We start from the raw sequence: 72,089 nt of genomic DNA, 5'->3' as shown, positions 1-72,089 counted from the left end.
GGTATGCTTTCAAATTTGTATTCAGCCTTTATCGTAGTTATCCATGCTCTATTGAAATTTTCATTTTGTTGTTGTAATTCAAACGAGAAAGACAATGTTCCTCATTCATTGTATGTTCACATTCATAAGTACTTACTATATTGCTGTGGGAGATGACCGATTTCTTCATGCCTTATAGAGTTGTGATTTATACCAACAATTGTTTGACCCCTGTGAACAAATAAATGAACCAAGAATGTAGTTGTTGTGATTTATACCACTTTGATGCAGCCAAGATTCCAGGGAGGAATGGACTATACATTCACTCTTGATTAACTAAATATTGATTCTTTTACTTTCTATACTCTGTGAAGGAAAACATATATTTTATGTGTCCATGACAATGAGGTGTTGGAAGCTCTAAATTTGCGTGCACCACCATTGAGTTTCTCCTGGTTTTCTTTGTGTAGTATTTGGCAGGGAGTACATGCGGAACATGCCCCCTGTATATGTTTTATCTATAAAATGTGAAACAGTCCCTTTCTTTACCTCATGTAGGCAGATGCAATAATATTATTGTCAAGATGCTCCAAAAAAATTACTATTAGTTGTTGTAGCATGTTCTGCTATTTTCCCTATCGTGTATAATCGGTTTTCCCATTTTTCTTAAGTGTATCATATCATCCTGTTGATTTGTTTTCCAAATCTAAGTTTTCTAAATCCAATAAAGTGTATTTTCATTTACCCGTAGATTGGTACGAGCTTCACGGGATCGTGCGCCAAGGCGCACATCTAAATCTAGCTATCATGATGCAGGTGGTGCGGTTCGGCCCTGTGAACCGTCGAACCGGACCTGAATTTTGTTACCAATTGGACCAGGGGCCGACCCGCTAGAAATTAGGTCCATATCGAACCTCACCCGTCTGAACCTAGGGTAGTACCGCACCTCCACATCTCTTCTCCAGTCGCGAGTCGCGACACAGGGACGACGCCGCCTCCCCTGCCCACTCCTCCGCTCCTTTCCCTCATCTCTCCAAGTTGTCCCCGCCGCCGGAGCAGAGCAACCTGCCGGCCGCCGGAAAGCCGCGACGCTGCGTGAGGCGCTCGCAACCGGGAGCTTCAGATCTCGCGGAGCATCCTCGTCGTCGAAATCCAGGTACATTCTTGGTCGTATGCTGGGATTTGCCTTGCGGATTGGGGATTTCTGTTCCGTCCTAGCCGTGTATTGCTCGTGTAGCAGCCGGTTTCCCTTCGGTGGATCAAGGTAAGGCCTCAGTTTTTGCACGTCCTCAGTAATGCAGGTCTGAGTCTGCTTCTGAGTCTGCTTTTAGCATGGGAGGAAAAATTGTCACCGACTTCCGTAGCAGGTTGGGCGTTGAGAGTGTTGAGGCTCTTGTTTGTTCGAAAGATTGGTATCGAGGTCAAGGACCTTCCGGTAAACTAGCCCACTCACCTTCATTGTTTGATGTAATTTCGTTTTATTTAAACTAATATGCTATGATTTTTGTATTTCAGCTTCTCATCGACGAATGGGCGCAATCACCGATGTAGTTGACCTCAATGATGCTGAAACCGAATCACCCTTGGCATAGGTAATCTAGCTGAATATAATCACTTGCTTCACACTTTCTTCATGTGAAAAGGCAGGGTTTGGCATGTAAAATGACTTGATGGATATAATCCATAGAGCTTTGTCTCGCCTTCTCTCTACTTCTACGTTTTTATCATTTGGTGGTAGCTGTCTATCAAGCCTTAAGTTCTGCATATTCTGTGTAAATATTACTTGTGTTGTGTAACATGGGAGTATTTTCCATCCTGTGCAGCCAAGCTCATGCCAGTTGGATATGGCATCAAGAAGCTTCAGATCATGATGACCATCATTGATGATCTTGTCTCACACACTCATTGAGGACCATCTGTGTGTTGAACCAGCGAACGAGTACATCCAGAGCTGCGACATTGTTGCGTTCAACAAAATTTGTGAGGTTCTTCAGCTCCTTTAATTTCGTATCCTAGCTTTAATGCACTGGTTATACCTGGCTGGTCTAGATGTTGACATGATGAATGCCCCTCTTTCCTTTACATATGTTTGGAAGTCATACTACACTATTGTGTGTCTACTTCTTATCTCCACTTCATCTTCAGTGTCCCTGTTTTTATAGTTGTGCAAGAAACTGATCTGAGCACATCAATTTTGATCAGAAAAATTATCCCTGTGCTTCTTTAGACATGTTTGTACAAACTCTAATAATCCTATTTTGTTGCAGAAATCTTCCGAGGCAGACAATGGTGGTCGGTGGACAATGCAGCAGCACTATATATCTACAGTTTTTCGTTGCTATGATTGTCTTGGTGTTTTTCGTTGCTATGATTGTCTTGGTGTTTTTCGTTGCTATGATTGTCTTGGTGTTCGAGAAACAATTCCTGTAAGGTTTTTGGACTATAGTTGAGTGGAGTCGTAGTATTACTACCGAGTGTGAATCTCTCCTTTGCTATAAGACTGGGTGGTTCGTATCTGTTTATTTCTTCTCTTCTTTACAGAGTAAACATCCAATTAGTATGGAAGGCACTTACCAAGTTGGACATGATCATTTTACACCTTTAATTGTTTATTGAGTCATGTATGTTAAGTAGTATTCTGTAGTTACCAAGTAGTATCTCTGTTGAAGAAAAGATTGCATTGTCTGCTGTTATGTGCAAATGATGTGGAAATTTAAGCAGATGGCTTTCAGAGTTTTCTTTTTCAAGTGAAATCTTTGTCGCCGAAGAATTGGTCTGAAGGCATAGTTTGCTTCTTGAGAGTACTTCTAAAACTAGATTGGAGATTTTATAGGAAATCTGATATTAATGGAGCCAGTTCTCTGTTCATTATAGCTGTTGTACTGTTGTGCAGCTAGAAATTTGTACGTACAAGTGTTTCTGCGTCCGACAGCACGGCAACTACACCAACGACACACTGTAATTCTGGCTTATGCATGAATGGTTGCATGTATGGATTATATTTAATACAGAGCGATCAAAACATCAGCAGTACCCGTTCCCTTAATAAAGTAGGTGCAGGTCGAACCTCTACCCTTAGAATTGGCTTCAGGGGCAGCGGTCCAATACTAGGACCGGACCTACCCGGACCACCTGCATCATGAGGCAATTACCAGTGAGGGTGGCATGACTGCAGATTTGGGTTGAATGGCCAGCTTCTTTAGGAGGCTCTAAAGGGAAGGCATTAGACCTTTATGATATTATAAATTTTATCATTAAGCAGCAAGACTATCCTTTTCATGTCAAGTATGTTACAACAGAACTTGAGATTATACATTCTCAACTCTGCTACATGTTATGCGCGCTTGGCCAGATTTGAGAATATTGGAATATATCATTAATACCTCCGTGGAGCTTTTGATATATGGGCATACATGATCGACACTCATGTTTTATTCCTGGTTGTACTTTACAATTGTGAGAGACTTCATATGTACTTGATATCTATTGTTTTGTCTCATCTTTTCCATGCAGGTGACACCTCGTGTGGGTGGAAGCCCAATTTGTATAACATTCATGAAGCCAGATAGTATATTTTTTGGTGGTGTTTTGAACTTCTGATGGATATGGTGGGTTACTGCAGCATTGAGTCAGATGTGGAAGGAGGGGAGAGAAGGGGCCCGTGCTCTTTATAGTTGGGAGGAGATGATGCGGGAGCAGGAGAGAAATGGTGGGAGCGGCCTTCCCGACCCAGAGCGACGCCGGCGGCCAGCACCCCGAGTCAGGTACATAATTGCGTCTTCTCTCTTTTCCTTGTCCCTAGCCCTCCCTCTAATTTATTTTTTATTTTGCAGCTAGGGGCCATCTCGCTTTGTTGCCAGAGGCAGCAACTTCCAGTCCTCTCCATGGGATTTTCCCCGGCGGCGAGCATGGATAGTCGACGACGGCGGCCTGCATGCCGATGTGGGATTTTTGTAGTTGGTTGTGCTGGCTTTGAGCTCTCTCGCAGGTCAAGGTCTTTGCCGTCATGCTCGGATCTAGGGCGGCAACTTCAGCTAGGAGTCTCGAGGCTGATGGCAGGCACGTCGACGGAGCTCAACTTACGGGTAACCAGCCAATTGCATCTCCTTTTCCCCTTTTCTCTCTCTCCCCCATTCCTTTCCCCCTCTCCCCATAAAGAACCAATTCTTTTGAAGCCTGCAGTGCAGGTTTGACCACAATGGACGAGGTCAAGCAGCTATCGCAGTCGATGCGGAGCAAAACCATGAAGGATATGGGGCTATTCGGGTCTGGAGTGATTTGATTTCCTGTGTTGGGGAAAGAGAGTGCTATGCACATAGGTAAGCAACATGAACTCACAGCGAAATAGCAGAGTTAGACAGGAGCTCTCGCTAGCGTGGCATTACAATGCACAGTTCATAGCTAAATGCTGCTGAGTTATAGATTCTGATGTCTTTTAGCTCCGTCCAAAAAAAAAAAACGAAACTGGTTTTTCTCTTCATTCTTGCAGCCCTTCTGCTGGTTTTGGTTCCTAGATGTGTGATCAAATTTATAAGCCTTGTTAAATAAGTAAATCACAGTATCAGGATTTTGTTTGCTTCCTGTAAGAACGACTTTTTGATCTCTTGGTGCTTAAAGAAATTTATGAGTTCATCTTGGTTTATGTTCATGTTCTCGATCCCCTCATGAACAAAACAAGTGAAACAAATTTTCTAGCTTTTGTATGCATTTACTTTTACTGTAATGTTTAAGAATAAGAAAGCACTTAAGTCTTGCACATTTCCAATACTCCAATTTAACTGATGGTTTAGTTTCTTCATACAAGCCTGAGCATGCTCAGGGTTGCGACGACTTGATGCACGTAAGGAAACCGATTCGAATTGCATTAAAATAGTGTGATGCCTTCACAATCTAAGAATGATGTTTGTTCGTAGCTAACAAGGAAACACAACAGATGAGAGAATGAGGTAGCTTAGTTTTGTTCCTGGCTTCCTGTAGCTTACAATCATACTGGCTATATAGCTCACAGAAAATGTTCGTGAGCCTACTTAGGTCAAGTTTCCTATCCTACGGAATTAACATTTCCTTTTCTCCCTTTTTTCTTGTATCTGGTTAATTTTTGATAAACTCAAAAGATGCAGGGTATGAGAGAAGAGACCAGTCTTCCAGCGGTTGGAGAGTGAATAAATTATTCATGACAGTGAATCGAGCTGCCTATCTGCAGCAGGCTGCCTAAGAGGTAAAAAGGCAGCAAAAAAAAGAGAAAAACGTTATAGTAGCTTCAGTAGCAGTTCCTCTTCTCACTTCCACAAGGTCGCCTTTACCTTGGGACAGGCTGCGAATATGGATCAAAAGGAGCTCCTTGACATAGAATGGGGCGCCACTCGTGCCTAGAATGAGTGATATATTTATGTATGTGACTAAGGTGCCAGCTTTTGATTCTATCTATGATGAATATTGCTACTGTTGACTTCCTGATCACCTATTTCACTTACTGATTATCCTCTGCTATATATGAGTTATTTTTCTATAGGTGCCTTTGCGTTTTATTTTTTGCTGATTATCAACATGTATTCACTTACTGATTATTACCATGATTTTCTATAAGCTCATCGTATGTGAATATTTTGTTGCTTTGGATCTCATGATGAACTTTGGTTTTGTTCATTTGTAGCAGATGGCTTCAGTTCTGCCCTGGGTCCGACCTTTTCTGAACATGTCAAAGTTTCTGAATATTTGTATGTAGATGCAGTGTCATAGTATTGAGCGTATAAGGCTTTTCCCCAATTGCGTGTGTACAAGGCTCTGCAATGACTGTCACCATATAGATGTCTTATTTTGAACGTCTCCACATTAGATGTTGTAGCCAGTAGACAGTATGCAAGTATGATCCAGACCACTTTGTCTGGCCTGCGCGCATTTGTTCTTTACTTCTTATTAAGGATCTGGTGTATTCTTACCGAAAGAAATGATGCTACTTTAATTGTACTTACCTGTATGTGTTGATGGCACCCAAAAAGTAACATGATATTTATACACATTTATTTCTCTTTGCTATGAACAAATGATGCTCCTGGTATGTACATGTGGTATCCGTAGACAGCTTGTTTGGAAGTTTTTATTTTCTTTTAAAAGAATTGCTTATACAAGCTCAAGGGCTCTCAAAAACATACTCGAATTGTTGGAAAACTAAACAGAATTGAAACTTATGTTTTTATTTTCTTTAGAAAAGATTGCCTATATAGGCTTAAGGACTCTCAAAGACCTATTGAATTATTGGACAACTAAACAAAAATGAATAGCATAAAACATATGGTTACAGTAGTGTCTTGCATTTGCCTATGCGCCGGGGCGCACCGGGTCATCTAGTTTATTTTAATGCTGTTACAATCGCTGCCTTCCCCGCGTTTTGACGGTGCTTACATGCGCGGTGGGCCAGCGCAGGTGTAGGTGGCGACTTGCCAGACTTGGCCAGTTTAGGATAGTCAGCGTGTGGTGGGCTAGTGTTGGGCCCTTGGCCTCATGGTCGGCGCCTAAGTGCTTTCTGCGGGGAGTGCTGTACACCGACCTGGTCGGTGTGTACGGGCCACCGCACACCCCACCGACCAGGCCGGTTGGTTGGGCCGCGGCCCATTAGTAGTAGGTACGTTTTTTTTTTCTTTTTTTGCTGTTTCTTTTTTGTTAATATTTACTTTTTTTTAATATCTAACTTTAAAAAAAAATATTTCGGAGAACAAATTTTCAAAATCTGTTCATATTCGAAATTTTGGATTTTTTAAAATGTTCAGATTTTATTTAATTTTTTTCGAAATTTGAACATTTTTCGAATTTGAACATTTTTTCAAATTTGAACGCTTTATATATTTGAACGGATTTCAAATTTGAACTCTTTTATAATTTGAACATTTTTGTATTTGAACATTTTTAAAATTTGAACGGATTTCAAATTTGAACAATTTTTTGTATTTGAACATTTTTCAAATTTGAACGGATTTCAGATTTGAACATTTTTTGTATTTAAACGGTTTTAAAATTTAAACATTTTTAAAATTTTGAACAGTTTTCAATTTTGAAATTTTTCTAAATTTGAAATATTTTCAAATTTGAACAAAAATAAATATAAACAAAAAAGAAACAAAACAAAAAAAACAAGAAGGAACAGAAAATAAAAAAGGAAAAGGAAAAGAAAAAGAAAAAGAAAAAGAAAAAGAGAAACAGAAAACAGGAAAAAGAGGCGAACTGGGCCGACCAGGCCGGCCCATACCGCGCGCGGGGGGTGTGCGGCGCGCGGTAGGGACCGACCTGGTCGGTGTATAGGATTTGCCATTTCTGCGGGGGGTTTGACCGATCTCGACTTTCCACTAGATTTTTTTCGATCTGTAAGTTCTGCCGATTTTAGAGTCGTCTCTGAGAAAGGAGGGAGAGATGCGAAATCGCGCAGGCTCCACCGCCCCTCCTGCTGGGCAGAGGACTCAGGTCTGGAGGTCATACTCGAGCGGCGGCGACCATCGCTGCCGGGCGATCCGCGAGGTGAGTGATGAGGAGGAGGACGAGACCTTCCTCCGCACCCTCAAGTTCAAGGTTGTCCCTGCCCCGAAGATTCTGGCGGCGCCACCAGGGGGAGAGGATGGGCGGTCGCCCCGGCTCCCTTGTGGCGGAGCAGGCGTCCCCTAATTAGAATTCCGATGGAGGCGCTCCATTACCGACCATAGAATATCTCCATCACTCCATTAAACAGGTATTGCTCTGACCTGAGACGGATGGGCAGTACTTGGCCAGATTTTTTTGGGACGAGCACATTTGAACATGCACGCATGGACGGCGCCCAGACCTTATGTTGTTTGATTCACATGCTTTGGTCGTTCGGCCCCTCACAGTACCCACCTCTCCTTCACTGGCGGTTACCAAATAATTGCTCCTTGTGAGAAATTGAGAATGAAGTAGGTATCTGAGTTTTCAGAAAAAGATACAGAATCCATGGAGGCACTTGGGAACACTTGTCTCATATAAGCGCGCGCACACACTTAATTGTGTAGAACTCCTAAGGGATTGAAACTTGAAACTTGGAAACACTTGTCTAATATAAGCACACACACACTTAATGTCCTCTTGCTGCATAGACTTTCTCTCATTGAGAGCATTTACATATTGCTATTTAGTTTCTGCATTTTATTTTATTGCAAACTATACGTCCAAAATACCAAAACTGCTGCAATTTTATTATTGTTTACTTGTCAAATCTGCTAACCAATAAATACCTCCAGCTCTTCGTGGTTTTGACAACATGTCTTATTGAAAAATACTACAATTGATCTCCTGCACTTGAGAGCCAACATATTCCTTGCAACAACATATGTATATTTATTCAACTGCACGGCAAACAAAAATAAAATTGAGAAATTATTTTTTACTTATGTTTCATGTCTTAAACTAAATCAATGTTCTTATCATGATTCTCATGGTATATCTTCAACTCAATTTCTAAATTTATGACAAGGAGATCAACACTAGTCTTACACTTAATCTATTCTTCTCTATTCCCATCCATCTACATCAAACCCTAGAGATGGGAGAAGTCTATACATATCAGAGAAATAAGATCAACTCTTGAGTTAAAACCCTAGGATAAGATCCATCTCACTTTGGAGTGGTGAAATAATCCAGTATTAAATGGAATAAAACCATATCCATGAATATCCATGAATTGATGAAGTAAAGAAGTAAACATTTGAAGCTAAGCTAATTAAGTGGAGCCTAAGACAATCTACTAAAGTAACCTTGTGAGTATGTTGCAAACCCTAACCATAGCCTTGTGTATCAAAGAGAGAACAATATAAGTGATATCCTCTAATTATGGGAAGCAACACTTGATCTTGGAGGTGAGAACCATATTTCACTAGTGATACCTTAGGAGGCAAATACCATGATCATCACAATTGGTCGCCCCTTCTACAAATTTGTCGCCTGCATCTCCTTCATTGTTGGCGCCGGCGCCGCTGCTAGCAGAGCCGTCGAGATTCGCGGCCGACAGAGCACGGGAGTGGACAAGGGAGTGAAGTGGTCGCAAGGGGCCCTAACGAGCTAGGTTACAACAGCCCTGCTCTCGACCTAACAGCCGTTAATGCCCGCATGTCGCCACGTCACACCTACATGTGGGCCCGAGCGTAAAAAACACGGTAGGATAGCTAACCGAGCCAATCGATGCTATTTGTGCCGCGCTTCCCAAAGACTGGTGGCGATTTGTCAAAAACATGAATAGTGTCGGTCTTTTGTAGTAGTTGCTCCAAACATGGTCATTTTTTGCAATTATCTCCCTTGTGCAACTGTTGATGCACGAGGCACGAGCGAACTTGTACTATGACTGGTAAAAAAAAAGAAATTGTTATGACTTTCACGTCCACGGAGGATGCAGCGTAGTATGAAATGTAATAGTGATTTCGACATCAAGTTGTATAAAAGGCCAGTGTATTATGAATTTTTAAAAACAATTAAAATTGCAACTTGTTAAAAAAATGCTTGGGCACTAAAGTTCACGGAGCTATATGGAATCTTGTACCTATACATCTACTGTCACGGAAGGATCCTTCGGTTGTTTTGAGTAATTTGGGAATTATACGCAGTACTCCCTAGGACCAGTATCCTCATCAAACGAGGCAGTGGTGCCACTTCCACTCCCACCCCCTCCTCCGATCTTCCTCCTCCCTACCACCGCCGGCGTGCGCTTGCGGGCAAAGCCCGTGGTGCTCTTGGCGACGGCATGCCCTCCTCTTGTGTCGCGCACGGAGGACACGCTGGATCGGCGGCGGTGACAACCAGCCGGTGGCGGGGCTGGTCGGTGGTCGGCATGGTGGGATCCAGAGTAGGATCCAGGGCGGCGGCCTCGGGCGGTGGTTTTACGGCGCGTCGCACCTAGCTGCCTTGGCAAGGGTTGCGGCGGCTGGGCGATGGCTTGGTGATGCGGCTGGCGGCGGGGGTGACCCCGATGGCTGCGGACCCGGCTTCTTAGAGGGTGTGGTCGTGTCTGGTGGTGGCCGGTGCGTCCTTTGCGCCTCTTCCTCTCGGCGGCTCACGTTGGTGGCCTACTTCGTGTGTGTTGGGGGTGGTGGCGGATCGATGACTCGTCGACGGGTCGGTTTCGGCCTCTTCTTCCGCCGATGAGGTCGACCGGCGGGCGGCGGCGTGGGGGCCTGCTGATCTGCCTAATAAAGGCGGTTGTTCTAGGGTTCCTCTTGTGCGAGGATGGAGACCTTTCTGAGGCCGGTTCTTCTTCATCTGGCCAGAGTGATGGGTTCTGGAAGGCTTCGCCAGCGAATGTAACAGCGCACTTATGCCAGCGAATGCTTTTATTCCGACCGTTTGGTTCTGGAGAAAGCGGGCGAAGCTCTATTCTTTGTTGCCATCAAGTGGCATTTTGGTCCATGGTGAAGACAAATAAGCGGAGAATGTCATGAATGCCGGATTGGAGGACTAGCAATGGAGGTTCGAGTCTTTGCGTTATTGAGGGCTTGCTTAGTGTTCTGAGTTTCGCAACAGTAGTATGCAAGTGGGGGCTGCGACACATGTGAAGTTCATATGTTTTACCTTTCAGGGTGAAAACCCAAGGTCTGGCTTTAATTGGTTGTGTCTGGCAGTGACCTTGTTGACGGCATTGTTTTGAGAGCGGGAACTATCTTCAGGGTGAAAACCTAAGATCTTTGATCGGGCGACGACGGTGCTTGTGCATTGTTTTCTTCTTGAAGGCGTCGCTTTTGAAGAGCCTGGAGTTCAGGTGATGTCATGGTGGTGGATGTATTGTTGCTGTTAGGACCGGATTACAATAGAAGGACTTGTTTTCTTAGAGTTTTTTTTTGCTATGCGCATCTGTACTGCTGTTAGGGTATTTCGTTGTTGCAGAGATTGGATGTAATTGATATCTTTCGATATTAATATACTCCGTATATTCTTTTTATCGAAAAAAATATGGAGTACTCCCTTTTTTTTGGTATACATCTCGCCGGCAGTACTGAATCCGTAGCAAAATCGGCCTGCGGGCTGCGGGTGACGGACGCGGGGTACGAAGGCAACCGTGTACTGCCGGCCTGCCGTGCCGCGCGCCATACGTCTAGCCCATAGGAGATGCTGTGAGAAGTATGCATGCTAGCTTGAGCGAGTGAGCGACGTGCCGATGCAGAGGGTAAACACAAGTGGCGCGTGCTTACGTTATTCATCGGGTAACTGTTCGTCAGTGCTATACATAGCTTGTCCAGAATCGTCTGCATTCCAAATGAATACAAGTGATCATAAGCTTGTAGCGCCAGCTCGATCTGCCAGAAACAGTTGGACACCACGTTTATACTTATGTATCTACGTAGTACTAGCTAGCCTCATATATATCAGGGAAAGTCAAGAAGAATTGTTTGCGATGGACAGAGAAGTAGAGAACACATTCATAGATTGCAAATTTGTTGCCAGAATCAGCATACGTTTATCAACAAAGAGGTCGAACACCTCGAGAGTCGAGACAGGCCAAAAACAGCTTGCCTCGGTAGGCTCATACACTATATATATCATCTCAGCCAACAACTCCTAGAATTCCTCCTCGTGCCGTGCTTTGCACTCATCGAGGAACGCGCAATCAAACGGGGAGTACACGTCGTCGTCCTCTTCGTCCGTCAGTTCGTCGGCCACCACCATCGCACCGACGCCTTGATCCAGATATTGCGCATCAGCTTTGCACTCTGCGCGTAGAACGCGTTTGATGTGAAGTCGTCGTGGTCCTCCTCGTTATCCCCCTCCTCCTCCTCCTTCTCTTCTCCCTCCATCATCTTGCCGTCGACATGGTCGACCTGATCAAATGGGCATTTGGCGTCGTCGTCGTTCTTCTCTTCTTCGTCCGTCATTTGATCGGCGACGACCGTCGCATCGCCGCCCTAATCCAGGAACTCGGACATTCCCGCCTTCTTGGCTGCCTCGGCCTGGTCGTCCTTTATGGAGAAGCCGTCCTCCGCTATCCTTTCTGTTGCGCACGCCTCGACACTGTCCGTCAGCGCATCCCTCTTCAGTGCACCCTCCTCGTTGGTGGACGCCTCCTCCGGCTGCAGCATCCGTAGGGCTGATTCGCTGGCCATGGTGCAAGGGTTCAGAGAAAACTCGTCGAGTTTCCACGATTTCGAAGCGCGCTCATCTAACATCTATATAAAGGCGGTGCCGCGGTGGCGAACACTAGCTAGCTCCGTTCTGACTTGTGACTTCCGAGTTGGTATAGAGTCTTGTCTTTGAATTCCTTTCGGCACCAGATTCACAATTCACTTGCCTGACAAGATAAACAGGAAGATTGCGTTGCTAATTGCTATGGTAAAGTTTCACACAACACTTAAAATCTACCGTAATTGCCAAGGGCTCGTATCGTTTTGGCATAGCCTGGACGGCGTGGTAGAGTTATTGGCTTTTTCCATCCATGGTCGTACGTGTAACGTGTTTAGGTATTTTCATGCATTTATATCCATTTTCTAGCGCATTACGTTTTATGCAATGTGTGTTCTTGGTGTGCACACTATGCAACATAAGGTTGCAGTTTAATGAACTTGATAGTGTGTCATTCCTCGTACATGGATGGACATACAACATTGATGTCTAAAAAGTTCAATCAAATACTCACTTGGGAGACGCTAGGTGGAACCGGCTTAGTTACACGGAACCGTCTCACTAGAGGAGAAATGATATACTTCTCCTAGGGAGGTAAAGTGCCAAACATAACTATTGTGATTGTCAACATTGTTGATGACTGAGAAAAGCAATGAAGGCGAGGAAGGTGAGCAAAACAAGGAAGAACTCTGTGAATTTATCGTTGTCTCTCAAAGATGCAACCTTACGTAGGGTGAGGAAGAACACCTCTCACAAATCAAACCATTCTGCTAATACCTTCATTGAGGTAACTTTTGTGACACGCTTGACCAGTACGAATGTTGTCAATCACACTGATGTTTGTAAGGTTACAGATCACGTGTAGCTAGAGTTTTCAAAAGTAAGAGTATCAAATTCACGACATAGCTGATTTGTAATAGTTTCATTGCCTCTTATTACCTTCACTTAAAGGTACTTACAAGTTTTCTTTAAATCCAAAGCAAGTTTTAAGAAAATTAATTGGTGTTGAGAAGTTGTGAACAAACTAATAAATAAACTAAAGTAAATGAGACAGTGTGATCAATCAAAAAGTAACAGAAACTCAATAGAGGTAAAGCATTCTTGGGGAGTTGTGGATCAACCACTAGCCTAGGTATGATGATTAGGACTATCGAATTTGTCTTTTATATATGTGTATGTGTGGCAAGCCGCCGTAAATGCTCCAAGAAGAACTGTTTCACATCCCTCATAAACACTACCTTTTCCTATCGCATGCCCCGCAGGTTCAGTAAATAAGGGTCTCCCCATGGTTATGATCATATGCATTGGCCCTTGTAATTATCCTATATACATGATTGACAAGGACGGCTGATTACAATCACTTGTACGCTCATATAAAGCTAACCATATACAACGATGCTGCGTGTTGTCGACCGCACAATATTTACCTAAAGAATCCTTTGCCCAGATCAAGCTAAAGGAGCGCCAGGATAGGCGGCCTACCGATGAATGTTCTCCATTGGATCCTTCATTGTTGCTACTTTTGCCTAATCATGTGATGTCCACCTCTCCTTGCCCCAGAGTCTCTCGTCCTGGGAAGGATATGTCACTGCTTGTGTATCCTACATGCGGTCTTGATGTGTCCCTAGCATCCTTGGTGGATCTCTTTCCGGACGGCTTCTTGGGTCCTAGGGCAGTGTGGCCCATGCGAGAGGGATCCCAGGCTCTCTGGCTTCGCGGATACGACACCTGTCAAATTTATGTCGTCCTAAATCCTAGACACATCACCTGTAACAAGATACTGGTTGCGTACGTCTTTTTGGCACACCACCGGTATTTTAGCCGAAGACCTTTGCCGTGGAACTTTTGTGGTGGGCACCAGTATTTTTTTACCTATAAGCTATTTTCTACTAGTGTTCATTGTTCTTATTTATTTGTTTTGATGTGGTGAATAAAGTTAGCAATGCAGTGATTTGGCGGATCTATTAATTTTAGGTTGTTAACAATGTCGAACATATCATGTTTTAGAGGTTGTTAATAATATATAGTCGGCATCATTAACATTGCCAAATATGCCAGGTTTTGCGTTCTTAATACTGAATATTGGCTGAGATTTTCCATAATTATTTTTGGGTGTCAAATACTGGCGGCGTGGGCATATATGTTGTGTTGCGCCACCAGTATTTTAGTTACTAGTGGTGTGGCGGCACCCACCGGTAACGTTTACCAGCAACAAAATAGCGGTGGCGTGCCGAATACACGTCACTAAGTATGTTTTAGCCACATCACCGATAGGATACGTCCAACTAGTGATAGGTAAAACTTTGCAAGTTTGAGTTGGACTTAAGATAGAATATATGGTGATAAGAAACATAGATGGAGTATTTGCTTAAGAAAATGGAGCACTTGACAAATGTAAAGTTACGTCCTCTCATTTTTATGTAGTTCTTTTCAAGGCAAGATATCACAGGGCCTCATATTTGCTTAAGAAATTGGAGTTCAACAAAACATTAGCAGAACAACGCGGTTTCCAAGCATGGTTGGGCACAAACCACCCTGTTATTGCTGAATAAAAATACTAACACACTCAACCTGAAAAAGAATGAGAGACAAATCAATAACTACTAGGTTTCAGTATACCCAGTATACTATATAGAAACAAAATGCTTTCTCTTACACATGTCTCGACTAAGACAGACAAAGGTAGATGGCTCAGGGCATCTATAATGCGCTTAGGGTCGGCGCTAGGGTACTAATCTTGGCCATTTTGGCCAATTCCCTCACAATCGGGAATAGATCTTGCCTTATCCATGGTCAGTCACTCCGCCCAATTTTCTCCCATGGTAGGTCTTGTCCACGCGCTGAAGACAATGTATTAGCGCTTCAATTAGCGCCGCAGGCTGTAGTCGGGACTCTTACCCACATGCTTTACAATAATTATTGGTTTTTGGTTGCACAAGCGCCCATATAAGTCTAGCATTGTGCATGCCCTCACGACACAAAGGAAATGGTCACAACCAAAAGGTCACAACCAAAAATACCCATAGAAGTTGTAACTTTTTTCATGCCTGGAGAAATACATGTCACAAATATTACATACATTTATCAATGCAACAATTTTTAAATCCAAATATGACCAACCTGATAATAAAAAAAAAAGGTTAGGATACAGAATAGTACCAAATGTACATACGTAATGGACATTTTTGTTGGATTTATTCTTCCATGCTTCTTCACTGGTACTCCGAATTTGGATATTTTTAATGATATGGACAGGTTGATGGTCGCCATGGCAGTGAGCGCTAGCGGCAGGTCAAGTTGACCATACTGGATGGTGGCCCATCGTTCCCACTGAATTCATCTAAAAGTTGTTATTAGTTTGGTCCACTTGGGGCAAATGTAAACTAAGTGATGATTCAGCCTATTTTAAGTTGTCTATCCTGAAGTGGTCCATGCTTATTATTGTTGCACGATCCCCAACGCAACTGACAACGAGGATAGGTTTTTTCGCCGCCATGGCACTGGAAACAAACAATTTTGCTGCCCGTAAGGAGGATGGTGTGTGTGTGGGGGGGGGGGGGGCAGATCCTGCTTGGCACCCATGGTGCTTACATTATGAGGGAGATCAAGCGCAGACATTAGAAAAGAAGATTTTCTTTTGGTGTCATTTATGGTACTAAAAACACCCATTTTCACACGCACGACGAGAGGATGCCACTTTCTGTTGGCATCCTTGCCCTTTGGTTTATGAAGGTGGGCACCATCCTTGATGCCCTGATGGACGTCGGTTTTTTGCATCCAACCTAAGCAAATTGTGGTGTATGTATGTGCAATGATATTGTTTTTGAAAAGATTCATTCTTAGTTGTTTCATTCAAGCCATCACGCACCAGTATACGAAAGCTCAAAGTCGCCATCTCGACCGTGAGGATATTTTTAAAACCTGCGATGCATAAATCCAATATATGAACGCACCTTCAACCTAGAGACTTGATCTATTGGTTGTCTTTGGCTTTACAAAAATATTCTCATACTTTATTACAATCAGATTTCACTATTTTTGTGAAGTACTACTGTACTAGTACGCACATAATGTATTAGTATTTCATTCAAACGATGGTGTCAAATAGCTCAGTGATGCCGTTTCTCGTCCGCTGGTCAACTGGCCTGCAATTATGTCTTCCAGAAGAGAATCACCAGCTAGAGACGAGTGCATAACTCTACCATTTGTACATTTACAGTATAGTATGGGAAGAATAATTCTACACAGATTTTGAGCAAATGCACATGCGCAATTAAGGACCCTCAGCCCTAGTATGCGTTGAGATTTGAACTTCTTCACTTCCAGAAACCATCTGCTCATCATTTCAGATTGTTTACTAAGCTATGGTACCAGTTCGTCCCTAATCGTGATTCCAGTCCACAGATCCCCACGCATACAAGTTTCAAATAGTAACAGAGAAGGAAGTGCAATGCACCACTCGACTGCCCCTCTCCCGTTGAAGTTTGTCAGATCTCAGATGATCAACGGCTAAAATGAACAGAGACAAGATCGTCTTGGGATTTGAACTTCAACGTTGTGCCTGAAGAGAACAGTGTCTCCTCGACTTGTTGGTGGCAGTGGCCGGTGCCTGACCCCAAGAATCGCCGTCTAGTCGCACACACTTCGATTACCCACGTCTTGCTGGTTAAGTTACAAATTTTAAAACTTAGTACATACGTATATTTTTTTACGAAAAATTAATTTGGCTCTCGAATGCATATGCTTCTTCTACAAAAAAACATATTTTGAATTATCTAAAGTTTATGACCAAAAATTATACATGTTCATCTTCATAATATATGCGCGTTCACCAAGTTTCGAGAAAAAACGATATTTTTTCTGACCTATGTAAAAAAGAGAAAATTTTGTCTTGTGAAAAACCATATTTTTAGCACTGATTTTTGTCTTTTTGCACAGGCCGCATGACATGTCAATTTTTCATCAAACAACTTTGTAAGCTTGTAGCACATGGAGATGTATGTGCAGATTTTTTGTTTTAATTTTTTTAACATTTCAAAATATCTCTAGCATGCATTATAAAATAAAGGAAGCATATGCTCCCATGAGCTAAAACACCACTCCCTTTTTTACAGCTATACAAACAATAAATGTACATATTTAGGATTTAGACTTCACATGTAAATACCATTTGGTGCTCAGTCGAGTTCAGCCATGCCCCCGCCCAGAGAAAGAGTGGTACTAGAGATCAATTATGTGGTCGGTCGATGAACGATGGGTCGATGACATGAAGATCTTCGATGACATGTAGTTGGTCATCTTAGTGAGAGCCGGTCTCCACCAGGGAGGGTGAAGCTGAAGTGGTGTAGGTCGTCACGGGTTAGGGTGGAGCTGAACCTGGTGCCCGTCTCCTCCTCGATGTTGAGATTTGCAGTGGAACAAACAAGAAAAGTTGACAAAATAAACACGAGATATAAAGTAAGGCTCTGTTATATGTCGGATTATATGGGTTGCAACCTAGGTATGCACCCCATATAGCATACAAATCATGAAATCTCAAGACCTATCTATTATGGAAGCTTTGAGGGTGTGGGGAGACAAAGTTCGGTCTCAAATTGCTAATTGGGGGAGAGTTGGAGCAGCTCATAAGGGTTGATGTTCCAGCTCCACTAAGTAAGTGAGAAGAGAAGGAGTTCACATGCACTCCTCCCCCTCCTCTGCCGCTTGCCTCACCATGCATCGCACATGCGCCGCGTTTTGTGAATCGATTTCGAGTTAGAAACCGGTTTTGTGTTGAGTGAAATTTTGATTGGTGCACCATCTGACATAGGCATCCCCAATGGACTTGCCAAAGATGGTACCCGGGGTTTACTGAAGGCCCATGAGTCGACAACTATGAAGCTCGGAATCCCAATTAGCTAATAATATGGAAAGATAGAATTGTATTAGGAATAAAGAGATTTGTAACTTTATGGGTCGAACTCCTCCCAGAATCTGTAACCTTGTGTAATACGAAACCCTCGGCTCCGCCTCCTATATAAGGGGGAGTCGAGGGACGAAGAGAGCATCGATTTCATTGTCAACATAACCCTAGTTTCCTAGCAGTCGAGTACTTTTCCGGCTGAACACTCGAGATCTACTCGCCCTCTACTTCCTACGAAAACCCTAGTCTACAATCTGTAGGCATTGACAAGTCGATACCTTGTCAATTGGCGCCGTCTGTGGGAATTAGAGGCGACTAGGAGCTGATCTCGATGGCACGTTCAACATCGTCGACATCTTCGGTGGCAAGCAACGTGATGGGCGGAGGTAAACAGATCAAAACTGGTCCCGTTGATTTTGTTCCTCACCCTCCCGCCCGTTTGGATGCATATGCCTACTTGGAAGAGCCAATGGAGATGAAGTTCGGAAGCTTCTACTTTTGCGTCGGGAAAGAAGGATCACATCGTATGGCGGCACCGATCCGTTCGGGACCGCTAGCGTGTGGTTCTGATTCCTCGAGATCATCCTCGTCAACTGAGTCGAGCGACAGCGAAACTTCATCGACATGCAGCATCAAGCTCGCCGCCGGCGGAGATCTCGTCAATCTGTTTGGTGGGATGTCGTTCAGATCGTTCACGAATTCCGATCTGAGAAGTGATTCGGAAAGCGTCGACAGCATGAACTTCATCGACAAATCCATCCTTATTCGGGAGGTCTTCGCCGATCGTTACGACGGTGTCACCAACCTAGAGGACGATCACTCAAGGCCAACATACCATCAAGTCTACGTGATTGGTGAGTCAAGTAATCCAGAGGGCGAAGCATCAGAGGCTTTCGATGAGTTGGGAAATCCATACATCGATCCCGATAATCTCGCACGAGGCCTAGCCAATAAATATCTCGGGACTACACCACGCCAGAAGTTGCAACTCCCGCAAACAGCTTGGGACAGAGCGGCAACAGCCATGAATGGTACAAATCCACTAACCGCCACCGCTACGGTGGAGGAGATGCAAGCATTCCAATACAGGCTCGCACGTGCTCGCTGAGAAATAGAAAAAGAAAGGGAAGTACTTGAGAGGAGAAAGGCGGCAGCCTCCGAGTCAAGCAGGCGAAGAGCTGAGCTGAGTCGACAATCAGGCACTTCGGGAGGAGATAGTCACAGAGCAGCTCGTAATAGGGCAAGATCTCGGTTGCAGCATATACCTGAAGCCGAGAGGGAGCATTTAGTCCAGAACCTCAACATGTCCTTTATGTCGATATACACGAGGGGAAATATTATTCCCAAAACACCAGAAGCAGGTATATGGCGACCCAAACTTTCATACTGGCATACAGGCCACCTCCCGGAGATCCAAGAGAAGCATTATACAATATGGCTATGGCAGGAGTTGGAGCCATGGGAACAGCGTTCGCAAGTACAAGTACACCTCCCGAAGGTGCTCCAAGGCAAAATAGTCCACGACCCACAGTGGTAGTACAAGATCCTCCAAGAACGAGTGGTGCGAGAGATACAGCAACACATGCGCGGGTCGATAGAGCGTGGCAAGAAAGGAGAGAACATCGCCATTCACCAGAGGTCGATGAGGAGGATATGTGCAGACTCCGACGAATTCGTAAAACTCGGGTCTCATCCGGGTTTAAGTTGCCCGACAACTACAAGAAGTTCGACGGCCTGCAACATCCTGAGGATTGGTTAGTTGACTACCTGGAGACGGTGAAGTTGATAGGTGGAACTAAAGCAACGGCTATGCAAAGCATCCAGGTGCACTTGAGCGAAGCAGCAAGATCATGGATAAAAAAAGCTGCCGCCTGGATCCATCGACAGTTGGGAAACTTTCGAGGAGATATTTGTGAAGAATTTCCTATCCACATGCAAGAAACCCGCGTCATTGGAGCAACTAAGGGCTTGCAGACAGAAGTATGATGAATCTATAATGACATATATCCAGAGGTGGAACATCATCAAAAACTCAGCAGAAAACATATCTGACGAGAGAGCAATAGATGCGTTTGTTGCTGGAATCCGAAGAAGGGACTTAGTCGAGGATTTGGGAAGGACTAATCCAAAGACAATAGCAACACTTATGGAAATAGCGAATCGCTGGGCGGATGGAGAAGATGCTGTTCATAACAAGCGGCATAGGTCGCCTGAGAACGACCGCAACCGAAATAATCAAAATAGACGATGTTTCTCTTGACAGTTTTCTGACTATGACGGTCCTGGCCAAATATCGGCTAGCTTCCGAACAACTAGTGGAAATAACTTAGAGATGATTACCAGAGAAGTAACGAGCAACGAAGCGATCAGCGGGATGGTCCCCGTCCAAATAGACAAAATAATGGGCCTAGGTTCCAGAGGCCATATGTATCACCCGAGGACCTCCTAAACGGACCATGCGAAATGCACTTCTTCCTTGATAATAACGAGAAGAGGCAGTCAGGGCATCTGCAGAAGGACTGTCGAACTTTCCTAGCACTGCATAGATATGTAGGGCACACCAACACGCATGCAGTAAACATGAACCCCCAGGGGCCAAGGAGTGAGATTCACCTTCCACCTCCACCCGCAATTACGGACGAAAATCGACATCAGTGCAATTGGCGGCACCTCCAAGAAACGGTCCTTATATCGACACCAATGGTGCGGTCTCGATGATTCAGAAGGGCAGACCCTCCAATAGAGCTCAGAAAGTGATTTCGTGACAAGTCTTTATGACAGAGAAGATGCCTCCACAAACAATCGAGTACTTGAATTGGTCAGGGCAAGATATCGGCTTCACCATAGCATACCACCCGCAGCGAGTTCCACGACCAGGGCAATCTGCCTTGATCCTACCAGCGCTAATCGCAGGATTCAACGTCTCGCGAGTGTTCATAGATGGAGGCAGCAAGTTAAACCTCATGTATGCAGATACATTGAGGAAGATGAACATATCGTTGGCAAACCTAATGCCAACTGACACGCGTTTCCATGGTATCACACCAGACAATCCAAGTTATCCATTGGGGAAGATCAATCTCGACGTTCAGTTTGGAACCCAAGAAAATTATAGAAGAGAGAAGCTGGAGTTTGAGGTCGTGGATTTCCCGTCACAGTATCATGCTTTGTTAGGGCGACCCGCTTACGCCAGGTTCATGGCAGTACCACACTACACATATCTGTTGTGGAGACTACCTGGACCCAAGGGCCCAATCAAGTAAAAGGCAGTTTTGCGCTAGCCGATAAGTGCAACAAGGACTTTCATCGGCTGTCAGAAACCTTCGGGATGCAAGCAGAATATATGGCGTCAAGGCTAACAACTGACTATGATGTGTTGCCTGATGACGGGAGGCCACTGAAGGAGCCAACCTTTGATACTACCAAAAACTCAAAGGAAGTACAGATCCACCAGACAGATCCCAAAAAGATGGCATCCATTGCAACAAACATGGATCTCGCATAGGAAAGTGCGCTCGTCAAGTTCCTCCGTGAGCGCTGGGAAATCTTTGCATGGTGTCCAGCTAACATGCCAGGAGTACCCAGGGAACTTGCCGAGCACCATCTTAACTTGGATCCAATGGCTAGACCAACCAAACAACCTTTGCGGCATTTTTCGGAGCCAAACCGCAAAGCTATGCTGTCGGAAATTAATCGACTCAGAGAAGCAGGATTTATCAGAGAGTTGCACACAGAAGCCACATGGGTAGCGAACCCAGTGCTGGTCCCGAAGAAAAACACAGAGGTCCTTCGCATGTGCGTCGACTTCACGTGTCTCAATAAACATTGTCCAAAGGATCACTTCCCCCTCCCGAGGATCGATCAAATTATCGATTCCACGACAGGCTGTGAACGTCTTTCCTTCCTGGACGCATACTCTGGTTACAACCAGATCCGACTAAAAGAAGAGGATGAGGTCAAAACAGCTTTCATAACACCATATGGCGTGTTCTGCTATAGAACGATGCCTTTCGGGTTGAAAAATGCGGGAGCAACATATCAGCGGATGATGCAGAAGTGTCTTGCCACACAGATTGGCAAGAACGTCCAAGTGTACATCGATGATGTCGTCATAACAACAAAGCAGGGATCAACCTTGGTCGAGGATCGGAAGGAAACTTTCGACAACCTCGACAAATTCTGCCTCAAGCTGAACCCGGTGAAGTGCTCTTTCGGCGTCCCTGCAGGAGAACTTCTCGGGTTTCTGGTGTCAGCAAGGGGAATCGAGGCTAACCAGAGAAAATCCAAGCCATCGTAACAATGCGGAAGCCGACCAAGCTAAAGGAAATACAACAGTTAACTGGGTGAGTCACGGCTTTAAGAAGATTCGTCGCCAGGCTGGGAGAAAAGGCGTTGCCATTTTACGCCTTGATCAAGCAAGGGGAAAAGTTCGAGTGGAACGAAGAAGCAGACGGAGCTTTTGAGGACCTCAAGCGTACAATCTCGTCACCACCAATACTGGTGGCACCCAAGGAAAAAGAACCTCTCATGTTATATATCGCAACCACGCCTTAGGTGGTTAGCACAGTACTTGTGGTCAAAAGAGAAGAAGAAGGAAAACTTCATGGAGTCCAGCGGCCGGTATACTTCATCATCGAAGTTTTATCGCCTTCGAAACAGCGGTACCCGCAGTATTAGAAGTTAGCATATGGAGTGCTTACGACCGCAAGAAATTGCGACACCACTTTTCGGCGCATCCGATAATAGTAGTCAACGAGGCGCCTTTGTCCAATATATTAAACAACCCAGAGGCTACGGGTCGTGTCTCCCTTTAGGGAATAGAACTTTCCCCTCGGGACATCACGTATGAGAAAAGAAAAGCAATAAAATTGCAGATCTTACCAGACTTTGTCGCAGAGTGGATGAAGCTGCAAAATACGAGACCCCCAGATTTGTCGAGAACTTTTACCATGAACTTCGATGGATCCAAGAGGTTAGAAGGAGCTGGAGCTGGCGTGATATTAGTGTCACCTCAAGGAGACAAGCTGAAGTATGTGTTGTGAATGACGTTCCCCAATGCATCCAATAATGAGGCGGAGTATGAAGCACTTATACATGGGATGAAGATGGCAAAGGCATGTGGAGCAACCAGATTAAAAATCTTCGGTGATTCCCAACTGGTGGCTCAACAAGTGATGAACCGGTGCGACGCAGTTAATGACAGTATGATAGCATACAAAGGGGTATACAATGAATTCGAGAAACTCTTTGATGAGTGTCAAGTAAATCATATTAGCAGACTCAGCAATGACGAAGCTGATGTTCTGGCAAACATCAGGTCGAAATGTTTAGCAATACCACCCGGCGTATTTTGGGAAGAAATAACTGAAAGGTCAACCAAGGCAAAGAAGCATCAAAAGATGACGGAGAAGGCTGAGAAATACTCTGGGGCTCCAGTAGGATCAGAAGCAAACACATCGGGAGATGAGGAGGAATCGCATAAGGTAATGATGGTGGTGCAAATTCCTTGGATGCAGGTGTACGTAGCATACATCCTAAGGAAGGAACTACCTGAAGAGCCGGTAGAATCCAGGCGAGTTATTCGACGGTCCAAAGCTTTTACTGTGATAAAAAGAGAGTTGTATAAGCGAAGTATATCGATAGTATTGCAAAGATGTGTTACACCTGAAGAAGGAAGAGTTATTCTGAAGGATGTACACGAGGGAGTATGCGGGCACCACGCAAGCAGTCGAGCAATAGCTGCCAAGGTTTTCAGGGCAGGATTTTACTGGCTAACAACAATAGAAGATGCAAAGGACATAGTGCGTACGTGCGATGCGTGTCAAAGATTTGTAGCAAAGCCTCATTCTCCGGCAGCATAGTTGATGCCAATACCCTTGTCATGGCCTTTCGCTCAATGGGGCCTCGATATGGTGGGAAAATTACATAAGGCGTGGCCAGGAGGATACGAGTATATGCTCGTGGCTGTCGACAAGTTTACCAAGTGGGTTGAGGCAAAACCAATAAACTCGCCAGACGCAGCATCGATGGTAAGCTTCGTCAAAGGTATCGTTTTCCGATTTGGCGTCCCTCATAGCATTGTCACGGACAACAGCAGCAATTTCACTTCCAAGGAATTCAAAACATATTGCGTAGAGGTAAGCATCAAACTACACTTTGCGTCAGTTGCGCATCCGCAAACCAATGGTCAAGTCGAGAAAGCAAACGGTATCATTTGCAATGGCATCAAGAAAAGGTTGATAACACCTCTGGAGAAAGCTCGACACACTTGGCCAGAAGAGTTGCCTAGCGTCCTATGGAGTATACAAACAACACCCAATACAGCAACACAGGAAACCCCGTTTTTCTTGGTTCATGGAGCTGAGGCAGTGCTGCCGATAGAAATAGAACACAATTCTCCGAGAGTGGCGGAGTATGATGAAGAAACTTCGCGAAAAGCACTAGAAGATGATGTCGATGCACTTGATGAGGCTAGAGACGAGGTGCTGTCAAGGGTCACTAAGTACCAGCAAGACTTGAAAAAATTTCATAGTCGACGATTGCGTCCAAGATCTTTTCAAGTGGGCAACCTAGTTCTTCGGCTTACCCAAGATAGTCATGAAAATTTCTAGTCGCCATGGGTAGGACCTTACATCATCACATAGGTGATCGCGGGGGGAGCATACAGGATAGAGGACAATAATACAGGGGTCGCAAAGAAAAACCCGTGGAACGTGGCGCAACTTCGGCGTTTTTACGCGTAGAAGTCAAAATAGAAATATGCATGTAAACATACATTGTACTGAAAAATCTCGCGAGTTTTCAGACGCACTCTTTTCCTTTCAGGGCACCTAGTGGGGCTGAAAGGTTTTTAATGAGACGAGCTCGTGATGCTACAATATAGTAAAGATATTGGTGATAATCTTTTTCTTTGATGGGCTCAGAGGTTTACAAACCCGACAAAATAAACTCGATCTTTACAATATATAGAACACAAATTATTTGTCTTGGTTACAACACCTTGCAAGTAATAAACATACATACTCCTATTAAAAATACTCGGGCGCTAGAGAAGGAAGAAAAAATAAATATACATGGTTCTCGGAATATACATACTTCTCGCAATATAAAAGACGTTTCTTGGAAAAGAAAAATTCGGAAGAAGGGAAAAGTTCATTCATTCCCTATAAGGTCATCTATGTGTATCCTTTCGTTTTCCGTGGGAGCACCCATGGAATCAGCGTAATGGTTGTCGGTGAAATACTCAACATCCATCCGAAGAAGATCTGCAATCATCTTTTCGGCTACAGGCGTTACTTCGTTGTTGATCATGTAGACGTTTCTCCTTCGTCTCTTTAAGTTGGCATGACACCGCTCAGGAGTGTCGGACATATCCAGTTTCGGGTGGCAGATTTGTAACATGATCATAGCAAATCTAGCACCAGCAAGTAATTGAGCCTTCACAAAACCATGGATTTGATCCAAACTTTTGAACTTGTTCATCAACTTCGGAAGGGTTTTTGGCTAAGGATTTTGAGAAAACATGGCGTTGTAAACCATGGCCAGAGTTCTGGTGCAGAATTCAAGGTACTCCCGTACCTGACCAGCTCGATCTTGGAAACACACAATCTGTCGGGTCTGTTCTTCGGAAGCCCAGAAGCTGGAGTTGTTCTGTTGAGCAAGGAGAAGAAGAACTTCAGATTTTGCATCAACGCGTTGATCTTCGGCAGTGGCATCCAAGAAAGGGCCTACCCATGTCACAAACTATAATGAGGACTGAAAAACTCGTACACGGACAGAGGAGAGGAGAACACAAAGGGAAGAACTTACCCGTCATATCCAGGCTCGCGTCGTTCAGCAGCTCAAGCATATACTTTTCTCGGGATGTAGCTTGTAAAGCTTCAGCTATTGCAGAATCTTTTGAGACTAAGGCTTCCTGAGCCTGCTGAAGAGCTACTTTTTCTCGTTCGGAAGATTTGCAGGATTGATCCATGACAATAAGGGACCGTTTCTTCATGGCTTGGAGTTGCTGCCAAAGTTCAGATAATTCCAGGAGTCCAGAGCTTACGCACAAGGAATCGTCCAATAAAACGTTGTCAGCTATTCGTTTGGAGCAAGACGTAGCAGGGGACGCAGGTGATGGCCCAGTATTCTTAGAATAATTATCAAACACCAACTGTAAGAAGAAAAAGAGTCGACATCAATTACCACAATGGCTCATTCCTTTTCATTGATAAGTCGAGATATTTACAAAAGTAGGGATCCATTACAAAAGGTCAACTCCTAGTGAGTCGACATAAATAGTCGTATATCATAAGGATATTGACATCTACCAAAAGAAAGAGAAAAAACAAGGGAGAAAGTTGGTCTACTTGACCTTCGGCTTGGCGGTACTGGAGGAAGCAGCTGGTTTGTATCCGAGGAAGGAGAGAATCTTCTTCGAATGCGGCTTGGCAGCCTTAATCAGGGATTCCCACTTCTCCTTGTTTATCCCCTTCGTTTCACCAGCTTTCACCCAGTCGACGTTCTGCTGGCTTTCGGCAACCAGGGCTATGGTACCTTCAACTCCAATCTTCAAGTTTTCCTGCCGAAAAGTCATCCCAAGATCCTCTTCAGGAATGAAGTGTTTGGCAAGATCAGAGAAGGTATCCGGTTGTTTTTTATTCGGGAAGAAGTAGGGGAAGAGGCGCGTAAATGCGGTCCGCGCATCAACAATACTGCGGCGCGCCAGATCCCTATGAATTTCAAGGAGGGGAAGGGCATCAAGAAGACGATCCCCTTCAGGCTCCTGAAGTTCAAAATCTTGACCCATTTTTCCTGCTGAAACAAAGTTCGGGTTATCAACAAGTATGAGGAGAGTTAATCTTAGACGAGACTCGAGCAAAGTGATCGACAAACTTACTGACAAAACGCCGATTTTGCGATTCTAGGCGAACCAATGATATCCTCCTCACGTGCAATCTGTTGAGTTGTCTTCTCGCTTAAAGCAGTTTCAGCTTGATGGAGTCTCTTTCGAAGATCTCCAATAGAGGCAACGTCCTGCTCAGCTTTCTTGCGAGCTTTTTCGCTTTGCTCAAGATTGACGGTGAGATAATTGGCGCGATTGTTGGCTTTGGCGAGATCCTCTAATAAGGAAACAAGGCAGACGCGTCAAGTCAAAAAATGCAATATAGTATACTCGATGACAAGTAAAAACATCACATATGTATAAAGATTTACTTTTCAAACCTTCGACGATATTACGGTACCCAATAAATTGAGTACCGAGATTGATGAAGTGCTTCATCAGAGGCTGTAGCAAGAGAGGTGATAGAAAGGTTAAGAGGGGAAAATCGACAAATGACGCAAAATAGTTGTAAGGATCCTTACATCATCCAAGGAAGGAGTCGCTGAACTCCCGGCCAAGAAGCCTAGTTCCTCGCCAAGTTCAATCCTCGCTCTTTTCGGTGAGGAGTCTCGATGGCTGACGATAGGAGTCGACATTTCCAAGTCTTGGTGATGAGGAGGCGAGTTTTCTTCCAGTGCACGGCAAGCTTCCGAAAGAACTCAAGTTTGCGATGTGCTTGTTGGAGCAGTCACATTGGCAGGGGTTCTTCTTCTTCGCCACTATCCACAAAAGATAATATGAGAATATGCACAATCAATATATAAAAAGAAAACAAAGGCATGATAGCTTACGAGCTAATGATGGCATCATCATAAGGACAGAAGGCACCCTCTTCCTCAGGAGAAGCATCTTCGGCAGGTGACCCGCTGGGTTTGGAGGTGCCGGAATCTTCAACTTCATCCCTTTTCCTTTTTCTCTTTGGAGAGGCAGCGGAAGGAGGAGAGTGTGCAGATTCGGTAGCCTCCGATTCTGTTTCTTTATCAGAGGAAGCCGCGGATTTGTGAGAACCCGCGACTTCACTTTCAGGGCGAGAAGCGCCCTGATAATCATCGGTAACGATGATCCGTTCGTCGACCTCCCCACCTTCAGGTACGGGAGGAAGATAGGATAAAACTTGGTGGTTCTGCAGAAGAACAAATCAACAACAAGGGATAGTTAAGAAAGACAGAGGTCAAAATTTGAATCAAAGTCGAGAAAGCAAGTTAATCAAGATAGTAGTTGGAAAAATATAAACTCGAGAGACAAGTTACTCACTTTGGGGAGGGCGTTGGTGCCGCTGTATGGCTCCACGCGACAGGAGGTTGGAACTGTATCTTTTTTTGCTCAGCGACGAAAAACGTTGGACAAGCTTCTCCAAATCCTTCAAAGAGAGATCTTTGGATATGCGGTCGACATCCTTCTCGCTAGCATACATCCAAAGAGGGTTTTTGCGAGCCTGTAGAGGCTGCACCCTGATCCTAAGGAAATGCGCAGTAATTTGAACACCTGACAGTTCCTTGCCGCGGGTGTTCTGAAGCTCATGGATGCGCTTCATCAGCGCATATGTCGCCATCTTTTCTTCCTCGGTAGCTTCCGCGTCCCATGAACGGCGCCGAAGGATTTTTTCGCCACCATCAAAGGGCGCGATGTTGTATTCCTGCGAGCCAAGGTACTCCTCGCGGATGTATAGCCACCTTCTGCGCCACCCTTGGACGGAGTCGGGGAATTTGACGTCGAAATAATCGACGTCGGGATGGATACATATAACAACACCCCCTACATTGTAGTTGGTGTTGTGGGAGTTGTTGCGGCGAATGTAAAAAATGTGTTTCCACAGGGCCCAATTTGGATGGGTCCCGAGAAAGCACTGGCAGAGGGTTATGAAGATGGAGATATGGAGGATGGAATTGGGAGTCGGCTGATGTAGCTGCAGCCCGTAAACAAAGAGTAATCCACGGAGGAATTCGTGGATGGGGGTGGACAGGCCGCGGATGAGGTGGTCGACAAACGTTACCCGATAGCCGATGCGAGGTGTGGGGAAGCTCTCCTCCCCAGGGAAGAGCAACCCTTCGTCCTTCTTCGTCAGCCCGAGCTTCTTCAGCATATTGACGTCTTGATTGGAGATCTTGGATCTCTCCCATCCGGAGATCTCAAAGTCCTCCGTCGCAATGCTGGTTTCTGGAGTGGTGTGCCTTGTGAGCCTTGCCCACGGTGGCATCAAAGTAAGCGCTGGGGAGACTGTGGAGGAGCACGGGCACAGGAGCTTGTTGGTTGCAATGGGAGCTTTGGAGAGAGAAAGGATAGGAGCGCGGCGCAACGAAGGGGATTATTGAGGAAGACGATGGTTATTTGTAGTGAGCCACTAAAAACCGCTGCGCCGTTGGATGATGGAGAAATAGATCCAGCGCCTTACACGTGTGACCATGGGTAAAATGGTCTTTTTACTATGAAGTAACTAGACAGGCGCTACAGCGCGCGTGCCAGGGAAAGTGGAGGACGTGTGTCCCCACTTGCATAACGTGTCAAACGATGCAGTGGTGAGGGTTCGCATGGCAGCCAGAGAACAGAACTCGCACCTTCCCAACACAACGACCGTGGCTATCGTCAGCATTGATGTCACCATATGGGAAATTTCAACTTCATTTCTTCCGAAGTTTGGCGACAAAGGAGTTCTTATGATGTAGGCAAAATAATTTCGGAAGCCTTTGATCAAATACAAGTTTTGTTCAAATGCTGGGGGGGGGGGCTACTTTTTGTAGGAAGTCTGATATGGAGTTGATTCAAAAGATAGCAAAGGTGAGCCTACAGCCAAGTATGAATCATTGACTGTAGCCTCGGGGGCTACTCCCATCGGGAGCGCTGGTCGCGCACCCGATAAAGATGGAAGTACTATAAAAAGTTGACAATATAGCGATAAAGATACTAAAAAGGTGAGCCTGCAACCAAGTACAAGCACTTGGTTGTAGCCTCGGGGGCTACTCCCATCGGGAACGCTGTTCGCGTACCCGATGAAATTGAAGAAGTCATGGTGAGCATATTTCGAGTTATGATATAACTCTTCATATACTCCCATCGGGAGGACAAGGTAAAAATATATAAGTCATCATTTGACTCGAACAAATGTGCTATTCCAGCAGCCGAAAAAGGCACTCGACAATATATTCTCAGAGCGCCTCAGTCGCGATTTAATCTCTGAATGCCGCAATACTTTGCGAAGGCAAGACCCTAGGATCCATCCTGTGCGGCGTGGCATCGCACCCGAATGCGCTCTGCTACTTTTTCCGTATCAACAGATGCGAAGAAAAATACTAACTGACGCGTTAGGTACCCGATAAAACATAACTGGAATTCGGTATATGGTAAGACCTTAAGCGGCACATGTCGAATTACGCCAGTATACTGAGATCATGTCCAGGGACTTGATCTTGAAGTAGGTATTTGCGGGATTGCCATGAGAGCAGTTAACTGGTACCTGATCCGTCAGATGAACCAGCCCCAATTACCGTTATCCCTGTACAATATATGATTATCTTATGAAAGTCATTTATTAACTCAAAGAAATCAGGTGTTAATTGTGATGATGGAGATTTTCCCTGGGCTTGCCAAAGATGGTACCCGGGGTTTACTGAAGGCCCACGAGTCGACGACTATGAAGCTTGTAATCTCAATTAGCTAATGATATGGAAAGATAGAATTGTATTAGGAATAAAGAGATTTCTAACTTTATGGGTTGAACTCAAAGAGTCTCCCAGAATCTGTAACCTTGTGTAATACGAAACCCTCGGCTCCACCTCCTATATAAGGGGGAGTCGAGGGACGAAGAGAGCATCGATTTCATTGTCAACATAACCCTAGTTTCCTAGCAGTCGAGTACTTTTCCGGCTGAACCCTCGAGATCTAATTGCCCTCTACTTCCTACGAAAATCCTAGTCTACAATCTGTAGGCATTGAGAAGTCGATACCTTGTCACCATCTGAGTTGGCTAAGTGTCAGTGTGCATGTGCATGCTCGACGAGTATCCCTGTCTTCCAACACTTGGGGGCTCCCCCTCCCCCCCATGTGCACCTCTCTAGTCTTCACTATCCTAGCGACTCTGTGTATGGTCATTCGGGAGAACAGGCGTCCGAAACCCCATCTGCTGAGATCATGAACCGAAAAGTGGACGACAAGATTTGTTAGGAGCATCATGGCGCAACTGCTCACTTCTGTTTGAGTTCTTCATCGCCGGCTTACTTCATCCTCGGTGGCTTAGTGCCTCCTTGTCGATATATGCGGATTTGGCGACCTCGATAACACCAAGGGCGATCTCAACAATGAAGTTGATGCGGCGACATTTTCGATCACGTTGTACGTGCTCCTCATCTTTTACTTTGCATTAGTACTTGTTCCATATTCAGATCTGCTAGTTGTGCTTAGTCTGATGTACATGTTTAATTGTGTCAGTTCATATGTTTATTTCGGTAATTAAACTCACTCATAAATTGCCTAATAATCTAACATTCTCTATTACTTTTTTAAATCTAAGGCCAACAGGTCCAGCTTTATAAATAAAGCAGCATATCGAGGAAGATCTTGTTGGATATATACCCAAGATGCAATAATAAAGTGGTTATTATATATCTTTGTGTTTATGATAAATGTTTGCATACCATGCTATAATTGTATTAACCGAAACATTGATACATGTGATTTATGTAAACAATAAGGAGTCCCTAGTAAGACTCTTGTATAACTAGCTTGTTGATTAATAGATGTTCATGGTTTCGTGATCATGAACATTGGATGTTATTAATAACAAGGTTATGTCATTGGATGAATGATATAATGGACACACACCCAATTAAGCGTAGCATAAGATCACGTCATTAAGTTCAATTTGCTATAAGCTTTCGATACATAGTTACCTAGTCCTTCGACCATGAGATCATGTAAATCACTTATACCGGAAGGGTACTTTGATTACATAGAAAGCCACTGCGTAAATGGGTGGTTATAAAGGTGGGATTAAGTATTCGAAAAGTATGAGTTGAGGCATATGGATCAAGAGTGGGATAGTGTCCATCCCGATGATGGATAGATATACTCTGGGCCCTCTCGGTGGAATGTCGTCTGGTTAGCTTGCAAGCATATGAATATTTCATAAGAGATGATATACCACGGTACGAGTAAAGAGTACTTGTCGGAGAAGAGTTTGAACAAGGTATGGAGATACCGATGATCAAACTTCAGACAAGTAAAATATCGCGTGACAAAGGGAATCGGTATCATATGTAAATGGTTCAATCGATCACTAAGGTATCTTTGAATGTGTGGGAGCCATTATGGATCTCCAGATCCCACTATTGATTATTGGTCGGAGAGGAGTCTCGACCATGTCTACATAGTTCACGAACCGTAGGGTGACACACTTAAGGTTTGATGTTGTTTTAAGTAGATATGGAATGGAGTTTGAATATTTGTTCGGAGTCTCGGATGGGATCCAAGACATCATGAGGAGGTCCGGAATGGTCCAGAGAATAAGATTCATATATAGGAAGTCACTTTCTAAGTTTGGAAATGATCCGGTGCATTTATGGAAGGTGCTAGAATGGTCTAGAACTTTCTGGAAGAAATCACCATGGAAGGTGGAGTCCCGGTTGGACTCCACCACCCTTGGCCGGACAACAAAGGGGGAAGGGGAGAGTCCCTGTCCCTCTAGGTTTCGTCCATAAGGCAGTTTTTGAATTGGGGTCTTATTCGAAGACTTTGGGCAAACCCTTGGGGTTCCACCTATATAATGAGGAGGAGAGGTCGGGGGCAGCCTTACACCTGGCCGCACCATCTAGGCCCCCCAAGGCCGGCGCCCAAGACAGCCCCCCTCTCCCAAACCCTAGCCTCTCTCCTCCTCCATCTTCTCCCTCAGCGCTTAGGCGAAGCCCTGCCGGAGATCTCCACCACCACCGACACCACACCGTCGTGCTGTCGGAATTCCGAGGAGGATCTACTACATCCGCTGCCTGCTGGAACGGGGAGAAGGACATCATCATCAACACCAAACGTGTGACCGAGTACGGAGGTGCTGCCTGATTGTGGCACCGTCAAGATCTTCTACGCGCTTTTGAAAGCGGCGAGTGATCGACTACATCAACAACGAGATCTGTTCTTGTAGGCTTTGGAAATCTTCGAGGGTTAGTCTCATGATCTTCTCGTTGCTTCCATCTACTAGATTGGACCTTGGCTTGTTATTCGTTCTTGCGGTAGGAAATTTTTTGTTTTCTATGCTAGGAATCCCTTCCGTGGTATCAGAGCTGTGTCTATGCATAGATTGGTTGCACGAGTAGAACACAATGGTTTTTGGGCGTTGATGCTTTTGTTGTCTTTAGTTCGTGTACTTTGCATCTTGCATGGTGGGATGAAGCGGCCCGGGTTAACTTTACATGACCACGTTCATGAGACTTGCTCCACGCTCGACATGCAACTTGCATTGCATAAGTGGCTTTGCGGGTGTCTGTCTCTCTCACCATAGTGAAGATTCAATCTACTCTTTCGATTGACAACACTAGTATCACCGTTGTAGTTCATGTTCATAGGTAGATTGGATCTTACTCAAAAACCCTAAACCATGTAAAATATGCAAACCAAATTAGAGGCGTCTAACTTGTTTTTGCAGGGTTTGATGATGTGATATGGCCATGATGTGATGATGAATATGTATGAGATGATCATTATTGTATTGTGGCAACCGGCAGGAGCCTTATGGTTGTCTTTATATTTCATGTAGTAGTATTATTTCAAAGTAGTTGTAATAGTTGCTACATGTGGTGAACAACCATGAAGACGGCGGCATGGACCTTGACGCTACGCCGATGATGATGGAGATCATGCCCGTTGATGATGGAGATCATGTCCGTGCTTTGGAGATGAAGATCAAAGCCGCAAAGATTAAAGGGCCATATCATATCACATATGAATTGCATGTGATGTTAATCCTTTATGCATCTAATCTTGCTTAGATCGCGACGGTAGCATTATAAGATGATCCCTCACATTAATATCAAGATAATAAAGTGTTCTCCCCTCGTATGCACCGTTGCTACAGTTCATCGTTTCGAAGCATTTCGTGATGATCAGATGTGATAGATTCTACGTTCACATACAACGGGTGTAAGCCATGTTGCACACGTGGAAATACTTGGGTTTGCTTGATGAGCATAGCATGTACAGACATGGCCTCGGAACACAGGAAACCGAAAGGTTGAACACGAGTCATATGGATGATATGATCAACATGTTGATGTTCACCATTGAAGCTACATCATCTCACGTGATGATCGGTTTTGGTGTAGTGGATATGGATCGTGTACCACTAAACAACTATGAGGGATGTTGTATTAAGTGGGAGTTCATTAGTAATCAGATTAAAACATGAACTAATTATCATGAACATAGTCTGAATAGTATTTTGAATTAAATTTGTAGAATTGCCATCCGTTATCTACCATGCGCTAGTCTTGTAATTGAGATAGAAATACTGTTAAATCTGACAAGTAACTTTACGGACCGGTACCGTATTGTTAAAGAATCAAGAATGATTAAGTCATATTGCAAACTTTTAGTAAACCTCACATTGTTGATTCAAAGAGCAATGGTTTCAATTAGTACCTAAATTCATCTTATCTCCGTGAAACTTGAAGTTCAAATCCGTTTGAAAGTAAGCAGCTGGAAAATTTGTTTTCAGAAATAAGCAAGGTATGAGATATATGTGATATCTAAGACCTTATCGCAAGATGATAGAATATAATCTAGTGAGACTACGGCCCAGTTCTTTTGGAGCTTCTAGACAGCTTAGAGGTGAGGGGCAGCCTAAGCCCAAAAGAACTGGATTTTAAGCCGTGGTGCGGGGAAGCCGGCTTTGACCATTTGTGTGTAGTGGGGAAAAGCTGGGTATCCCCAGCTTCCCGCAGCTTCCCGCACCCCAGCGAAACGGTATATGGTCTTGCCCCTATAATTTTCCTTATTTACGTTCAAATGCCACCGCGAAGCTGGGAGCTGACCGAAACGTTTTCCCCTTGCGACCTGGAGAGTAACTCCAATCATTTTTGTTCCTCTCGTGATAGAAAAAGAAGGCGCCTCCACCGCAGCCGACCACGACGCTCCGGCCGCCGGCAGCCGCCCGCCCGCCTCCCATCCCTGGACGCCGCCCCCGACGCTCCGACCGCCGCTAGCCACCCACCTCCCATTCACCGACGCCGCCCCCGACGGTCCGGCCGCCGCCTGCCCGCCTCCCATCCCCCGACGCCGCCCCTGACGCTCCGGCCGCCGCCCGCCTCCCATCCCCCGACGCCGCCACCTGCCACCGGACACCATCAAAATCATCCCTGCCCGACCCCGTTTCTAATCCATGGCGAAGGGGTAGCCCGCAGCCTGCCCCTAGCTCGTCCTCCTGGTTCAATCCTGGGACTTGCAGGGAACAACGGCCCAGATCGAGGCGAGCTTGAGCTCGCCGACGGCCGGCCGCGGCTCGATCTGCTGCGACCCTCCTCCGTACAGGGCGATTATGGGCTAGCTGCTTGTCGTTGGAGTCGATACAAGATCCATTCTATATGCAGGGGTATTTTTGGATTTTTCATCACACCACTCATAGAATAAGCTGAGACGTCACCAGCCGAAAAGAACTGGGTGAAGTTTTCTCAACAGCTTCTTTTCACGGCCGTTTATTTGGGCAGCTCATGGTGGAGCAGCTTCGGCAAAAGCTGAAGCTAAAAAGAACTGGGCCTACATAAACTCATAAGTTTTATGGGAATGTACGAAGGTTGATGACGCCAGGCGTCCCAATCCTCCAATTATTTGGGCACTAACGATATTAGCATATCCATGACGTGATCGTCCTTAGTATGCACCGTTGCTAAGACTCGTCGTTTCGAAGCATCACGTGATGATCGGGTGCGATATATTCTACGTGTGCATACAACGGGTGCAAGCCAGATTTGCACATGCGAATACTGAGGTTAAACTTTACGAGTCTAGCATGTACATACATGGTCTCGGAAAGTCGTCATGATTTGATGGATAAAAATTATGAGTGAAATTGTTCATCACATTAAAAGGTTACTAATGGTGAAATCTGGAACACTTTTGTCATATGATGGTCAACTTCAAAGTAAGAACCTCAAGGTTATTGATATCTGACCAATGGACCTAGAAGTTATTGAAGGTGAAGTGTTTTCTGAGAATGAGGAAAGCTAAAAGAGAAACTACAAAAGATTTTGGCAGAAAGAAAGTAAAGACTAGAAAGTCTAGCTCGGGTGTACATAGATGATATACATGTTATGAATGTATTCTTTGATTGGTCACACAATGAAGTTATTGGGTATTTGTACCAGATTGGTTGGTATGAGATGTCATACAATACAACGCAATACAAGAATACGATGGCCTAAGTGACTAATAAGGAATATGGTAATAATGCACGTCTGGAACATAATAAAGTGTTATTATGTTTGTCGTTGGCATTCTACCTAGCCCTTAGGATTTATAATAAAGAACTTGATAATTGTTATTTTGCTCTGGTCAAATGAAAACAATGAGTTGTTCAAATTATGACCTTACTCCATGTACGATGGATAAGTTATTATAAATATTAATGGTGAAACACACATACATAACACTGATGCTAAAATGTCGTAAGGCAAATGATTTGAATTCCAATTATTTGTGGAACCACCGTTTAGGTCATGTTAGAAAGGAACGCATGAAGGAACTCCATGCAAATGGAGTTTTGGAGTCATTTGATTTTTGAATCATTTGGCGCTTGCAAATCTCTTCTAAAGAGAATGACTGAAATACCGTTCATCGGCCAAGAGTTGAACGGGCAACTAACTTAGTGGAAACATACATGCTAATGTATGTGGTTCACTGGGTATAGTTGTGTGTGGGAGATTCTTATACTTCATGAAAACTTCCAACAATGAATTGAGTATATATATGTGGATATATTCGATAAGGAAGAAGTTTGAAACATTTGAATGGATTCAAATAAATTTCAGCATGAAGTGGAAATCATCGTAATAGAAAAGTTAAATGTCTATGATTGGATCATGGTGGAAATATTTGAATTACGATTTTTAGCAAACATCGTTATGAAATTGTTCTACAACTCACGTCTCTTGGAGTATCATAGTGATGATAGAGTATCCGAGAAACGTATCCAAACCTTGTTGGATTAATGATGAGATAAAATAAATTGATGCCATTATATTTTGTGGATTATGCTTTAGAGAGTACCGCTTTTACACTAAATAGAGCATCATCATAAATCCGTTGAAATGACACCATATGAGTTATGGCATGGGTATAAACCCTAATAAGTCCTTTCTTTAAAAATTTGGTATGCATAGCATAAGTAAATGAGTTTACAACCAAAATTGGATGAATGTCTTTGTTGGTTATCCCAAATAATGATTGGAATTCTTTCCACTATGAAGTCAAAGACAAAAGTTTTTGTCAATGTTTCTTATTTCCAAGAAATTGTTTCTAGCGAAGTATTTGAGTGGGAGGACAATAGAACTTGATAAGGTTGATGAACCTGAGCATGATGATCAGAGTAGCACAACATCAGAAATGGTTCTGGAAGCGGCCACGATGATCATAGCTCCCATGTCTACAAAGTGTTATAGTCATGGGGATCGAAGCACCTATTGAACCTTGTAGGTATGGTTACTTTGTGGTCAAATAAATGATTTGTGAACAAAGGATTGATTTTGAACAAATGATAAACCAACTACATACAAAGAAGTTATGATGGGCCCTCACTCCGTTAAAATGGCTAAGCGCCATGGAATCCAAGATAGATGAACACTTTTTGAAAGTAAATAGATCTGATAGGAATATCCTTGAAGAAGCTCGACTTATTGAAAAGTTGTTTACGACAAAGTTCAAAGAGTTGACTACGATAAGATTAGATCTTCCGTAGCAATGCTTATAGTCTATGTGGATTATTCTAGTAATCGCTACATATTTCTTTTATGGGATATGATATTAGGATGGAAAAATACATTACTTAATAGAAGTGTGTATTAAAGGTGTATACAAGATACAACCAAGAGTTTTGCTGGTTCATGGAATACTAAAAAGGTATACAAACTTCACTGGATGAAGTGAGTATCACGGAGTTGGAATCTTCACCTGATGAAATGATCAAAGAGTTATGATTTCATCTGAGACGATGAAGAGGCTTGCATTTGCAAGAAATTAAGTGGGAGCACTGAGACATATTTGTAATACTTTATGTACATGACATATCGTTGATTATAAATAATGTAATTATATAATTGATTAAAAAGGTTTCATTGAGAATTTACTTCAATGAAAGGATATGAACTGAAAAATATTTAGTGTCAAGATCTATGAAGATAGATTGAAACACATAATAAGTTTAAGTTAAAAGTACATAGAATGAATATTGAAGTAGTTCAATATAATATATTAATAAGGTGTTCTTTTCATGTGAACGTTTAACAAGACTTGAGTGTATCTGACACTCAATGAGTAAAAACACATGAGTGATTTTAGATCACAAATAAAATGTACACAATCAGATGTCCTGTGCTCTAAAGAGTTAGGAGCATATACCAGAATGATTCATGTGATGATCATTGGACAACAGTAAGAATATCCCTGAGTGCTTTAGAAGAACCAAGGATATTAGTTTTATATGGGGTAATGACAAACAAATCGATGTAAGGTGTTGCACCGATATTAGTTTGGTCACATATAAAAATAAAATTTCAATCTCAATTAGGCTAAGTGTTGATTAAAAGGTAGCACAATGAGCTAGAAGATGTCTATGCTAGATTTAGATGAGTTCTAAATATTGTGACGGATTCTACAAACAAAGGCAGAGTATGTCATTGTTTTGAAAATGACTGAGGATGTTTAAGTCGAGAAGTTCTTTGAGAACTTGGTGTAGTTCCGATAGTGTCAGAATTTTGAAGCTATATTCTGTGTGACAATATTAGTGACATATTTCAGACCGTGGAATTAAGGTTCCACCAGAAGACTGAACATATATGATTAATGCCGACTCATTTGGAAAATGAGTGATGTGTTGAGACGCAAATGAATTTCAAAATACATACGTTTTCTGAGCATGTCAGATCCGTTGACTAAAACCTCTCCCGTGAGCAAAACATGATAAGCACCAGAAGGCCAAGGTGTTATATCTTTACAAATGTAAACTAGATTATTGACTCTAGTGCAAGTGGGAGACTGTTGGAGATATGCCCAAGAGGCAATAATAAAGTGGTTATTATATATCTTTGTGTTTATGATAAATGTTTGCATACCATGCTATAATTGTATTAACCGAAACATTGATACATGTGTGTTATGTAAACAACAAGGAGTCCATAGTAAGCCTTTTGTATAACTAGCTTGTTCATTAATAGATGATCGTGGTTTCGTGATCATGAACATTGGATGTTATTAATAACAAGGTTATGTCATTGGATGAATGATATAATGGACACACACCCAATTAAGCGTAGCATAAGATCACGTCATTAAGTTCAATTTGCTATAAGCTTTCGATACATAGTTACCTAGTCCTTCGACCATGAGATCATGTAAATCACTTATACTGGAAGGGTACTTTGATTACATCAAACGCCACTGCGTAAATGGGTGGTTATAAAGGTGGGATTAATTATTCGGAAAGTATGAGTTGAGGCATATGGATCAAGAGTGGGATATTGTCCTTCCCGATAACAGATAGATATACTCTGGGCCCTCTCGGTGGAATGTTGTCTGGTTAGCTTGCAAGCATATGAATAGTTCATAAGAGATGATATACCATGGTACGAGTAAAGAGTACTTGTCGGAGACGAGGTTGAACAAGGTATGGAGATACCGATGATCAAACTTCGGACAAGTAAAATATCGTGTGACAAAGGGAATCGGTATCGTATGTAAATGGTTCAATCGATCACTAAGTTATCGTTGAATGTGTGGGAGCCATTATGGATCTCCAGATCCCGCTATTGGTTATTGGTCGGAGAGGAGTCTCGACCATGTCTACATAGTTCACGAACCGTAGGGTGACACACTTAAGGTTTGATGCTGTTTTAAGTAGATATGGAATATGGAATGGAGTTCGAATATTTGTTCGGAGCCTCGGATGGGATCCAGGACATCATGAGGAGGTCCGGAATGTTCCGGAGAATAAGATTCATATATAGGAAGCCACTTTCTAAGTTTGGAAATGATCCGGTGCATTTATGGAAGGTGCTAGAATGGTCTAGAACTTTCCGGAAGAAATCACCATGGAAGGTGGAGTCCCGGTTGGACTCCACCAACCCTAACTTGCCAACCAAGTGGGAGGGTGGAGTCCATGGTGGACTCCACCACCCTTGGCCGGCCAACAAAGGGGGAAGGGGAGAGTCCCTGTCCCTCTAGGTTTCGTCCATAGGGCAGTTTTTGAATTGGGGTCTTATTCGAAGATTTGGGCAAACCCCTGGGGTTCCACCTATATAATGAGGAGGAGAGGGAGGGGGCAGCCTTACACCTGGCCGCACCACCTAGGCCCCCCAAGGCCGGTGCCCAAGACATCCCCCCTCTCCCAAACCCTAGCCTCTCTCCTCCTCCATCTTCTCCCTCAGCGCTTAGGCGAAGCCCTGCCGGAGATCTCCACCACCACCGACACCACGCCGTCGTGCTGTCGGGATTCCGAGGAGGATCTACTACATCCGCTGCCCGCTGGAACGGGGAGAAGGACATCGTCATCAACACCGAACGTGTGACCGAGTACGGAGGTGCTGCCCGATTGTGGCACCGTCAAGATCTTCTACGCGCTTTTGAAAGCCACAAGTGATCGACTACATCAACAAAGAGATCTAATCTCGTTGGCTTTGGAAATCTTCGAGGGTTAGTCTCATGATCTTCTCGTTGCTACCATCTACTAGATTGGATCTTGGCTTGTTATTCGTTCTTGCGGTAGGAAATTTTTTGTTTTCTATGCTACGAATCCCTATAGATCCAGCATACAAGCATCAGGTCCTAGACCCACCAATCCAAAACGAAACTACAAGTTATGCGAACAGAAGCTTAAGACGTTCCAGGTTATAGACAACATATGAAAGATAAGAGTACACAGAGCCCATCGTACGGTCGCTTGCGTCATCCACAACCTCCATCCCTCGTTCGCGCCAGAAGCCTCCTAATCTCGTCCAGTGTTGCGTCCAATAGTTCCCGGTCCGTCGGTCTGACCAGTACTCTCCATCTCTGCATATACATCTACATTTGTAACAACACATCATCCGAGGAATCGATCATCTTTCTCTCAATAGCTAGCTTATTTCTAATATTCCAAATGGTCCAGCACTGGCTGCAAAGGTGAACCAAGCTAGCCTACGGAGGGATCCCGATTACCCCTAAACGATAGCCAAAAAATTTCCAGCCCCTGCTGGATTCCAATCACAACTCAGGAATTCCCGCACTCCTACCCACATAAACCTAGCTAAAAACAGCCAAAGAAAATGTGAGATGGGACCTCTCTGTCCCCACGGAGAGCACAATTCCCATTCGAAGGACCCTACCTCTTGACAAATTGGTCCCCGTAGAGAAGGCGGCCTCTAAGAAGCTGCCAAATGAAAACCTTAATCTTGCGCGGGACATTAGTTTTACACACGTCCTTGAAGTGTATGACCGCCACCCCTAAGGAGAGTCTATGGTAAATATGAAGGTTCGTTGCATTGAAAACAAAAAAAATTTGCCGTGAACAAGAACAAAACCAAGATCTAATCTAGGAAGAGCCAAGATCTAATCTATGAATATTGAAGCAACAAGAGATATGAGAGACTAACCCTCGAAGTCCAAAGCCTTACGAGATCAGATCTCGTTCTTGATGTAGTCGATCGTCACGGTGCTGCAATCCGGCAGCACTTCCGTACTCGGTCATGCGTACGGTGTCGATGAAGTCCTTCCTCTCCCTGTTCCAGCGGGCAGAGGAGGTGTAGTAGATCTCCTCGGAATCCCAGCAGCACGACGACATGGTGGTGGTGGTGGTGGAGAAGTTTCTACAGGGCTTCGCCTAAGCCGTAGCAGATTGCGGTGGAGGGAGAGGGGCGGCAATGGTTGGGGAATGATGGAGGGCTACGCCCCTGCCCCCTCCCTTCTTTATATAGGGGGGAGGCCGGCCAGGGTTTGCTTGGCCCCTCCTCCAAGCCTTGTGGCCAACGGCCAAAGAGGGGGGAGAGAAATCTTCCCCCCTAGGGTTTGGGGAAACCCTAAAGGGGTGGTCGGCCTGGGCCTTGAGGGTTTGGTGCACCTGGCCCATTAGGGAAAGGAAGCACTCCCTCGGCCCATGTGGCCCCTCCTAGGGTCATAAGCCACTAGGGGACCCTCCGGAACCTTCTAGAACCTTCTCGGTCTTTCACCGGAAAATCCCAAACTTTTTCCGAACCCCAGAAATTAACTTCCCTTATGTGAATCTTATTCTCCGGACCATTCCGGACCTCCTCATGATGTCTTCGATCCCATCCGAGACTCTGAAAAACATTCGGTCTCCATCTCATATTTCAAATCTACTTATACGACATCGAACCTTAAGCGCGTCATGATACGTCTCCGACGTATCGATAATTTCTTATGTTCCATGCCACATTATTGATGTTATCTACATGTTTTATGCACACTTTATGTCATATTCGTGCATTTTCTGGAACTAACCTATTAACAAGATGCCGAAGTGCCGATTCTGTTTTCTCGCTGTTTTTGGTTTCAGAAATCCTAGTAAGGAAATATTCTCGGAATTGGACGAAATCAAAGCCCAGGGGCCTATTTTTCCACGAAGCTTCCAGAAGTCCGAAGGAGAGACGAAGAGGGGCGACGAGGGGGCCACACCCTAGGGCGGCGCGGCCCCCCCCCTTGGCCGCGCGGCCCTGTGGTGTGGGGCCCCCGTGCCGCCTCTTGACCTCGCCCTTCCGCCTACAAATAGCCTCCATGACGAAACCCCCGGTCATCGAGAGCCACGATACGGAAAACCTTCCGCAGACGCCGCCGCCGCCGATCCCATCTCGGGGGATCCGAGAGATCGCCTCCGGCACCCTGCCGGAGAGGGGAATCATCTCCCGGAGGACTCTACGCCGCCATGGTCGCCTCCGGTGTGATGTGTGAGTAGTCTACCCCTGGACTATGGGTCCATAGCAGTAGCTAGATGGTTGTCTTCTCCCCATTGTGCTTCATTGTCGGATCTTGTGAGCTGCCTAACATGATCAAGATCATCTATCCGTAATTCTATATGTTGCGTTTGTTGGGATCCGATGAATAGAGAATACTTGTTATGTTGATTATCAAAGTTATGCTTATGTGTTGTTTATGATCTTGCATGCTCTCCGTTACTAGTAGATGCTCCGGCCAAGTAGATGCTTGTAACTCCAAGAGGGAGTACTTATGCTCGATAGTGGGTTCATGCCCGCATTGACACCTGGGACGATGACGAGAAAGTTCTAAGGTTGTGTTGTGCTCGTTGCCACTAGGGATAAAACATTGATGCTATGTCTAAGGATGTAGTTGTTGATTACATTACGCACCATACTTAATGCAATTGTCTGTTGCTTGCAACTTAATACTCGGAGGGGGTTCGGATGATAACCCGAAGGTGGACTTTTTAGGCATAGATGCAGTTGGATGACGGTCTATGTACTTTGTCGTAATGCCCAATTAAATCTCACTATACTCATCATGATATGTATGTGCATGGTCATGCTCTCTTTATTTGTCAATTGCCCAACTGTAATTTGTTCACCCAACATGCTGTTCGTCTTATGGGAGAGACACCTCTAGTGAACTGTGGACCCCGGTCCAATTCTCTTTACTGAAATACAATCTACCGCAATACTTGTTCTACCGTTTTCTCGCAAACAATCATCTTCCACACAATACGGTTAATCCTTTGTTACAGCAAGCCGGTGAGATTGACAACCTCACTGTTTTGTTGGGGCAAAGTACTTTGGTTGTGTTGTGCAGGTTCCACGTTGGCGCCGGAATCCCTGGTGTTGCGCCGCACTACATCTCGCCGCCATCAACCTTCAACGTGCTTCTTGACTCCTACTGGTCCGATTAAACCTTGGTTTCTTACTGAGGGAAACTTGCCGCTGTGTGCATCACACCTTCCTCTTGGGGTTCCCAACGGACGTGCCAACCACACGCATCAAGCAAATTTCTGGCGCCGTTGCCGGGGAGATCAAGACACGCTGCAAGGGGAGTCTCCACTTCTCAATCTCTTTACTTTGTTTTTGTCTTGCTTAGTTTTATTTACTACTTTGTTTGCTGCACTAAATCAAAATACAAAAAAAATTAGTTGCTAGTTTTACTTTATTTGCCATCTTGTTTGCTATATCAAAAACACAAAAAAAATTAGTTACTTGCATTTACTTTACCTAGTTTGTTTTATTTACTACTACTAAGATGAGTAATCCTGAAGTTGAAGTTCGTACGTTTAAGCAACAAGGGGGAGAATGTTTAAGGGATGCTTGGTATAGAATTAGTAATGCCCATAATAGGTGCACTAAGAAACACTCCACTACTATTTTACTCAGGAATTTTTATGTTGGTATCTCTAGCTGGAATAGGTATGTTCTTGATAGTATCGCACAAGGTAAATTCCTAAGTACTCCTGCATTAGAAGCTAGTTGCATTATTGAGAGTCTATTTGGAACACCTCCTGTTGATGAAGTTAAAACTGAAATCTCTTTTGAAGATGTTATGAAAAAATTGGAAACCATAGAGAAAAAATTTCCAAGTGTTGAAACTAAATTGGAAATGTTACTTGATAAAACTGATGAACTTGATAAATCCTTAGGAGAAATTGATGAAAGAATTAGTGTCCTAGGATCTTGTGTTACCCATGATGATCAAAGCAATAGGATTGATGAACTTGAAAAAGCTATGGGAACCTTGGGTTCAACATTTTCTTCTCTTAAATATAGGGAGAAAGCTTATGTGGGTAAGGAGCAAAAGTTTATGTATGTCTCTAAAGTGCCTAAACCAAAGAAGTATTATTATAGGCCTAAAATTGACAAAGCCCTTAGTACCACTAAGGATGGGGGAACTTGTAATGACGATGCACCATCCTTTGATAACACTTGATACACACTTTCTGCGCCTAGCTGAAAGGCGTTAAAGAAAAGCGCTTATGGGAGACAACCCATGTTTTTACCTACAGTACTTTGTTTTTATTTTGTGTCTTGGAAGTTGTTTACTACTGTAGCAACCTCTCCTTATCTTAGTTTTGTGTTTTGTTGTGCCAAGTTAAGCCGTTGATAGAAAAGTAAGTACTAGATTTGGATTACTGCGCAGTTCCAGATTTCTTTGCTGTCACGAATCTGGGTCCACCTCCCTGTAGGTAGCTCAGAAAATTAAGCCAATTTACGTGCATGATCCTCAGATATGTACGCAACTTTCATTCAATTTGAGCATTTTCATTTGAGCAAGTCTGGTGCCATTTTAAAATTCGTCAATACGAACTGTTCTGTTTTGACAGATTCTTCCTTTTATTTCGCATTGCCTCTTTTGCTATGTTGGATGAATTTCTTTGATCCACTAATGTCCAGTAGCATTATGCAATGTCCAGAAGTGTTAAGAATGATTGTGTCACCTCTGAATATGTCAATTTATATTGTGCACTAACTCTCTAATGAGTTGTTTCGAGTTTGGTGTGGAGGAAGTTTTCAAGGATCAAGAGAGGAGTATGATGCAACATGATCAAGGAGAGTGAAAGCTCTAAGCTTGGGGATGCCCCGGTGGTTCACCCCTGCATATATCAAGAAGACTCGAGCGTCTAAGCTTGGGGATGCCCAAGGCATCCCCTTCTTCATCGACAACATTATCGAGTTCCCCCCTGAAACTATATTTTTATTCCATCACATCTTATGTGCTTTTTCTTGGAGCGTCGGTTTGTTTTTGTTTTTGTTTTGTTTGAATAAAATGGATCCTAGCATACACTTTATGGGAGAGAGACACGCTCCGCTGTAGCATATGGACAAGTATGTCCTTGGTTTCTACTCATAGTATTCATGGCGAAGTTCTCCTTCGTTAAATTGTTATATGGTTGGAATTGGAAAATGATACATGTAGTAATTGCTATAAATGTCTTGGGTAATGTGATACTTGGCAATTGTTGTGCTCATGATTAAGCTCTTGCATCATATGCTTTGTACCCATTAATGAAGAAATACATAGAGCATGCTAAAATTTGGTTTGCATATTTGGTTTCTCTAAGGTCTAGATAATTTCTAGTATTGAGTTTGAACAACAAGGAAGATGGTGTAGAGTCTTATAATGTTTTCAATATGTCTTTTATGTGAGTTTTGCTGCACCGGTTCATCCTTGTGTTTGTTTCAAATAAGCCTTGCTAGCCTAAACCTTGTATCGAGAGGGAATACTTCTCATGCATCCAAAATACTTGAGCCAACCACTATGCCATTTGTGTCCACCATACCTACCTACTACATGGTATTTTCCGCCATTCCAAAGTAAATTGCTTGAGTGCTACCTTTAAAATTCCATCATTCACCTTTGCAATATATAGCTCATGGGACAAATAGCTTAAAAACTATTGTGGTATTGAATATGTAATTATGCACTTTATCTCTTATTAAGTTGCTTGTTGTGCGATAACCATGTTTACTCGGGGACGCCATCAACTTTTCATTGTTGAATTTCATGTGAGTTGCTATGCATGTTCGTCTTGTCCGAAGTAAGGGCGATCTACACCGAGTTGAATGGTTTGAGCATGCATATTGTGAGAGAAGAACATTGGGCCGCTAACTAAAGCCATGATCCATGGTGGAAGTTTCAGTTTTGGACAAACATCCTCAAATCTCTAATGAGAAAAGAATTAATTGTTGTTGAATGCTTAAAGCATTAAAAGAGGAGTCCATTATCTCGTTGTCTATGTTGTCCCGTATGGATGTCTAAGTTGAGAATAATCAAAAGCGAGAAATCCAAATGCGAGCTTTCTCCTTAGACCTTTGTACGAAGCGGCATAGAGGTACCCCTTTGTGAAACTTGGTTAAAGCATATGTATTGCGGTGATAATCCAGGTAGTCCAAGCTAATTAGGACAAGGTGCGGGCACTATTGGTACACTATGCATGAGGCTTGCAACTTATAAGATATAATTTACATGATGCATATGCTTTATTACTACCGTTGACAAAATTGTTTCATGTTTTCAAAATCAAAGATCTAGCACAAATATAGCAATCGATGCTTTTCCTCTATGAGGACCATTCTTTTACTTTCAATGTTGATTCAGTTCACCTATTTCTCTCCACCTCAAGAAGCAAACACTTGTGTGAACTGTGCATTGATTCCTACATACTTGCTTATTGCACTTATTATATTACTCTATGTTGACAATATCCATGAGATATACATGTTACAAGTTGAAAGCAACCGCTGAAACTTAATCTTCTTTTGTGTTGCTTCAATACCTTTACTTTGAATTATTGCTTTATGAGTTAACTCTTATGCAAGACTTATTGATGCTTGTCTTGAAGTGCTATTCATGAAAAGTCTTTGCTTTATGATTCACTAGTTTACTCATGTCATATACATTGTTTTAATCGCTGCATTCACTACATATGCTTTACAAATAGTATGATCAAGATTATGATGGCATGTCACTCCAGAAATTATCTGTGTTATCGTTTTACTCGCTCGGGACGAGCGGAACTAAGCTTGGGGATGCTGATACGTCTCCGACGTATCGATAATTTCTTATGTTCCATGCCACATTATTGATGTTATCTACATGTTTTATGCACACTTTATGTCATATTCGTGCATTTTCCGGAACTAACCTATTAACAAGATGCCGAAGTGCCGATTGCTTGTTTCTCGCTGTTTTTGGTTTCAGAAATCCTAGTAAGGAAATATTCTCGGAATTGGACGAAATCAAAGCCCGGGGGCCTATTTTTCCACGAAGCTTCCGGAAGTCCGAAGGAGAGACGAAGAGGGGCGACGAGGGGGCCACACCCTAGGGCGGCGCGGCCCCCCCTTGGCCGCGCGGCCCTGTGGTGTGGGGCCCCCGTGCCGCCTCTTGACCTGCCCTTCCGCCTACAAATAGCCTCCGTGACGAAACCCCCAGTACCGAGAGCCACGATACGGAAAACCTTCCAGAGACGCCACCGCCGCCGATCCCATCTCGGGGGATCCAGGAGATCGCCTCCGGCACCCTGCCGGAGAGGGGAATCATCTCCCGGAGGACTCTACGCCGCCATGGTCGCCTCCGGTGTGATGTGTGAGTAGTCTACCCCTGGACTATGGGTCCATAGCAGTAGCTAGATGGTTGTCTTCTCCCCATTGTGCTTCATTGTCTGGATCTTGTGAGCTGCCTAACATGATCAAGATCATCTATCTCGTAATTCTATATGTTGCGTTTGTTGGGATCCGATGAATAGAGAATACTTGTTATGTTGATTATCAAAGTTATGCTTATGTGTTGTTTATGATCTTGCATGCTCTCCGTTACTAGTAGATGCTCCGGCCAAGTAGATGCTTGTAACTCCAAGAGGGAGTACTTATGCTCGATAGTGGGTTCATGCCCGCATTGACACCTGGGACGAGTGACAGAAAGTTCTAAGGTTGTGTTGTGCTGTTGCCACTAGGGATAAAACATTGATGCTATGTCTAAGGATGTAGTTGTTGATTACATTACGCACCATACTTAATGCAATTGTCCGTTGCTTGCAACTTAATACTCGGAGGGGTTCGGATGATAACCCGAAGGTGGACTTTTTAGGCATAGATGCAGTTGGATGACGGTCTATGTACTTTGTCGTAATGCCCAATTAAATCTCACTATACTCATCATGATATGTATGTGCATGGTCATGCTCTCTTTATTTTTCAATTGCCCAACTGTAATTTGTTCACCCAACATGTTGTTCGTCTTATGGGAGAGACACCTCTAGTGAACTGTGGACCCCGGTCCAATTCTCTTTACTGGAAATACAATCTACTCGCAATACTTGTTCTATCGTTTTCTCGCAAACAATCATCTTCCACACAATACGGTTAATCCTTTGTTACAGCAAGCCGGTGAGATTGACAACCTCACTCTGTTTCGTTGGGGCAAAGTACTTTGGTTGTGTTGTGCGGGTTCCACGTTGGCGCCGGAATCCCTGGTGTTGCGCCGCACTACATCTCGCCGCCATCAACCTTCAACGTGCTTCTTGACTCCTACTGGTCCGATTAAACCTTGGTTTCTTACTGAGGGAAACTTGCCGCCGTGTGCATCACACCTTCCTCTTGGGGTTCCCAACGGACGTGCCAACCACACGCATCACGTCACCCTACGATTCGTGAACTATGCAGACATGATCGAAACTCCTCTCCGATCAATAACCAATAGCGGGACCTGGAGATACATAATGGCTCCCATACATTCAGCGATAACTTAGTGATCGATTGAACCATTAACATACGATACCGATTCCCTTTGTCGTGTGATACTTTACTTGTCTGAGGTTTGATCATCGGTATCTCCATACCTAGTTCAACCTCGTTACCAACAAGTGCTCTTTACTCGTACCGTGGAATTAAATCTCTTGTGACCTTGTCACATGCATGCAAGCTAATTAGACGACATTCCACCAAGAGGTCCCAGAGTATATCTATTCGTCATCGGGATGGACAAATCCCACTCTTGATCCATATGCCTCAACTCATACTTTCCGAATACTCAATCCCATCTTTATAACCACCCATTTACACAGTGGCGTTTGATGTAATCAAAGTACCCTTCCGGTGTAAGGGATTTACATGATCTCATGGTCGAAGGACTAGGTTACTATGTATCGAAAGCTTATAGCAAGATGAACTTAATGACTTGATCTTATGTTACGCTTATTTGGGTGTGTGTCCATTATATCATTCACCCAATGACATAACCTTGTTATTAACATCTAATGTTCATGATCAGGAAACCATGATCATCTATTAATCAACAAGCTAGTTTTACAATAGGCTTACTAGGGACTCTTTTCTATTTACATAACACACAAGTATTAATGTTTCTGGTTAATACAATTATAGCATGGGATGCAAATATTCATCATAAACACAAAGATATAATAATAACCACTTTATTATTGCCTCTTGGGCATATCTCCAACAGTCTTCCACTTGCACTAGAGTCAATAATCTAGATTACATGGTAAGGTACCTAATACCCATGGCGTTCTGGTGTAGGTCATGCTTCACTCTAGGGAGAGCTTTAGTCAATGGATCTTCCATATTTAGATCTGTGTGTACTTTGCAAATCTTTATGTCACCATCTTCGACATACTCGCGAATCACATGAAAACGTAGCTTGATATGCTTCAGCTTCTTGTGTGACCTTGGCTCTTGTGCACTGGCTATGGCACCCATGTTATCACAATAGATGGTCAATGGGTTCAATGCACTAGGAATCACACCAAGCTCAGTAATGAACCTCTTCATCCATATCGCTTTCGATGAAGCCTCCGAAGCCGCTATGTATTCAGATTCAGTTGAAGATTTCGCCACCACGCTCTGCTTGGCACTCATTCAGCTTACTACAACACCATTTATTATAAACACGTACCCAGATTGAGACTTAGAGTCATCTGGATCAGTGTTTCAACTAGCATCGGTGTAACTGGTTACAGCGAGCTCTTGGTCACCTCCATAACAAATAAACATATCCTTAGTCCTTTTCAAGTACTTCAGGATATTCTTGACTGCTATCTAGTGTTCTATTCCTGGATCACTCTGATATCTGATGGTCAAACTAACAGCATGTGCGATATCCGGTCTAGTACACAACATGACATACATGATAGAGCCTACTTCCGAGGCGTATGGGATCTTGTTCATCCTCTCTCTCTCTCTCTTCTGCCGTAGCCGGGCCTTGAATTTTACTCAAGACCTTACCTGGCAACATAGACAAGAACCCTTTCTTGCTTTCATCCGTTCTAAACTTGTTTAGAATCTTGTCCAGGTATGTACTCTGTGGAAGTCCTATTAGGCGTCTTGATCTATCTCTATAAATCTTGATGCCTAAAATATATGCTGCTTCTCCAAGGTCTTTCATTGAAAAACACTTATTCAAATAACCTTTAACACTGCTTAGAAGTTCTACATCATTCCCAATCAACGATATGTCATCTACAGAGCTCCCACTCACTTTCTTGTAAATACACGTCTCATCATGAGTCTGTATAAACCCGAAGTCTTTGATCACCTTATCAAAGCGTTGGTTCCAACTCCGGGATGCTTGCTTCAGTCCATAAATGGAACGCTGAAGTTTCCATACCTTGTCAGCATTTTTAGGATCGATAAACCTTTGGGTTGTACCATATACAACTCTTCCTCAATGTCATCATTAAGGAATACCCTTTTGACATCCATATGTTTAAAGTGAATGTTGATGTCTCTAATGTGTAACCCCAAAACGATAACGACAAATCGGTAAGAGACATCATAGATCGAACCATATCTAAGAGAGTTCGATTACGACGTTTGGACACACCATTGCGTTGTGGTGTTCCCGGTGGTGTCAACTATGAAAGTATTCCGCATTTCTTTAAATGCATGCCAAACTCATAACTCAGATATTCGCCTCCGCGATCAGAACGCAGAAACTTAATCTTCTTGTTACATTGATTTTCTACTTTACTTTGGAATTCCTTAAACTTATCGAAAGTTTCGGAATTATGTTTCATAAAGTAAATATACCCATATCTACTCAGATCATCCGTGAAGGTTGGAACATAACGATAACCACCGCGCGATGCTACACTCATTGGTCCGCACACATCTGTATGTATGATTTCCAATAAGTCTGTAGTTCGCTCCATTGTACCAGAGAATGGAGTCTTAGTCATTTTTTCCATTAGACATGCTTTTCATCTATCAAGTGATTCAAGAAGTCCATCGGAATGGAGTTTCTTCATACGCTTCACTCCAATATGACCAAGATGACAGTGCCACGTATATGTAGAATTATCATTCAATTTAATTCATTTAGCATCAATGTTATGAATATGTGTATCACTACTCTCGAGATTTAACAAGTATAAACCATTCATCTCGGGCGCATGACCATAAAAGATATTATTCATATAAATAGAACAATCATTATTCGCTGACTTAAACGAATAACCGTCTTGCATTAAACAAGATCCAGATATAATGTCCATGCTCAACGCAAGCACCAAATAACAATTATTTAGATTTAAAACTAATCCCGAAGGTAGATGTAGAGGGAGCGGGCTGACGGCAATCACATCGACCGTGGATCCATTTACAATGCGCATCGTCACCTCGTCCCTCGCTAGTCTCCGTTTATTCCATGAGTTCCTGTTTCGAGTTACAAATGTGAGCAACCGAACCCAAATACCCAGGTACTACTACGATTACTAGTAAGATAGACATCAATAACATGTATATCAAATATACCTTTCTTATTGACGTGGCCGCTCTTCAGATCAGCCAGGTACTTGGGGCAATTGCGCTTCTAGTGCTCATCACCCTTGTAGTAATAGCACACAGTATCAGGCTTAGGACCAGCCTTGGGTTTCTTAGAAGGCGGAGCAGCTTTCTTGCCGCCCTTCTTGAAGTTGCCCTTTTCCTTAGGCTTGCACTGTTTCTTGAAACTTGTGGTCTTGTTGACCATCAACACTTGGTTCTCTTTCTTTATCTCCACTTCAGCAGTTTTTAACATGGAGAAGAGTTCAGGTAACTCCTTGTTCATGCACTGCATGTTGTAGTTCATCACAAAGTTCTTATAACTAGGTGGCAGTGATTGGAGGACTCGATGAATACCCAACTGGTTAGGAATCACTATTCCCAAGGCATTGAGCTTCTTCGCGTGCCCATACATCTTGAGCACGTGCTCGCTAACGGAGCCCCTCTTCCATCATGCAGCCAAAGAACTGTTCCGAGGCTTCATAGCTTTCCACGGCCGCATGAGTTTCAAAGATATCTTTGAGCTCACAGACTATCTCACATGGGTCGTGGTTTTAAAAACGCTTTTGTAGCTCTGCCTCTAGGTCGTACAAGATAGCACACTAAACTTGGGAGTATTGAATTTTCCGATTCTGGTAAACATTTTTACATCATCAGGAGCAGTTTCTGCAGGTGGGGGACCTAGCGGTGCATCGTGCACATATTGCAGTTGTCCAGCTGTGAGGACAATCCTCACATGACGGATCCAATCTGTGAAGTTGCTTCCATTGTTCTTAAATTTTTCTTTCTCTAGGAACTAATTAAAATTGATGGTGGGGGACACCATGATCTACAACATATTTGCAAAGAGTTTAGACTAAGTTTATGATAAATTGAGTTCAATTTTAATTCTTAAATTAACTAGGTGAACTCCCACTCAAAACAACATCCCTCACATTGCATTAGTGATTACACGAACCAAATCCACTACACCAAGTCCGATCTTCACGAGAGAAGATGTAGTTTCAAAGGCGAACACTCAAACTGTTCATCATATCATTCATATGACTCATGCTCTACCTTTCGGTATCCTGTGTTTCGAGACCATGTCTGTACATGCTAGGCTCGTCAAGGTCAACCTTAGTATCCGCATGTGCAAATCTTGCTTGCACCCGTTGCATGCACATGTAGAATCTATCACACCCGATCATCACGTGATGCTTTGAAACGACAAGTCTTAGCAACGGTGCATACTAAGGACGAACACTTTATTATCTTGATATTTAGTGAGAGGGATCATCTTCTAATGCTACCGTCGCGATCTAAGCAAAATAAGATGCATAAAGGATTAACATCACATGCAATTCATAATATGTGATATGATATGGCCTTTCTTCTTGTGCTTTTGATCTCCATCTCCAAAGCACGGACATGATCTCCATCATCACCAGCATGGCGTCAAGGTCAGTGGCGCCGCTTCATGGTTGTCCATCACTTATAGCTACTATAACAACTACTTGAAATAAAGCTATTACATGATGAATAGACACGCAGGTCTTAACAAATTTAAAGACAACCATTAGTCTACTGCCAGTTGCCATAATACAATAATGATCATCTCATACATCAAATATAGTCATCATCACATCATGGCCATATCACATCACTAAATCCTGCAAAAAAAACAAGTTAGACGCCTCTAATTTGGTTTGCATATTTTACGTGATTTAGGGTTTTCGAGTAAGATCCAATCTACCTACGAACATGAACCACAACGGTGATACTAGTGTTGTCGATTGAAATAGTAAATTGAATCTTAACTATGGTGAGAGAGACAGACAATCGTAAATCCACTTATGCAATACAAGTTGCATGTCAAGCGTGGAGCAAGTGTCACGAGACACGGTCATGTAAAGTTAGCCCGGGCCACTTCATCCCACCATCCCGCAAGATGCAAAGTACACATAACTAAATACAACAAAAACATCAACGCCCACAAAACCATTGTGTTCTACTCGTGCAACAGATCTATGCATAGACATGGCTCTGATACCACTGAAGGGTTCGTTGCATTCAAAACAAATAATTTCTACCATGAACATGAACAAAACCAAGAGCCAATCTAGGAAGAGCCAATATCTAATCTATGAAGATCGAAGCAACAAGAGATATGAGAGACTAACCCTCGAAGTCCAAAGCCTTACAAGATCAGATCTCGTTGTTGATGTAGTCGATCGTCCCAGTGCTGCAATCTGGCAGCACTTCCGTACTCGGTCGTGCGTACGGTGTCGATGAAGTACTTCCTCTCCCCATTACAGCGGGCAACGGAGGTGTAGTAGATATCCTCGGAATCCCAGCAGCACGATGGTGTGGTGGTGGTAGTGGAGAAGTTTTTGCAGGGCTTCGCCTAAGCCGGAGCAGATTGTGGTGGAGGAAGAGGAGCAGCTAGGGTTGGGGAATGATGGAGGGCTGCGCCCCTGCCCCCTCCCCTCTTTATATAGGGGGGAGGCCGGCCAGGGTTTGCTTAGCCCCTCCTCCAAGCCTTGTGGCCGACGGCCAAAGAGGGGGGAGAGAAATCTTCCCCCCCCCCCAGTCTTCCCCCCTAGGGTTTGGGGAAACCCTAAAGGGGTGGCCAGCCTGGGCCTTGAGGGCTTGGTGCGCCTGGCCCATTAGGGCAAGGAAGCACCCCCTCGGCCCATGTGGCCCCTCCTAGGGTCGTAGGCCCACTACGGGACCCTCCGGAACCTTCTAGAACCTTCTCGGTCTTTCACCGGAAAATCCTAAACTTTTTCCGAACCCCAGAAATTAACTTCCCTTATATGAATCTACTTGTACGACATCGAACCTTAAGCGCGTCACCCTACGGTTCATGAATTATGCGGACATGATCGAGACTCCTCTCTGATCAATAACCAATAGTGGGACCTGGAGATCCATAATGGCTCCCACACATTCAGCAATAACTTAGTGATCGATTGAATAATTAACATACAATACCGATTCCCTTTGTCGTGCGATACTTTACTTGTCTGAGGTTTGATCATCGGTATCTCCATACCTAATTCAACCTCGTTACCGAAAAGTACTCTTTACTCGTACCGTGGTATGTCATCTCTTGTGATCTTGTCACATGCTTGCAAGCTAATTAGACGATATTCCACCAAGAGGGCCCAGAGTATATCTATCTATCATCGGGATGGACAAATCCCACTCTTTATCCATATGCCTCAACTCATACTTTCCGAATACTCAATTCCATCTTTATAACCACCCATTTACGCATTGGAGTTTTATGTAATCAACGTACCCTTCCGGTGTAAGTGATTTACATGATCTCATGGTCGAAGGACTAGGTTACTATGTATCGAAAGCTTATAGCAAGATGAACTTAATGACTTGATCTTATGCTACGCTTATTTGGGTGTGTGTCCATTATATCATTCACCCAATGATATAACCTTGTTATTAACAACATGCAATGTTCATGATCAGGAAACCATGATCATCTATTAATCAACAAGCTAGTTTTACAAGAGGCTTACTAGGGACTCTTTTCTGTTTACATAACACACAAGTATTAATGTTTCCGGTTAATACAAATATAGCATGGGATGCAAACATTCATCATAAACATAAAGATATAATAATAACCACTTTATTATTGCCTCTTGGGCATATATCCAACAAAATGGAGCGCGTGGAGTATTCCCCTTAAGCCTCCAGCGCCCAAGACACCACGTCGTTGCCTTGGAGAAAAGGATGTAGGTTGAAAACCCTACACAGGTTGGACCATTCCAACATTTCTGCCAGCCTAAAAGTTCTCCTAAACCTAATGCGCCATCCCTTGGCATTTCGCACCCCAGCAACCATAGCGAAGGGGTTATCGCAACAATCAAATAGACGCGGGAAGCTAACCCTAAGCGAGTATGTCCCAGTCCACCAGTCTAACCAGAAATAAGTACGACCTCCGTCATGGACATGGTGTTTTGCTCGCGGCTTGAATTACCATTTAATATTTTGAATGGCATTCTAGAACTGAGAACCCCGCGTCTGGACCACCGGCGAAAAAAACAGATCATTATTGCCCAAATATTTAGCTCAGATGAGGTCCGCCCAAAGACCTTTTGCATTCTGGTATAGCTTCCAGGCCCATTTCAACATTAGGGCAATGTTCATGAACTTAGTGTTTAGGACCCCCAGACCTCCAAACTCTCGTGGTTTGCAGAATGTGGCCTAGTCTACCATGTGGTATTTCCGTTTTGTGCCCACCCATTCCCAAAAGAAGCGGGACCTGGACTTGTTCATCGCTCCATGCATCGAGTCGTGTAAAAGATATATTCCCATAGCAAACATGGGGAGGCTCGAGAGGCAGGAGTTGCAGTGGTCAGTTAAAGCCTACACGCAGAGGCTAAGAAAAGACCCTGCCAAGGGTCAACCTTATGCCCCACCTTATCTGTCAGGAAGTGCCAGTCAACTAAGTTCTATCCGACACCGGGAGCCCTAAATACGTCAACAAGAGGCAGCCTAGTTTACAGTTCAGGTAGTCAGCTACCCTCTTCGCTTTTGGAGAGGTTGATTTTGAGAACCGGCATGTTCTCGAAGCCAAGCGGGAGAATCTTAAGGTTGGCTACTCCCATAGTAGTTGGTTCAACCATAATCACAGTATCATCTGCGTATTGCAAAGGCGTGATTATCCCTGGAATCAGATGGGACACCACTCTATGTATATGTCCAGCTGTGTTTGCTATGGCAAGGATGGCTGCCAGAGCATCGACCATAAAGTCGAAGAGGATGGGAGAGAGCAGGTCCCCTTGCCGCACTCCCCGTGTATTTTTGAAATAGGGGCAATCTCTCCGTTGATGATGGTCAATCGTCTGTCCACAAGTTGCATCAAGCGGTGGACAATGCCTGCTGAGAACCCTTTCTTCAGCAACACCTCTCGCAAGAAACCCCAGTCAACTCTGTTGTAAGCCTTCTCAGAGTCCAGTTTCAGCAAAAGGCCTTTTAGTTTCTTCACTCTCAGTTCATGCGCAATCTCATGCAATGCTAGCACACCTTCGTGCAAACATCGCCGCTTAATGAACGCCTTTTGGTTGCGGTGTATTGTCATATGCGCTATCGGAGCTAGCCTAGTAGCATATGCCTTAGCAATCAATTTAAAAATAATGTTTATGAAGGTAATAAGTCTAAACTGCTTGATGGTATCAGCTCATTTCACCTTTAGGGATAAGCTGCGTGCAATGAGCCAATAATGATGTATAGTATAGATCAATTATATACTGGTATCTCTCACACTAATTATATACTGGTACTAGTAGATGTGCAAAGCATATTAGAGTAGCAGTCCACTAGTAAAAAGAGGGAAGCCCTCTTGAAATCCGAATCCTAACATATTCTTTCTTCCGTTCACCAGGACTCCAAGTCCAGCCGGCGCCAAAACGAGGTCACACGGAACAAGGAAACCTCCAAACCCCGACGCGTCGTCGCCTCTCTGATTTAACCAGGGGTGGTACAGTGCAGCCTCACAGTCATACCAAGAGTAGAGTAGAGCGTGTAGGGTACAGCCACGTCGCGCAGGCATGTCTTGTCCGTCGTCGGCGATGGCGGAGGAATACGCCGGCGGACAAGTAGCCGCGGAGCGGCGAGGCCGGCAGAAACCGATATTCACCGTCCCGGTCATTCGCGTCATTCTGATCGTGCTCGCGCCGTCCGCACTCTTCTTGTTAACGTCGGACGTGGCGTTCCCGCGCATTCGCATCGAGTATGCCGGCGGCGGCAGCAACAGCGACCTTGACGTTCCGGCCAGTGCGCCCGCGAACCTAGCGCCACCATCGACGCCAGAGGCCGCCGTGGTTGGTCACGTCGAGGAGCAGCGGCGGGAGGAGCCGAAATCGCTCCCGCCGGCGCCGGTGCGCCATCTGGGTCCGGCCGTGCCGTACTACGACGCCCTAAGAGCGGCGTGGCTCGCCGCGCACCCGCGGTTCCCGGCGTACGTGGCGCCCGATCGGCCGCGCGTGCTGGTGGTCACCGGTTCGTCGGCGCACCGGTGCAGCGACCCGGAGGGCGACCACATGCTCCTCCGCGCGTTCAAGAACAAGGCGGACTACTGCCGTATCCACGGCTTCGACATCTTCTACAGCAACGCGGTGCTGGACGCGGAGATGTCAGGGGTCTGGACGAAGCTGCCGCTGCTGCGTGCGCTGATGGTAGCGCACCCGGAGACGGAGCTCTTCTGGTGGGTGGACTCCGACGTGGTGTTCACGGACATGCTGTTCGAGCCGCCGTGGGGCAAGTATGCGGGCATCAACATCCTGATTCCCGGCTGGGAATCGAAGGTGTACGAGGAGAAGAACTGGATAGGCCTCAACACCGGCAGCTTCGTGATCCGGAACTGCCAGTGGTCGCTCGACCTCCTCGACGCCTGGGCGAAGATGGGGCGGAGCGCCCCGGTGCGCGAGAAGTACGGGAAGATCTTCGCGAAGGCGCTGTCGAACCGGGCGGCGTACGAGGCCGACGAGCAGTCGGCGCTCGTGTATCTGCTCGTGACGCAGAGAAAGAAGTGGGCGGACAGCGTGTTCCTGGAGAGCTCCTACGTGCTGCACGGGTACTGGAAGGCGATCGTGGACAGGTACGAGGAGATGCAGAGCAAGTGGCAGCCGGGGCTCGGCGACGACCGGTGGCCGCTCGTCACGCACTTCGTCGGGTGCAAGCCGTGCGGGGACCCGAACGGCGCGAGCTATGAGGCCGCGCTGTGCCGGCGAGGCATGGAGCGCGCCTTCAACTTCGCCGACGACCAGATACTCAAGCTCTACGGGTTCCAGCACGAGACACTCAACAGCACGGCTGTGTACCGCGTCAGGAACGACACCGGACGGCCGATGGACACGGACGACGAGGAGATCGGCCGGCTCCTGCACCCAACCTTCAGGGCCGCCAACGCCGAGCCGTTGTGATCTCTCAAGTAGGTTCTTCCATTAGTAGTTCGGATCACGTGAACATGTAATTCTTTGCAGACGCGAATTTCTCTTATGTTGTGTGCGTACTGACTTGTATTGTTAGATGCAAGGTTGTGTTAGTACTTAGTAGTGCCTTTCAAATGTTTTGGGGTATGCATGATTCTTCATTTCCCGCATTTTAGAAAGTTAGACAGAAATCGTACAACTTTGTTCAGACGGCATGGCAAGAAAAGAAGATCCTAAGCAGTTACCAATTGTGCCCTTATTTTTCCTTCCAAGTGCCTGAATACGTCAAGTGCAAGACTGCCCCAGAGGGCCAGAGGCCAGTAAGTGTGACAAAATGGATAAGTGGGATCATCTTCCACGTCTCTACTTTACACTCTAGACTCTTTTTTAATTTTAATAAATCCAATTTTATTATCCCACGAAAATAAGAGTCTAGTCTCAAAATCCCTCTTATCCCAGGTTCCCAGCTCCTTATTACAGACTTGGTGAAACCGGCCAAGTCAAAATCTGTTTGAAAGTCAGAAGAGAATCATGATCTAGAGATGAGTGTGTACATTACTACCATTTGTATACTTACAGTAGGTCTGGGAAAACGAATCTTACACGGATTTTGAGTAAATGCACATGAGCAATTAAGAACCCTCAGCCCTAGCCCTAGTAAGCATTGAGATTTGAAGTTCCAGAAACTCACGGCATGGAGGTTCCAGGTTGTCCTCCTCCGGTGCTCGCTGTTGTCCAAGATTGTTCTTCAAGGCGCAATGCACGTTATTGTGGACGAGGCCAAAACGATGCTTTCTTGGGACCGACTAAGTTTCACCATCTTTCTCCTTTAGATGGTGTGTCGACAAGGAGAGTTCTTTTGGAGTTGTTGTTTTTTGGAGTCGTCGGTGTCGATCGAGACGCGGTTTTGAGGACAAGCTCTTCATGTTTTGGTGCTATTTTGTCGGTGTGGATATCTTAGAAGTTAGGACTAGCCGGTGTGGAGTTATTGCCACATTTTTTGCTCACAGCGAGTGGTAGTGTTCTTGTACTCATGACGGTAACAGCAAGTGCTCTGCCTTTTTCATTATAGAAGAGGGAAAACAATCCAATTACAAAAGACCCCAAAGAGAAAACACTGGGGCAACCACGTCCTCGAACAACAACACTAAACCAGGAGCACTCCTAAATAACATTTGCCCGCGCCAACCTTAGCAACTCTAGCTCAGCCCAAATGAGCTTAGCCACTCCGCTAGCAGGTAACACTTCGTTCTGGAAAATACGACGTCCTCGCTCCTTCCAGATGTTCCATAACACATACTACACCGCCATGGATGTGTCGTTGCAATGGTGGTTCCCCTGCGTGTGACGTCGAAGCTTATTCCACCAGGTGCAGATCGTCGTCGAAGTATTAGCGAACTGCACGACCCTGTCGTGGGTGATCCGGAAGCATTGCCAAACCTCTTTGGCAAAGGGACAAAGCAGGGCAAGGTGATCTGCAGTCTCGAAATCCTAGTCACACAAACAACAGGTAGCATCGCCGTCCAGTTTTTGTTCTTGTACTCAAACCTGTCTTCTACAGAAATATGGTACGTCTTTGAGTATTCTCAAAAAAAGAAGTTTCAGAAACTATCTGGTCAGCATCTCCTCGTATTATTTACAACATACGCCACCTCTTCGCCCCAAATCATGAATCTACTCCACAGATCCCCATACATAGAGCGTGCAATGCACAACTCCACTTCCCTCCCACTCTCCCGTTGACGTTTGCCAGATGATCAACGGCTAGAAACAAGAGAGATAATGATCGTGTTGATCGCTAAAACGCACACAAAAAGAGAAGCATTTGTGAGCCAAGGTGCGTGCAACCCGCGGCGCCGGATGACCTCACCAGCTTGCAATAGCATAGCAACAATGGAGGAACACCACGACGGCAAGTCTGCCGGAGACCGGCGATCCCGGCAGTACTACTATGGCTTCCCGGCAGGCACTACCATCCCCCTCGTCTTCGTTCTCCTGGTCGCCGGCTCGCTGTTCCTCATCCTCGGCCCGAGCAACTCCGTGCTAACCCTCCCCACCCTCCGCGTCGTCTTCAACAACCCCATCCACATCACCGCCGCAGCTACTCCGCCACCGCCAGCGCCGCCGCCCGCAGCTAGCAACGCGAGCGAGGAGGACATCGAGGACATCGGCCTCCCGCCGCCCCGGCAGCTGACCGACCCACCTTACTCGCTGGGCCGCGCCATCCCGGACTACGACGCGCGTCGGTCCGCGTGGCTCGCCGCGCACCCGGAGTTCCCGGCGCGCGTGCATCCCGCGGGGCGTCCCCGCGTGCTGCTCGTGACGGGGTCCGCGCCGTACCGGTGCCCGGACCCGGACGGCGACCACCTGCTGCTGCGCGCGTTCAAGAACAAGGCGGACTACAGCCGCGTCCACGGCCTGGAGGTGTTCTACAACACGGCGTTCCCTGGACCACGAGATGTCCGGGTTCTGGGCGAAGCTGCCGCTGCTGCGGTCGCTGATGATGGCGCACCCGGAGGTGGAGTTCATATGGTGGATGGACTCGGACGCGGTGTTCACGGACATGGCGTTCGAGCTGCCGTGGGAGCGGTACGCGGCGCACAACCTCGTGGTCCACGGGTGGGAGGCCAAGATGTACGAGGAGAAGAGCTGGGTCGGCATCAACACCGGCAGCTTCCTCATCCGCAACTGCCAGTGGTCGCTCGACCTCCTCCACGCGATAGCGCCCATGGGGGCCCGCGGGCCCGTGCGCGACATGCACGGCGAGCTCTTCGCCAAGGAGCTCTCCGGCCGCCCGCCGTTCGAGGCCGACGACCAGTCGGCGCTCATCTACCTGCTCGTCACGCAGCGGGAGAAGTGGGGCAGCAAGGTGTTCTTCGAGAACTCGTACGAACTCAACGGCTTCTGGGAGCTCATAGTGGACAGGTACGAGGAGATGCGGCGGGAGGGGCGGTGGCCGCTGGTGACGCACTTCGTCGGATGCAAGCCATGCCGGCGGTACGCGGACAGCTATCCGGCGGACCGGTGCCGTCTAGGGATGGAGCGCGCCTTCAACTTCGCCGATGACCAGATACTGAAGCTGTACGGGTTCGGGCACGAGTCGCTCAACGGCACCGCCGTGCAGCGCGTCGGGAATGACACCGGCGGCCCGCTGGACGCGGAGGACCAAGAGCTCGGCCGGCTGTTGCATCCCACGTTCAGGGCGGTCGCAAAGACAGCGTAGTCGCGTAGACGACGACTAACCTTGGAGGATTTTGTTTTTGTCGTGATTGCCTTGTTTTTTTGTCATGTTATTAAGTAGTAGGACACTTTCAAGTTTCTAGAACACTTGAGGTCAAGTCCAAAGATTCAGCCAATTACTGGAACACCTGCTATGACATGATAGTGGCACAAAGTATGCGTACTCTTTTAAACTTTTTTTTTGTTTGCGAATACGTACTCTTAAACTAGGAGAACTGATAAATTTTACTTTTGAAATTATGTACTACACTAGATTTTCCCTTTCTTTTTACAAGTTATCTCTGTGCAAGTTACATTCCATTTGGTGGCAGCGGAGGGAGTCTGTCAAGTGTCAAAGGTGAATCAATCGCCCGGACAAAACGTACTGCTTTCTCTATTCATTTCCGCTCTATTCAGGCCTTGGCAGCGAACTTTTGTGGTGCTCAATCAAGGGCAGAGCCGAAGGATGTAGTACGGTGCAGACCACCAGTTAACTACTACAAAATGAATATAGATGCTTGCGTTTTCCCTAATGATTCAGGTACTGCTGGAGCTATCATCTGGGATGACAAAGGTGAGGCAATATCTGGCATGAGTTGTCTGCTAACACTAAACACTAAACACTAAACCCTAAACCCTAAACCTTAAACCTTGTTGATGCTACAACATTTGAAACTCATGCTCTTCGAAATGGACTGGAATTTGATTGAATGAATTAGTTGCAATCTTGTCATCATCGAATCCAACTCACTAGAGCTAGTGCAAGCTTTCAACGGTGTGTCTGAAATGTGGAGCCCTTATACACCTATCCTAGCAGATTGCTTTCAGATAACAGTGGGATTGGTAATGTACTAGATGGACCCAGCGCGCTCTGCGCCGTCCTCTCATACCATCGCTCAGTTCTTGCGGCATGGCTGTTCTTTCGTCTAACAATGTCTTACACATAAAAGTGCCAATTATGTGTTTGAATGACCTCCAGTTGCAGCAGTACAAAAGAGAATTTGTATGGTACAATACCAATAGGTTGCATAGTAGTCCATGATGTGAAAATCAGCTCAAACTTACCGTTGTTTGGCCTAATAGGCATAACTTCAAAGTACTGGAATAGCACACCTAACTCTACATGAAACGATGCACCTAACTCTACATGAAACGATGCTCGAGTATGTGAATCGTTTGGTTAAAAAACATGGATTCCATGTCCATGCGAACAAATGATGAACTGATAAAGATAGCTACAGAAGGCAAAAGGAAGTGCATTCATCAAAACCAAGAAAAAATGATAGTAACACTCTTGGGAACCTGGACCAACAACCCTGAACCTCGACACCACATCTTAGTGACTTAGTCCTTATATTCATGTCATGTTGAAAATCGACAGGATCACAATAGCACTATTATTCACTAGGAATAGATGCACCTGATAATTCAACACCGAATATGCCTTGTGGACTTAAATAGATGCTTTTTTCATCTATGTATTCTTAAATTAAAAGATATAGTAAAATAGTTGCAACTTGAATATACCACTGAGTAAGAGGTTCCCTAACCATTTATCGACAGAGTACTAAACAACTGTAATGGTTAGGTCATCCTATATAGCGAGGAATAGGAGCAAGATTAGAGCACACTACGACAAGAATTTGCCATTTTCTTTATAAGTAACAAAATACTACCCGTATCTTTATTTCTACATGAAACATAGAGATTACAGCTAGCATTACTTATAGTTCTGTTGTAGGAAGTGTTGGTAGTAATAAAATAGGAAGTGTTGGTAGTATAAAATAGGAGTGCAGAATCATATGCCATTTTCTTTATAAGTAATAAAATACTACCCGTATGTTTATTTCTACATGTTTGTAATCTTGTACTACCAACACTTGCTATTTTGTAATAAAATACTACCCGTATGTTTATTTCTACGAATATCATATTCGAATAACTATAAGGATAGTTAGCTTGTACTACCAACAGTTCCTATTTTTTTAACCTGCTGGTTATTAAATGAAACTAATACTAATAGTTCTGTTGGTAAAGAAGAGGTAAGCTAACATCTAGCATTACCTAAGTACTGGTCATAAAACTGCTTGCCAACACGGTCAGAAAATTATCTGATTTCCAGCACCAAAATAAAGAAAGACCAACACTAAATCGTAACAGACGTCCTCTCAGCTTTCGCAAAACATTGTAGATTCAACCTCCTCCATTTGAAGAATTGTAAATATATTGATTGCAAGAACATTGAAGGAACAAAGAGCTACATGTTACATAATTCAAGAGGAAGATGCATCTGATTGAAATATTATTCAGCAAGCAGCTAACGTCGCTCCGAATGGTATCATAGGATTCACTGAGTATAAAAAGTCACCAATGCGTAGAAGACTCCCATCAGATCCCTGCTCTCCAGAGGTACCTTTAAGATGAGCTAGTTCATAAAAGCTTTTATAAAATGTAATATTAAACTCTGATCTCATGTGGCGCATCCACTTTGTCAGTAGTATGTTTGTGTCAAATTACAGTGGGTGTTCATCCACTTGATTGTTGTTACTGATTTTATTTGCTACATTAATATATTTCCTAGGTTCCTAATTTTTTTTGTTCTGCGCTAATCACATTGATGTTTCAAAAATTTCTTCTTCTACAGGGGTGAAGGATGTATTGGTCACCAGATCAAATCTCTGGTCTACATGTGAGTAAAAAAAATAAGTTGTTTAATTTCAATACTAGATAAACACCCACCGCAAGAAAAAAAAATGATCCAATTGAACTTCATAGCCAATCTAATAGGAAAAAAAATACTTTCATTAAAAAAACATGTATGCCCTTCACTAATATTATTTTCATTGGACCAAGCAACATACTTTTACTTATGACAACCATAAAAAACAATTATTTCCCACTCCATAGCTTATGAAAAGAGGTAATGCCCTCTAAAGCAATTAAAGAAGAATAGAAATATAAAAATTAAAAGAAAGAAACTGCACTTTAGCCCCTCAATAGAAGGTAAAAGAAACAAGGATTAACTGCCACATATATGAACGGCTCGCTCACTGGCATGCTCCGCCCACACCAGTGTCGAGGGAGCCTAGCCACTCACCAAGATGTCGATGCCACCTCAGCGATGCCCGCAACCACCACTCACCATGCTACTCGCCGATTCCACTCGCCTACGAATTTCATAGCAAAAAACAAAATAATTCATAAAATATTTAAACGCACCCATCGCACAAGAGCTAGCAATTCTTGAACTACAGAAATTTAGAACTGAAGCTTCTAATCCTTAATGAATAAAATGATGATTTAAGAAACTGTCAAAATAAAGAATTTAGTTCATTGGTAAGTATCTAATGATGGCTCCAAACTTTGGTGATCGAAACTTTAGTACTTAATACTGAACATGAAAAACTACGTAGTGTCTACTTTTCCACAAACAGAAAAAAACTGCCAAATGTTGTTTGAGATATCTCGGGCTGTTAGAGTACGTAATGGGCTTGGGCTGGCGCTATAGCCCATTAGTATTAGGGTTAATTAGAGATAAGGGTAGCTTGCTTAGGGGTCAAGTAAACCTCTCTATATAAGGAGAGGAGATGTATCAATCTAACCAAGCAAGAATTAAGAAGGAAATCCCTTCCCTCTTGCCCGGCCGTGGGCAAAAGGCCCCCTGCCGGCCTTCTCGCGCCCTCGCAGCCCTCTCTCTCCCTCCCAAACCCTAGCAGCCACATAACACTTGGTATCAGCTTTCCCGGGTTCGATCATGTTCAGCCCTCCACCGAGTTCTTCCCACCCGCCGCCGCCGCACTCCGACGTCCCCGCCGTTCTCTCCCCGGCGGAGATCACCGCAGCCCTCCGCGATCTCGCCACCGCGGTCCAGGAGATCCACCTCTACTTGGCCGGCCCCTATGGGCCGCCGCCGGCCGCGCCACCGGCCCGCCACCACCGGGCCACTGCTCCTGCCGTGGCAGCCCGCCGCATCCGCGGTCTCCGCCGCGGTCGCCGCCACAACCCTCCCCGGTTGCCGTGGCCGTCCCGGCCCTCGCGGGCCCCGTCGCGGCCGTGGCCTCGCCTGCGGCAGCCGGCGCCGCCGCCCTGCTTGTCGTGGTTGTCCCAGCCCCTCGCGGGCCCCGTCGCGGCCGTGGCCCCGCTGCAGCAGCCGCCGCCGCCGGCGTTGCTGCCGTGGCAGCCTCCGCCGCGATCGCCGGGCCGCTGCAGCCGACGCGGCTGCTGTCTTCGCCGCCACCTGACGCCGGGCTGCTGCAGTCCCCGCTGCCGCTGTCCACCATCTCCGGGCCGGGCCCTACCTTGGCGCCTGGGGTCCCTCTTCTCCAGTCGGCCGCCTTCTTCCCCACCGGGACGCAGCGACGAACGGCAGAGCCGCCGCCGCCACCAACGCCGCCGCTGCAGCTGCTGTCCTCACCGACGCTGTCCCTGCCGTTCGGTGGGCAGCTGCAACAGCAGCAGCTGCTGCCGTCGCCACCAACACCGCCTACGGGCCGCCGCCGGCCGCGCCACCAGCCGCCACCACCGGGCCGATGCTCCTGCCGTGGCAGCCGCCGCATCTGGCGATCTCCACCGCGGTCGCCGCCACCACTCCGCCCTGGTTACCGTGGCCGTCCCAGCCCTCGCGGGCCCCGCCGCGGCCGTGGCCTCGCTGCGGCAGCCGGCGGCGCCGCCGCCCTTGTTCCCGTGGCCGTCCCGGCCCCTCGCGGGCCCCGTCGCGGAGCCGGCCGCCTTCTTCCCCGCCGGGACGCTGCAGCAACAGCGGCGGCCGCCACCGCCACCAACGCCGCCGCTGCGGCTGCTGTCCTCACCGACGCCTGTCCCTGGCGTTCGGTGGGCAGGCCGCAACGACGGCGAGCAGCTACCGTCGCCACCAACACCGCAGCGGCGGGCTGCTGCCGCCACCGACGCTGTCCCTGCCTTTCGGCGGTGTGGGAGCGACCTTGGCCCCGGGCTCTACACCGACACCGCCCGGGATGCCCTTCCACCAGGTCCGTTTCCATCCGTCGCCGTCACCGCTTCCGGCTTGGATCGCTATCCGCCACATGTCGGCGGCGGCGGTGAGGCTGCGAGCTGCCGCGCGCGGCCTCCTAGTGCGTCGGCATGTGCGGGAGATGCGTGATCTGCAACTGCAGCTCCTCCAAGTTGCGCTTCGTTGCGCAACGGACCTCGATCTCGTCCGCTTCGTCGGGGATCTTGGGCGTGCGGTTTCCCCCACGGGCGGTGGACATGCTGTGTTTTCCCGCGGGCGGCGACCTCAAAGTCCGCGCCATCGATAGTCATCCGGCGGGGAGAAGGCATGGTGTCACCGACAGGAGCGCACCGCGTAGCACCACCGCATTCCGCCGCCGGCCGCCGCACGGGCTCCTTTGCCCCGCTGGTTTCCATGGGATCCGGTGGCTGTACCGGTGCACGTCCGACGGGCGGATGGTGTCCACTTTATGTTCGGGGGTCAACAATAAAGCGTCCCGAGTCCATTTCAGGTTGAGAGTAATAAAACAAGCCGAGATGTAAAAGGCTCGTTTTTAGGTGTTAGGTTTGTGTTGCGTCGAGTCATGGTTTGTTTAGGTTGCAGCTCGAGGACGAGCTGCGTGTCCACGTGGGGTAGTGTTAGAGTACGTAATGGGCTTGGGCTGGCGCTATAGCCCATTAGTATTAGGGTTAATTAGAGATAAGGGTAGCTTGCTTAGGGGTCAAGTAAACCTCTCTATATAAGGAGAGGAGATGTATCAATCTAACCAAGCAAGAATTAAGAAGGAAATCCCTTCCCTCTTGCCCGGCCGTGGGCAAAAGACCCTCGGCCGGCCTTCTCGCGCCCTCGCAGCCCTCTCTCTCCCTCCCAAACCCTAGCAGCCACATAACACGGGCATAGGAAGACACAAAGTTTACCACGCCTATGCTTGCATGAGTAGCGGACATTCAGATGCAAAATCATGAACGAGCAAGGAAGTCCCACCACAAGGACAACTCTAATTTTCATTTGATGCCTAGGCAGACCCCCTTATTATTTTGAACATCACCGGATGCTCGGCAATGTGGACAGAGAATTAGCGTAAGAGCCAAACGACTAAAAATATTACAACGAAGAAACTCCTTTGTCAAAATATGAATCAACATGAAGGTGATATGATATCTACATGAGCAAAAGAAATTTTGTTTTCATGTTGTGATCAGTACAATTCAACGGGTTTAGAAGCTAGTCAGATCCTATGAGCCTAAATTCATCTTCAGGATAAGTAACCAAGTGTATACTCTACCAACAAAATTAGCTATCATATCTAATTTAAGTAAAGATTGCGAGAAAATTGTGTGGCTACCAGATTACCTCTGGCTCTAGTGTAAGAGAAGATTGTTGAAATATCTACAGTATTCTTTCTTAAACTTTTCTTTTTCAAAACTTCCATATATCCATTCACTCGATGGTAAAATCCATAAGCCCTAGCCTGGCAGTTTTTTCCTATGTGCATATATCACTGCCTTCCTACTTGCTTGATATCATGTGAATGCAAGCAGATGGTTCACTTTTGATGGTTGATGCGTCACTTCTGTTACCGATTCATCTTAATTTTGTTAACGATTTCTCCGCTGCAATACATATGAAATTCTCTCAAATGTTTGCTGCCATATATTGGAGAACACCAAGGCAATACTTCAGAAAAACAAAATTCACCAAGATATGACATCAAATCGAGATAATGAAAGAACAATTTTGTAAGCTGCTTCACTAATATCTTAAAATCTTCATATTACAGTGGGGAAAACATAGACAAATGAAGAGAAAACATTGGAAACCTGATCAATACACGAGGTAGCTAACAAGCAGCTTTAGTAGGATGCGATACACATGAGCGTAGGGAAGCACAAATCTGTTTCAGACACATCTACGACGTGGTACAGTTCAAGCAGATTGTCAATTCAAATCTGAAAAGGAACCGCCACCATACCTTAGTTCGGAGTCCACCGTGTGCTCTGCCCGCCAAGAAACGAACTTCAACAGATCATGACGCCGCCAGCCTCTCACCACGGTGTTGATGCCACCCGCAGCGCCACCTGAAACCACCAATCGCCCAGCAGCCTATCACCGAGGCAACATGTTGCCAAGTTCACCTACGTCGTCGATTCAACTGCCGAAACCACCCACCTCTCAGCCAGCCACCGGGGCCGCCCCCGCTCATGATGCCGCAGTCCGCCAAATCCACAGTTTCTAGTGCTCGCCGTAGTCCGCCCACCATAAATCACGCCTCAGTCGCCAAAATCCATGGCTGCCGCCACTTGCCATAGATCGCGGGCCACTGGCGACGGAGACGGCGCAAAAGCTGGAGCGGGCGCCTTGCGGCTAGAGGGGATTGGAGGAGGACGGGGATGCAGCCATGGGGGTATGGGGACCTGGAGTGGAGAATCAGCTAACCTTCAGTGATTGCCTCGGCTCGGAACCGCCTTAGGCGGAGCACACGAACCGGCATGAGCAGGCCGACTCACTTTTTAGGAAAAGAAAAAACAAAAAAGACACTGACATGTAGGGACATATGCGGTAGCAACGGTGGAGCAACCACAGCTCACCAAAACCCTGGGAGCTTAGAGCTCTTTAGGGATATAATCACTAAAAGCACCCTGCAGAAGATAATTGTACCATCACTCGTACTTATCTCCTTCATAAGAGTTTGAACATCATTGCAACCATGTACCTGTTCTTTGCAAAAGAAAAATCCAGGCATTATCCTTTTATTCTTGAAAATATTTTAATGCACCTGAGAGAATGTTCCATAACAGAGCTATTTAGCCTGCTGGCTACTGTTAAGGTTATAAAACAAATGTAGAACAGACAAAGTGTTTTGTCATTGTGCATGTGTGTAACTGAAAAATACGATCAGTTTGGAAACTGAAGTTGGACACTTACAATTCTCTATGGTATTTCGGATGAACTCAGGCTGCAGCGATCCTCCTGCTAAATAACAAAAAACTACAATTTGGTACCAGATTACCAAGCAGAATGAACCATTAATAAAGAAATGATGCAAGCAGCCATACCATTTGGGTGCCCTGGGATCTGGGTACTGGGTGGAAGGGCGCTGGTGGGGAGAAGACGATCATGACACTATAGAAGCAGACGGTGGTGCCAATAGTCAATAGAGGATGCGAGACAGAGGCCGCTCCCTCCTCCTCACCCTCCTGCTCCTCTGCCTCTGCGTCCTTGAGCCGTTGATGGTGCCGCCGCCTCCTCCGCTTCCTTGCCCGCCGTCACAGTCGCCATCGTTGTCTCCTCCGTCGCCGCCGCAGACTCATGGGTCGTCGAGGATGCGTGTCCAGCAGCTCGTCCACAAGCCTCGTCCTTCTCTTGAACCATAGAGATGTTGCAGTTGATGAATCCGCCGCATCCTGATTTGCGTCCTTATCTGTTGCATCTTCCTCTACATAGCCACAACCGTCGTCGCCGCCGTCTCCTCCTCCGCATCGCCCATCGTCGCCATGATCCTGGAATAATCAACAAAGTAATTGCAGGAATTAGTACCTATGCAATCCCATGATGGTGCATAAACGCAATTAGACCATTATCCTCTGCCTAGGGTGAGAAAGAAATTAAGTGTCTAGAATCAAGAATGGTAGCCTCACAAAGTAGGGAGATGTCAAGCCATAAAAGACGTCCACTTCACCGGAAGGCCAGGAAACTGAAAGGGTAGCGGCGGCGCATTGTTTGTTTTCCTGAGAATTGGTGGCAGCGCACCTCCAAAGCCATTAATTGCACGAAGCAAAGCGGTGCCTCCGACTTCCGTCGAGGCAGAGGCCAGATCGTAGCCCACACAAACAAACAAACGGCCCAATCACTGTTTCAGGGCCCGGTTCACCATATAGCGTCTAGGTTATTTTTGGGAGTAGCGGCCCAAGCACGTTGGGTCGAGCGGAGCCTGCAGCAGCTGTTGCGGTGAAAACGCCCCAATGGTTAGTGGGATGACCGAAACATCTGAACGTTCATTAGCAGGATCGGATGGACGAGGATGTCGAGTGGCTGTGGTGGCTCCTAGCTGGGTAAGTTTTACTGTTAACTAATATATACATCATTGCTTTCGAGAGGCTAACACAGTGGCGCATAATTTAGCAGAATGTGTTATAATTCTAATAATTATGTGTTTTGCAACTGCGGTCCCCCTAGCTTTATTATTCCCCATTAATGAACGATATATCCTTGTTTAAAGTGAATTAAAACGCGCCGTGAAGGCATGAAGGCATTCCCTAAAAAATTATATTCCATTTTACTCTACATGTATTTTACATGATCGGAAACATGTAAATTTCGGCAAATAGGACTGTAATTTTGGTCCATGTATAATAAACTTTACTCCTTTTAGTGCTAATTAAAGGTAGAAAATTGTACTGGTAGCCCGTTTATAAAGCTCATGATGACTTCATCTTAGGGTTTAGGAGATTTTTACTCATGCCACATGGCACCTTACGATTTGGAGGAAAAACTGACGTACGATGAATTGAAAATTAGTCAAATGATAAATAGACTCCCAAAAGCTAAACCCTCGAGCATTACAGTAAGATTTGTTGCTAAAACATACCAATAATAATCTTGCAATTGTTGTGCAAGAATCGAAAATACATTACAGGCCTCTACACGAGACGTCGCACAA

At 45.2% G+C, this 72,089-nt stretch overlaps 1 protein-coding gene and 1 pseudogene across 1 annotated transcript; both read left to right on the top strand.

Moving 5' to 3' along the window:
* The first annotated feature begins 57,858 nt into the window (after window positions 1-57,858).
* LOC124698084 (probable glycosyltransferase 4) lies at window positions 57,859-59,232 on the top strand. Its single transcript, XM_047230607.1, has one exon. The coding sequence runs from the start codon at window positions 57,859-57,861 to the stop codon at window positions 59,230-59,232; it is 1,374 nt and encodes a 457-aa protein (XP_047086563.1).
* Window positions 59,233-61,134: 1,902 nt separating this feature from the next.
* Window positions 61,135-62,464, top strand: LOC124695411 (annotated as a pseudogene).
* The last annotated feature ends 9,625 nt before the right edge of the window (window positions 62,465-72,089 follow it).

Source organism: Lolium rigidum, chromosome 3 (genome assembly GCF_022539505.1).
Source record: "Lolium rigidum isolate FL_2022 chromosome 3, APGP_CSIRO_Lrig_0.1, whole genome shotgun sequence".
Taxonomy (NCBI): domain Eukaryota; kingdom Viridiplantae; phylum Streptophyta; class Magnoliopsida; order Poales; family Poaceae; genus Lolium; species Lolium rigidum.
The sequence above is the reverse complement of the archived record's forward strand: the minus strand, read 5'-3'. Positions and strand labels throughout refer to the sequence as shown.

Coding starts and splice junctions, on each gene's coding strand:
- LOC124698084 (XM_047230607.1), top strand. CDS start 57,859: ATGTCTTGTCCGTCGTCGGCGATGGCGGAGGAATACGCCGGCGGACAA.